The 72,089-nt window shown below is 29.2% G+C and overlaps 2 protein-coding genes and 4 long non-coding RNA genes across 7 annotated transcripts in view; 2 read left to right on the forward strand and 4 right to left on the reverse strand.

Moving 5' to 3' along the window:
- The window catches only part of LOC131626728 (uncharacterized), a 2,721-nt gene extending 372 nt beyond the window's left edge, over positions 1-2,349 (reverse strand). Inside the window, exons 1-4 of the long non-coding RNA XR_009291263.1 lie at positions 1,967-2,349; positions 1,105-1,249; positions 548-621; positions 1-14 (exon numbers count right to left, since the gene is read on the reverse strand). The exon at positions 1-14 is cut by the window's left edge and continues 372 nt beyond it. This is a non-coding gene — a long non-coding RNA (uncharacterized LOC131626728). The remainder of the gene's footprint in view (positions 15-547; positions 622-1,104; positions 1,250-1,966) is intronic.
- A 5,599-nt stretch (positions 2,350-7,948) lies between these two features.
- LOC131626729 (uncharacterized) lies at positions 7,949-10,693 on the reverse strand. Its single transcript, XR_009291264.1, has 4 exons — positions 10,311-10,693; positions 9,449-9,593; positions 8,892-8,965; positions 7,949-8,334 (listed from the first exon to the last, which is right to left on the reverse strand). It is a non-coding gene; the product is annotated as an uncharacterized LOC131626729 (long non-coding RNA).
- Positions 10,694-17,387: 6,694 nt separating this feature from the next.
- Positions 17,388-19,173, reverse strand: LOC131626730 (uncharacterized). Its single transcript, XR_009291265.1, has 3 exons — positions 18,791-19,173; positions 17,929-18,073; positions 17,388-17,445 (listed from the first exon to the last, which is right to left on the reverse strand). It is a non-coding gene; the product is annotated as an uncharacterized LOC131626730 (long non-coding RNA).
- A 4,818-nt stretch (positions 19,174-23,991) lies between these two features.
- LOC131626757 (uncharacterized) lies at positions 23,992-30,625 on the forward strand. The gene is made up of 11 exons (XM_058897598.1): positions 23,992-24,949; positions 27,215-27,503; positions 27,587-27,793; positions 27,872-28,120; positions 28,200-28,811; positions 28,894-29,117; positions 29,193-29,357; positions 29,443-29,547; positions 29,644-29,710; positions 29,802-29,900; positions 29,989-30,625. The coding sequence occupies exons 1-11, from the start codon at positions 24,123-24,125 to the stop codon at positions 30,076-30,078; spliced, it is 2,934 nt and encodes a 977-aa protein (XP_058753581.1). The 5' UTR covers positions 23,992-24,122; the 3' UTR covers positions 30,079-30,625.
- Positions 30,626-41,312: 10,687 nt separating this feature from the next.
- Positions 41,313-44,016, reverse strand: LOC131626758 (protein LIGHT-DEPENDENT SHORT HYPOCOTYLS 10-like). Its single transcript, XM_058897599.1, has 2 exons — positions 43,370-44,016; positions 41,313-41,551 (listed from the first exon to the last, which is right to left on the reverse strand). Exon 1 carries the CDS (start codon positions 43,908-43,910, stop codon positions 43,389-43,391), a length of 522 nt encoding a protein of 173 aa, XP_058753582.1. The 5' UTR covers positions 43,911-44,016; the 3' UTR covers positions 41,313-41,551; positions 43,370-43,388.
- A 4,984-nt stretch (positions 44,017-49,000) lies between these two features.
- LOC131626759 (uncharacterized) lies at positions 49,001-51,412 on the forward strand. Of its 2 annotated transcripts, XR_009291273.1 has the most exons (5): positions 49,001-49,432; positions 49,886-49,958; positions 50,168-50,527; positions 50,688-50,827; positions 51,294-51,412. It is a non-coding gene; the product is annotated as an uncharacterized LOC131626759 (long non-coding RNA). The 2 variants fall into 2 exon arrangements; XR_009291272.1 differs by having other exon boundaries at positions 50,168-50,827.
- The last annotated feature ends 20,677 nt before the right edge of the window (positions 51,413-72,089 follow it).

Raw genomic sequence — 72,089 nt, forward strand, 5'->3', positions numbered from 1 at the left:
TCTCCTTCTTAATTCTTGTGCAAAATATGAAAAAATTGAATAAATAAAAATAAATATAAGACCAAAAGAAGGGGAAAATCAGAACAATAAATGTAAATCTCTTATACAAATATATATATATATATATATATATATATATATATATATATATATATATATATATATATATATATATATATATATATATATATATATAGGAGAGATCAAATTACACCCGAAGAGTTACACCACGAGTTACACTCGTTCAATAACTACATCTCGAATTAATATTTTTTAAATTCAACCGTTGGATTGAAACATAATATCATATAGATCATACCTATAAAGTTTGAGCTTAATCTATAATGATTTACTATATATATATATATATATATATATATATATATATATATATATATATATATATATATATATATATATATATATATATATATATATATATATATATATATATATATATAGAAAGAGAGAGAGAGAGAGAGGGGGGGGGGGAGAGAGAGAGAGACTAATTTATGAGTATGGATCTTTCATATGCCTCTTTTTTTACCTTGAATGTTTTGCCTGTAAACTTTCATATGCATCTTTTCACTTCCATGCCCTTTGATTTGGATCAGTAAACCACTGCAAAGAATAAAAAAACATATAAAGAAGAAATTTCATTATAATTAAAAGTCAATTATACATCACCATTAAATATAATAAATAATAGCATTAAAATTAATTATACATAATAATTAAATATTATCATAAAAATTAATCATTCTTGAAAACATTCAATAACAATTAAATATTGAATAAAAGACAGAGGGAGAAAATATTTGATCCAATAAAATATTATACAATATTGATCCGATAAAATTAATATTTTAAATTATTACAAAAAAATTCTTTAAATTTCAATTAGGAAATGAAATAATAGACTTAGGAATGATTGTATATTTTAATAGACTAATGAAAGTTTAAATGCACATAAAAATAAATATGAAATAAATAGGTATAAGAAAAATCTTCTAATAGAAATATACAATTGAAATCGTATACAAACAAAATAGAGTGTTGTAAATTAAACAAAAAGATTACACATACTAAAAGAGAGGAATTTACCAATTTTCATGAATCCTTATTCTTTAAACTTCATAATTCAACAGTTTGTTTCAACATTAAAACTATTTAAAAAGAACAATATCTTGTGTGCCTGTGAAATGCCTTCATTCCCGCTAAAACTCATTCTCACAATTACTCTCGATTCCTGTAAGTTAAACAAAAAAGTTACACATACTAAACCCTTATGAAAAACATTAAAAAACTAAAACGAAATTGAGAAAAGAAATTTCTAAAAGAGGGGAATTTTATATGTGACTTTAAAATATAAAAAATATTCAATATAAATAAATCTCTAACTTCATACCATAAAGACATGAAAACTTAAAGAAATTTTATCTGCACATATAAAATTTGGTCCATAAAATTTTTACATCTTTGAAAATGAAAATAAAATATTAAATCACCATATCTGGAAGATAACATACTATTGATCTATTATTAGATCTAGATCAAATCTCATCCACAATCTTTTATAGATCTGAAGAAAAATTGAAAGAGGAACAAATGCAAGAGCTTAAAATTTTGAAACATCAAGAATAGAAATTAAATTGTAACAAATACAAAACAAAAGAAAAAAATGATTCCAATTTTAAAGAAATACCATTTTGTACAATATGTTTTACGCACATACAAAAGGGGAGAGAAAAAAATTGAAAATCGAACAAAAACCATATTTACTACTGAGTAACAACAACAACACCAACAACAAACTCAAATTTGAGACAAAATCTACAAATCAAACAAAAACCAGTAAAAGGAGTACGATCTCTTCATCACCACTTAGTAAGAACAAAAAATCCAGATCTGAGAGAAAAAAGAAAAAAATGACGAACCCTTTAATATTGTTGAAGAAGAAACTCACCTTATGCTCAAATAATTGTTTCGAAACCTATCTGAAACAAAAACCATAATAACGATGTTAGTGATGCTGAATAAATAAGAAAAATAAAACACCGTCAACGATAACCATTACGAAGAAGAATATAAAACACAAAGAAAAAAAGAAGAAGGAAGAAGAAGAATAAGAGGAAGTGAGATTGTTAATTTGTAACTGTAGTGAAATTGGAAACAATTAGAATAAGAATATGGTAATAGATGGAAGAGAGAGAAAGAGAGGAAAAATAAAAAAATGAAATGTTTCAAAACAAAATGGTGGAATGTTAGGCTAGACATGGCTTGTTGTGGAAAAAGTAGAGTGACTTTTCTTATATGATAGATGTTAAAGAGCAAGATATGAGTTGTGACATGAATGCATTTTGAAAAATAGTGGTTTGTTTAAGCTCTTTTTCTATAATAGTTTAGTTTTCAGATTATAAATTTTTTCATCAATTTAAATGGTTGTATTTATTTAGTAATGTGTATAAAAAAACAATCAATCTACATATTACATAATAAACTCCAGGTACTTTCCACAACGATTATCTATTATAACTGTGATAAAATAGTATTTATATTCCAAATAAATTGTTGTTGTTGGGTTTCAAAATCAGTACCTATATATATATATATATATATATATATATATATATATATATATATATATATATATATATATATATATATATATATACACTAGTGTGTATACCCGTGCGAGGCACGGGACAAAAGGGAAAAGGGGCGCTCAGGGTTCTAAAAAGTTTAATCATTATTTTTTTATTATTTTTTTTAAAAGGAAAATAAAAGATCAAATCTAAAGCTATTATGATTTATTTATTAAACAATAATTAAAATTTATTAACAAAATTAAATTAAATGAATAACAAATAAATAAAGGTTTATAAAATACTATAATGAAAATAAATACAAATATGAAGAGTAGTATTAATAGTACAAATAATATAGACATGTGTGTCCGCTTGTGTCGATTAATAAGTATAGTGTTAATTTATTTTTGGAAGCTGATACATTATGCACACTTAATTAGTACTACCTATTTAGCATTTGGGACTGTCATTTATGATGGTTAAAAATGGGATGCATATATTGACATCTTCTCATTTACTATATCACAAATATTATGTAAAAATAAAAATAAAAGAGATGTGTGCAATTTTTTTAACAGATGAATATTGTCAGTAACCATTTAAATACCAAAAAGATTTGGATAAAGCTTTATCAACTATATTATTAGAATTTTTGAAATTACATATCATAATCTTTATAATAATGATTAATAATAGAGAAGAGATCAATTTTGAATATTATGATTTTGAGTACCAATAATAATTATGGTATATGTATAGTAGCTATAATGTTACAACTTAAAGACAAACCAAAAAAATTAAAAATTATGATACAGCTGATCAAGTAATTATAAAATAGAAAAGAAAATTAAGAAACTGAAATATAATAATTAATTTAGGTACACTATACATCATATTTATAAAGTAAATTATTTTGATTTAAATAAATAAAACGTATATACCATACTTACAAAGTAAATTAAGTTCCCTCTCAACATATTAGAATATAAAGTATCAAATAAAATTATAAGAAACAACATCACTATATTATCTACCACTTTAACATAATTTAAAGTCCAAAATCAAGCATATATGAAAGAGACTGTCAATAATAATCAAGCATATATGAAAGAGACTGTCAATAATATAGAAAAGAAATTGTCAATAAATCAATAGATGTTGGGACATTTCCATGAGAATCCATTGAAAAAACCTGCAACATAATACTCAATTTCATAAATAATGAAACCATAAAAAAAACAAAATATATTAATAAAGCTAATACATATTTGTATATTTGTGTAACAAAAGCTTATACATATTTCATTTTCTTATTTAAGTATTGTAATATGATTTTTAGATTTATAAATACACTGTAAAAATATGAGAACAAAATAGTATAATATTATACAGCTGAATCTAATAGAATCCAATTGAAGCATCTCAAGATTCTCAATTTCCTTTTATTGACAAGGTTCTAATTCGAATCAAAAGATGCCATGATTCACTGGAATACAAAACAGAAACTGTAAACACGAATCAAATACTATTTGGAATATTATGAGCATTATAAAAAATTGTTTTTATAGACTTTCATACAGATAACAATGGAACTATCTGGATAAATATATTACACACAGTGGATAGTAAAATAGAAGATTTGGGAACGATTCCAAAACCATCTAAATAAATATATTACACACAGTGTACAGTAAAATAGAAGATTTGGGAACGATCCAAAATTGGGAAATACAGTGGACAATGACAGTGAATAAATGAAAGAGAATGGAACAAAAGGCAACAATGTATGATTTAAATAATAAATTTCTTTCCATTGTTTGACAAAGTTTTGGGAACAAATTTATATACAAATATAAAGAGATATGAAAGAGATTTGGGTAAGGTTTCAATAAATTAAGCCACCATGAGTTATAATTTCCAAGCATAGGAAAACATAGAAGAATGAAATTGAAAAAAATTGAATTGGAAACTGAAATGACCCAAGGTTGATGTTTCGTTTTATGCAATAACCATAAATATTTGGCAAGCATTTAAGAATTTACACGGTAAAAATGGTATGATAATGATAAAAAAAAAAAAATCTTGCATTGGTAACAATAAAAACAATTGAATTTATTTACACTATTAATTAGTCTGCCTGTCATTAATAATGATTATATTTTTTTAATTAATTAAATATATTAATAATAGATTTAATAAAATAAATAGATTTATATTAAATGAAAGTTTCCTTTTATAGCGTAAGTAAAAATATAAGAATGCATGAGAGAGTGCCAAGTGGCAAATTTGCCAAAGTACTCATCTTGCATTATTCTATTGTATGATGGTTTATGTTGCTATAAAAAAATAATACAAAAAGTATGAATGTATTGTGTAAACTTCATTCACCTTTTATTTTTTTTCCATATCAACTAGATGAACTTCATCATTGATTCCAGTTCCACGATTATTTTTTATAAAATGTGCGTTTTTGAAACATTTTATTATATTTTGTGTTGTTGTATGTTGTCGGTGTTTTGTTTTTAAAAAATATGTGTTTTAATGTTGTTGTATGTCATTGTTGTGTTGTTGACAAATGTTGATGTATGTTATTGTTGTTGATTAATATTCTCAGAACAAGAACGAAACATTGCTAAGTCACAATAAATAGGCTTTGTTGTGAGTTAACAATGTTTTGTTCTTTAAATTCTTATGCAGATTGACAGAAGATCAAGTTGAGTTTATTATATTGTATGTAAATTGTTTGTTTCACTAACCCTTTACTAAAAATACATTCATTTAAATTGACATTAAAAATTATAATCTGAAAATTAAGTTTTATTTGAAAATCAACATATATCAATCAACATTTTCCGAATTGCACCCGTCTCATAATTTATATCACACTCATTAACTCATATCATTGTATCGATATTTTAATTTAAATAACATAAATTTATTTGCCAAATATACCTCATCATCTTCACTTATCATCATGATTGTTATGATGATAAGTCATCGTCACAATTGTCATGATAAGTGACAATAATGAGGTAGTCTTGGAAATAAATTGATGTTATTCAAATTAAACTAGAAGCAAAGGAATCGATGTCACGAAGGACTTATACTATTGAACCATATCCTAAACTAGTAATAAACCTATGCGTTCGCACGAGTTCTGGTACTGGACGCACATTTGTTTCAGATGTATATTTTAAATAGAAAAAATGTATAGTAAAAGTACTTAACATTTTGTGGAAAAAAATAAGAATAATTAACATTAAATTGTGTCTAAAAAAATCATGAACAAAATTGAAAGCACTAAAATTAAATTGTGTCTAAACAGTCTTTTGTAACTTCATGTTTCCGTTAATAATCAATATTTTGATCAGTAACTTCATGTTCCCGTCGTTAATTTCAAAATATTTAGATCAGTAACTTCATGTTATCGTTAATATTCAATATTTTTTTGATCAGTAATTACATGTTCATGTTAATATTAAATATTTTAATCAGTAACTTCAAGTTTCCGTTAATATTCAATATTGTGATCAATAACTTCATGTTCTCGTTAATATTCAATATTTTAATCAATAACACTTCAGGTCCCCGTTAATATTCAATATTGTGATCAGTAACTTCATGTTCCCGTTAATATTCAATATTTTGATCACTAATTTCAAGTTCCCGTTAATATTCAATATTTTAATCAGTAACTTCAGGTTATCGTTAATATTCAATATTGTGATCAGTAACTACACGTTCCCGTTAATATTCACTATTTTGATCAATAAATCCATGTTCACGTTAATATTTAATATTTTAATCAGTAACTTCAAGTTTCCGTTAATATTCAATATTATGATCAGTAACTTCATGTTTCCGTTAATAGTTACTATTTTAATCAGTAACTTCAGGTTCTCGTTAATTTTCAATATTGTGATTAGTAATTTCATGTTCGCATAATATTCAATATTGTGATCAGTAACTTCATGTACCCGTTAATATTCACTATTTTAATCAGTAACTTCAGGTTCCCGTTAATATTTAATATTGTGATAAGTAACTACATGTTCCCGTTAATATTCAATATTTTGATCAGTAATTTCACGTTCCCGTTAATATTCAATATTTTAATAGTTGATTAATTTTCATATTTAAATATTTGAATTAATAGTTTCATTTTTCTATTTTATATAATTTTCATATTTGAAGAAAATAAATTTATTAAAATTTTATTGCATTTATTTTTTCTTTGCCAAATAATAATTATCATCCATAAAATTATTAACAAAATGATTGCATTCTAATTATTATCATAAATAAATATTTATGACATGTATGATTATAAAATAAATTATAATTAAAGTAATTTATATGTAAAGAATTTGGTCATACACATATAAAACGTTTTTAACTTGTATGAGATGGATCTTCCAATTTTGAAAACATACTTTTCCTAAGATGAAATTTTATGAAATTTTAAGAATTTAGTCTTAATTATATTATAATATATAATAGTTTTTATAAATGTAGTTAATACATTGTATTTTTTTAAGAAAAAGATCTTGAGATATTGATTTCAAACATAAAAATATGAAAATTGTAAAGCCATTGAGATATTTATTTATTTCCTATATATGTATAAATAAAACATATGAGAAAGCCATTTATTCACTCAACTAATCAGTAGTATCATTTTTCTTTGTCTATAAATATTTTACATTTCTTACTCATTTTAATTATTTACACTATTTAATAAAAATACACTTTTTATTAAAATTCAATTGCATTTTTTGTTTGATGAAAATGAATAGTTTTATAGTTATCATAAATATCATATAGTAGTTTTAAATTAAAAAATAACACAATAATTGTAATCAAAATTAATGTTGCATTAAAATTTAAAAGTATTATTTATTCTAAAATAAATATGGTGTTAAATAAAGGCATTAATTATCATAAATGGATCATAAAAAATTTAATTATCATAAATTGAAAAACTGAAAATATAACGTAAAGTGATATTAATAATAAATTGAAAACTGATATTAAAAATGACATTAATTGAATAATAAATGAATACCATTTTTAATTAATATTTTACCGTAATTAACGTAATTAATTGATATTAATAATAAATTGAAAATTGAAAATTAATACCACAGTAATTAATGAGTTATTATCATAAATGGTTCATTTAAAACGTAATTTCATCTTCAAAATTGATTAAAATTATTAAATGTGACAATCAAACCACTTTTCAATTGATTAAAATTATTTAATGTGACAATCAAACCACTTTTATTTTATTGTAATCATACTTTTAGAGTTCTGCATAGCTACTATGAAAAGTTGGTCTATTTACTTTCATAGTTTCATTGTAATGTCCCATCTCATCTATTTTTATTCTTGGAACAGTGTGAGATATGGGTTTTAGAACAGTTTTTTTGTCCAATATCTCACAAAATCTAGCTTTTAGAAAAAGTAAGATATCACATCAAACTCTAAATACTACAAGATAGGTCTGATAATTATATTATATTTTACAAACAAAAATAGAAGATTAATATTCCATATATGAGTGATACATATTTTTCAAAATATAAAATAAAAATAAAAATTCAAAAATGTTGCATTGAAAAGACTGCATAGATATAGATATTTAGAAAAATAATGAGTAGCATTGGAAAATAGGTTGCTGCAGTAATGGCGGCATTAGAAAGACTCAGTTGAAGAGTAAATACAGTCCCTCTCCTTCTTAATTCTTGTGCAAAATATGAAAAAATTGAATAAATAAAAATAAATATAAGACCAAAAGAAGGGGAAAATCAGAACAATAAATGTAAATCTCTTATACAAATATATATATATATATATATATATATATATATATATATATATATATATATATATATATATATATATATATATATATATATATATATATATATATATATATAGGAGAGATCAAATTACACCCGAAGAGTTACACCACGAGTTACACTCGTTCAATAACTACATCTCGAATTAATATTTTTTAAATTCAACCGTTGGATTGAAACATAATATCATATAGATCATACCTATAAAGTTTGAGCTTAATCTATAATGATTTACTATATATATATATATATATATATATATATATATATATATATATATATATATATATATATATATATATATATATATATATATATATATATATATATATATATATATATATATATATAGAAAGAGAGAGAGAGAGAGAGGGGGGGGGGGAGAGAGAGAGAGAGACTAATTTATGAGTATGGATCTTTCATATGCCTCTTTTTTTACCTTGAATGTTTTGCCTGTAAACTTTCATATGCATCTTTTCACTTCCATGCCCTTTGATTTGGATCAGTAAACCACTGCAAAGAATAAAAAAACATATAAAGAAGAAATTTCATTATAATTAAAAGTCAATTATACATCACCATTAAATATAATAAATAATAGCATTAAAATTAATTATACATAATAATTAAATATTATCATAAAAATTAATCATTCTTGAAAACATTCAATAACAATTAAATATTGAATAAAAGACAGAGGGAGAAAATATTTGATCCAATAAAATATTATACAATATTGATCCGATAAAATTAATATTTTAAATTATTACAAAAAAATTCTTTAAATTTCAATTAGGAAATGAAATAATAGACTTAGGAATGATTGTATATTTTAATAGACTAATGAAAGTTTAAATGCACATAAAAATAAATATGAAATAAATAGGTATAAGAAAAATCTTCTAATAGAAATATACAATTGAAATCGTATACAAACAAAATAGAGTGTTGTAAATTAAACAAAAAGATTACACATACTAAAAGAGAGGAATTTACCAATTTTCATGAATCCTTATTCTTTAAACTTCATAATTCAACAGTTTGTTTCAACATTAAAACTATTTAAAAAGAACAATATCTTGTGTGCCTGTGAAATGCCTTCATTCCCGCTAAAACTCATTCTCACAATTACTCTCGATTCCTGTAAGTTAAACAAAAAAGTTACACATACTAAACCCTTATGAAAAACATTAAAAAACTAAAACGAAATTGAGAAAAGAAATTTCTAAAAGAGGGGAATTTTATATGTGACTTTAAAATATAAAAAATATTCAATATAAATAAATCTCTAACTTCATACCATAAAGACATGAAAACTTAAAGAAATTTTATCTGCACATATAAAATTTGGTCCATAAAATTTTTACATCTTTGAAAATGAAAATAAAATATTAAATCACCATATCTGGAAGATAACATACTATTGATCTATTATTAGATCTAGATCAAATCTCATCCACAATCTTTTATAGATCTGAAGAAAAATTGAAAGAGGAACAAATGCAAGAGCTTAAAATTTTGAAACATCAAGAATAGAAATTAAATTGTAACAAATACAAAACAAAAGAAAAAAATGATTCCAATTTTAAAGAAATACCATTTTGTACAATATGTTTTACGCACATACAAAAGGGGAGAGAAAAAAATTGAAAATCGAACAAAAACCATATTTACTACTGAGTAACAACAACAACACCAACAACAAACTCAAATTTGAGACAAAATCTACAAATCAAACAAAAACCAGTAAAAGGAGTACGATCTCTTCATCACCACTTAGTAAGAACAAAAAATCCAGATCTGAGAGAAAAAAGAAAAAAATGACGAACCCTTTAATATTGTTGAAGAAGAAACTCACCTTATGCTCAAATAATTGTTTCGAAACCTATCTGAAACAAAAACCATAATAACGATGTTAGTGATGCTGAATAAATAAGAAAAATAAAACACCGTCAACGATAACCATTACGAAGAAGAATATAAAACACAAAGAAAAAAAGAAGAAGGAAGAAGAAGAATAAGAGGAAGTGAGATTGTTAATTTGTAACTGTAGTGAAATTGGAAACAATTAGAATAAGAATATGGTAATAGATGGAAGAGAGAGAAAGAGAGGAAAAATAAAAAAATGAAATGTTTCAAAACAAAATGGTGGAATGTTAGGCTAGACATGGCTTGTTGTGGAAAAAGTAGAGTGACTTTTCTTATATGATAGATGTTAAAGAGCAAGATATGAGTTGTGACATGAATGCATTTTGAAAAATAGTGGTTTGTTTAAGCTCTTTTTCTATAATAGTTTAGTTTTCAGATTATAAATTTTTTCATCAATTTAAATGGTTGTATTTATTTAGTAATGTGTATAAAAAAACAATCAATCTACATATTACATAATAAACTCCAGGTACTTTCCACAACGATTATCTATTATAACTGTGATAAAATAGTATTTATATTCCAAATAAATTGTTGTTGTTGGGTTTCAAAATCAGTACCTATATATATATATATATATATATATATATATATATATATATATATATATATATATATATATATATATATATATATATATACACTAGTGTGTATACCCGTGCGAGGCACGGGACAAAAGGGAAAAGGGGCGCTCAGGGTTCTAAAAAGTTTAATCATTATTTTTTTATTATTTTTTTTAAAAGGAAAATAAAAGATCAAATCTAAAGCTATTATGATTTATTTATTAAACAATAATTAAAATTTATTAACAAAATTAAATTAAATGAATAACAAATAAATAAAGGTTTATAAAATACTATAATGAAAATAAATACAAATATGAAGAGTAGTATTAATAGTACAAATAATATAGACATGTGTGTCCGCTTGTGTCGATTAATAAGTATAGTGTTAATTTATTTTTGGAAGCTGATACATTATGCACACTTAATTAGTACTACCTATTTAGCATTTGGGACTGTCATTTATGATGGTTAAAAATGGGATGCATATATTGACATCTTCTCATTTACTATATCACAAATATTATGTAAAAATAAAAATAAAAGAGATGTGTGCAATTTTTTTAACAGATGAATATTGTCAGTAACCATTTAAATACCAAAAAGATTTGGATAAAGCTTTATCAACTATATTATTAGAATTTTTGAAATTACATATCATAATCTTTATAATAATGATTAATAATAGAGAAGAGATCAATTTTGAATATTATGATTTTGAGTACCAATAATAATTATGGTATATGTATAGTAGCTATAATGTTACAACTTAAAGACAAACCAAAAAAATTAAAAATTATGATACAGCTGATCAAGTAATTATAAAATAGAAAAGAAAATTAAGAAACTGAAATATAATAATTAATTTAGGTACACTATACATCATATTTATAAAGTAAATTATTTTGATTTAAATAAATAAAACGTATATACCATACTTACAAAGTAAATTAAGTTCCCTCTCAACATATTAGAATATAAAGTATCAAATAAAATTATAAGAAACAACATCACTATATTATCTACCACTTTAACATAATTTAAAGTCCAAAATCAAGCATATATGAAAGAGACTGTCAATAATAATCAAGCATATATGAAAGAGACTGTCAATAATATAGAAAAGAAATTGTCAATAAATCAATAGATGTTGGGACATTTCCATGAGAATCCATTGAAAAAACCTGCAACATAATACTCAATTTCATAAATAATGAAACCATAAAAAAAACAAAATATATTAATAAAGCTAATACATATTTGTATATTTGTGTAACAAAAGCTTATACATATTTCATTTTCTTATTTAAGTATTGTAATATGATTTTTAGATTTATAAATACACTGTAAAAATATGAGAACAAAATAGTATAATATTATACAGCTGAATCTAATAGAATCCAATTGAAGCATCTCAAGATTCTCAATTTCCTTTTATTGACAAGGTTCTAATTCGAATCAAAAGATGCCATGATTCACTGGAATACAAAACAGAAACTGTAAACACGAATCAAATACTATTTGGAATATTATGAGCATTATAAAAAATTGTTTTTATAGACTTTCATACAGATAACAATGGAACTATCTGGATAAATATATTACACACAGTGGATAGTAAAATAGAAGATTTGGGAACGATTCCAAAACCATCTAAATAAATATATTACACACAGTGTACAGTAAAATAGAAGATTTGGGAACGATCCAAAATTGGGAAATACAGTGGACAATGACAGTGAATAAATGAAAGAGAATGGAACAAAAGGCAACAATGTATGATTTAAATAATAAATTTCTTTCCATTGTTTGACAAAGTTTTGGGAACAAATTTATATACAAATATAAAGAGATATGAAAGAGATTTGGGTAAGGTTTCAATAAATTAAGCCACCATGAGTTATAATTTCCAAGCATAGGAAAACATAGAAGAATGAAATTGAAAAAAATTGAATTGGAAACTGAAATGACCCAAGGTTGATGTTTCGTTTTATGCAATAACCATAAATATTTGGCAAGCATTTAAGAATTTACACGGTAAAAATGGTATGATAATGATAAAAAAAAAAAAATCTTGCATTGGTAACAATAAAAACAATTGAATTTATTTACACTATTAATTAGTCTGCCTGTCATTAATAATGATTATATTTTTTTAATTAATTAAATATATTAATAATAGATTTAATAAAATAAATAGATTTATATTAAATGAAAGTTTCCTTTTATAGCGTAAGTAAAAATATAAGAATGCATGAGAGAGTGCCAAGTGGCAAATTTGCCAAAGTACTCATCTTGCATTATTCTATTGTATGATGGTTTATGTTGCTATAAAAAAATAATACAAAAAGTATGAATGTATTGTGTAAACTTCATTCACCTTTTATTTTTTTTCCATATCAACTAGATGAACTTCATCATTGATTCCAGTTCCACGATTATTTTTTATAAAATGTGCGTTTTTGAAACATTTTATTATATTTTGTGTTGTTGTATGTTGTCGGTGTTTTGTTTTTAAAAAATATGTGTTTTAATGTTGTTGTATGTCATTGTTGTGTTGTTGACAAATGTTGATGTATGTTATTGTTGTTGATTAATATTCTCAGAACAAGAACGAAACATTGCTAAGTCACAATAAATAGGCTTTGTTGTGAGTTAACAATGTTTTGTTCTTTAAATTCTTATGCAGATTGACAGAAGATCAAGTTGAGTTTATTATATTGTATGTAAATTGTTTGTTTCACTAACCCTTTACTAAAAATACATTCATTTAAATTGACATTAAAAATTATAATCTGAAAATTAAGTTTTATTTGAAAATCAACATATATCAATCAACATTTTCCGAATTGCACCCGTCTCATAATTTATATCACACTCATTAACTCATATCATTGTATCGATATTTTAATTTAAATAACATAAATTTATTTGCCAAATATACCTCATCATCTTCACTTATCATCATGATTGTTATGATGATAAGTCATCGTCACAATTGTCATGATAAGTGACAATAATGAGGTAGTCTTGGAAATAAATTGATGTTATTCAAATTAAACTAGAAGCAAAGGAATCGATGTCACGAAGGACTTATACTATTGAACCATATCCTAAACTAGTAATAAACCTATGCGTTCGCACGAGTTCTGGTACTGGACGCGCATTTGTTTCAGATGTATATTTTAAATAGAAAAAATGTATAGTAAAAGTACTTAACATTTTGTGGAAAAAAATAAGAATAATTAACATTAAATTGTGTCTAAAAAAATCATGAACAAAATTGAAAGCACTAAAATTAAATTGTGTCTAAACAGTCTTTTGTAACTTCATGTTTCCGTTAATAATCAATATTTTGATCAGTAACTTCATGTTCCCGTCGTTAATTTCAAAATATTTAGATCAGTAACTTCATGTTATCGTTAATATTCAATATTTTTTTGATCAGTAATTACATGTTCATGTTAATATTAAATATTTTAATCAGTAACTTCAAGTTTCCGTTAATATTCAATATTGTGATCAATAACTTCATGTTCTCGTTAATATTCAATATTTTAATCAATAACACTTCAGGTCCCCGTTAATATTCAATATTGTGATCAGTAACTTCATGTTCCCGTTAATATTCAATATTTTGATCACTAATTTCAAGTTCCCGTTAATATTCAATATTTTAATCAGTAACTTCAGGTTATCGTTAATATTCAATATTGTGATCAGTAACTACATGTTCCCGTTAATATTCACTATTTTGATCAATAAATCCATGTTCACGTTAATATTTAATATTTTAATCAGTAACTTCAAGTTTCCGTTAATATTCAATATTATGATCAGTAACTTCATGTTTCCGTTAATAGTTACTATTTTAATCAGTAACTTCAGGTTCTCGTTAATTTTCAATATTGTGATTAGTAATTTCATGTTCGCATAATATTCAATATTGTGATCAGTAACTTCATGTACCCGTTAATATTCACTATTTTAATCAGTAACTTCAGGTTCCCGTTAATATTTAATATTGTGATAAGTAACTACATGTTCCCGTTAATATTCAATATTTTGATCAGTAATTTCACGTTCCCGTTAATATTCAATATTTTAATAGTTGATTAATTTTCATATTTAAATATTTGAATTAATAGTTTCATTTTTCTATTTTATATAATTTTCATATTTGAAGAAAATAAATTTATTAAAATTTTATTGCATTTATTTTTTCTTTGCCAAATAATAATTATCATCCATAAAATTATTAACAAAATGATTGCATTCTAATTATTATCATAAATAAATATTTATGACATGTATGATTATAAAATAAATTATAATTAAAGTAATTTATATGTAAAGAATTTGGTCATACACATATAAAACGTTTTTAACTTGTATGAGATGGATCTTCCAATTTTGAAAACATACTTTTCCTAAGATGAAATTTTATGAAATTTTAAGAATTTAGTCTTAATTATATTATAATATATAATAGTTTTTATAAATGTAGTTAATACATTGTATTTTTTTAAGAAAAAGATCTTGAGATATTGATTTCAAACATAAAAATATGAAAATTGTAAAGCCATTGAGATATTTATTTATTTCCTATATATGTATAAATAAAACATATGAGAAAGCCATTTATTCACTCAACTAATCAGTAGTATCATTTTTCTTTGTCTATAAATATTTTACATTTCTTACTCATTTTAATTATTTACACTATTTAATAAAAATACACTTTTTATTAAAATTCAATTGCATTTTTTGTTTGATGAAAATGAATAGTTTTATAGTTATCATAAATATCATATAGTAGTTTTAAATTAAAAAATAACACAATAATTGTAATCAAAATTAATGTTGCATTAAAATTTAAAAGTATTATTTATTCTAAAATAAATATGGTGTTAAATAAAGGCATTAATTATCATAAATGGATCATAAAAAATTTAATTATCATAAATTGAAAAACTGAAAATATAACGTAAAGTGATATTAATAATAAATTGAAAACTGATATTAAAAATGACATTAATTGAATAATAAATGAATACCATTTTTAATTAATATTTTACCGTAATTAACGTAATTAATTGATATTAATAATAAATTGAAAATTGAAAATTAATACCACGGTAATTAATGAGTTATTATCATAAATGGTTCATTTAAAACGTAATTTCATCTTCAAAATTGATTAAAATTATTAAATGTGACAATCAAACCACTTTTCAATTGATTAAAATTATTTAATGTGACAATCAAACCACTTTTATTTTATTGTAATCATACTTTTAGAGTTCTGCATAGCTACTATGAAAAGTTGGTCTATTTACTTTCATAGTTTCATTGTAATGTCCCATCTCATCTATTTTTATTCTTGGAACAGTGTGAGATATGGGTTTTAGAACAGTTTTTTTGTCCAATATCTCACAAAATCTAGCTTTTAGAAAAAGTAAGATATCACATCAAACTCTAAATACTACAAGATAGGTCTGATAATTATATTATATTTTACAAACAAAAATAGAAGATTAATATTCCATATATGAGTGATACATATTTTTCAAAATATAAAATAAAAATAAAAATTCAAAAATGTTGCATTGAAAAGACTGCATAGATATAGATATTTAGAAAAATAATGAGTAGCATTGGAAAATAGGTTGCTGCAGTAATGGCGGCATTAGAAAGACTCAGTTGAAGAGTAAATACAGTCCCTCTCCTTCTTAATTCTTGTGCAAAATATGAAAAAATTGAATAAATAAAAATAAATATAAGACCAAAAGAAGGGGAAAATCAGAACAATAAATGTAAATCTCTTATACAAATAAATATATATATATATATATATATATATATATATATATATATATAGGAGAGATCAAATTACACCCGAAGAGTTACACCACGAGTTACACTCGTTCAATAACTACATCTCGAATTAATATTTTTTAAATTCAACCGTTGGATTGAAACATAATATCATATAGATCATACCTATAAAGTTTGAGCTTAATCTATAATGATTTACTATGTCATTGAATTACATCAAAATTAACGTTATATGAAAGCTCATTTTGACGTTAATCTTTGGATATCTTGATGTTATAGTAAATCATTATAGATTAAGCTCAAACTTTATAGGTATGATCTATATGATATTACGTTTCAATCCAACGGTTGAATTTAAAAAATATTAATTCGAGATGTAGTTATTGAACGAGTGTAACTCGTGGTGTAACTCTTCGGGTGTAATTTGATCCCTCCTCATATATATATATATATATATATATATATATATATATATATATATATATATATATATATATATATATATATAGAGAGAGAGAGAGAGGGGGGGGGGGGAGAGAGAGAGAGACTAATTTATGAGTATGGATCTTTCATATGCCTCTTTTTTTACCTTGAATGTTTTGCTTGTAAACTTTCATATGCATCTTTTCACTTCCATGCCCTTTGATTTGGATCAGTAAACCACTGCAAAGAATAAAAAAACATATAAAGAAGAAATTTCATTATAATTAAAAGTCAATTATACATCACCATTAAATATAATAAATAATAGCATTAAAATTAATTATACATAATAATTAAATATTATCATAAAAATTAATCATTCTTGAAAACATTCAATAACAATTAAATATTGAATAAAAGACAGAGGGAGAAAATATTTGATCCAATAAAATATTATACAATATTGATCCGATAAAATTAATATTTTAAATTATTACAAAAAAATTCTTTAAATTTCAATTAGGAAATGAAATAATAGACTTAGGAATGATTGTATATTTTAATAGACTAATGAAAGTTTAAATGCACATAAAAATAAATATGAAATAAATAGGTATAAGAAAAATCTTCTAATAGAAATATACAATTGAAATCGTATACAAACAAAATAGAGTGTTGTAAATTAAACAAAAAGATTACACGTACTAAAAGAGAGGAATTTACCAATTTTCATGAATCCTTATTCTTTAAACTTCATAATTCAACAGTTTGTTTCAACATTAAAACTATTTAAAAAGAACAATATCTTGTGTGCCTGTGAAATGCCTTCATTCCCGCTAAAACTCATTCTCACAATTACTCTCGATTCCTGTAAGTTAAACAAAAAAGTTACACATACTAAACCCTTATGAAAAACATTAAAAAACTAAAACGAAATTGAGAAAAGAAATTTCTAAAAGAGGGGAATTTTATATGTGACTTTAAAATATAAAAAATATTCAATATAAATAAATCTCTAACTTCATACCATAAAGACATGAAAACTTAAAGAAATTTTATCTGCACATATAAAATTTGGTCCATAAAATTTTTACATCTTTGAAAATGAAAATAAAATATTAAATCACCATATCTGGAAGATAACATACTATTGATCTATTATTAGATCTAGATCAAATCTCATCCACAATCTTTTATAGATCTGAAGAAAAATTGAAAGAGGAACAAATGCAAGAGCTTAAAATTTTGAAACATCAAGAATAGAAATTAAATTGTAACAAATACAAAACAAAAGAAAAAAATGATTCCAATTTTAAAGAAATACCATTTTGTACAATATGTTTTACGCACATACAAAAGGGGAGAGAAAAAAATTGAAAATCGAACAAAAACCATATTTACTACTGAGTAACAACAACAACACCAACAACAAACTCAAATTTGAGACAAAATCTACAAATCAAACAAAAACCAATAAAAGGAGTACGATCTCTTCATCACCACTTAGTAAGAACAAAAAATCCAGATCTGAGAGAAAAAAGAAAAAAATGACGAACCCTTTAATATTGTTGAAGAAGAAACTCACCTTATGCTCAAATAATTGTTTCGAAACCTATCTGAAACAAAAACCATAATAACGATGTTAGTGATGCTGAATAAATAAGAAAAATAAAACACCGTCAACGATAACCATTACGAAGAAGAATATAAAACACAAAGAAAAAAAGAAGAAGGAAGAAGAAGAATAAGAGGAAGTGAGATTGTTAATTTGTAACTGTAGTGAAATTGGAAACAATTAGAATAAGAATATGGTAATAGATGGAAGAGAGAGAAAGAGAGGAAAAATAAAAAAATGAAATGTTTCAAAACAAAATGGTGGAATGTTAGGCTAGACATGGCTTGTTGTGGAAAAAGTAGAGTGACTTTTCTTATATGATAGATGTTAAAGAGCAAGATATGAGTTGTGACATGAATGCATTTTGAAAAATAGTGGTTTGTTTAAGCTCTTTTTCTATAATAGTTTAGTTTTCAGATTATAAATTTTTTCATCAATTTAAATGGTTGTATTTATTTAGTAATGTGTATAAAAAAACAATCAATCTACATATTACATAATAAACTCCAGGTACTTTCCACAACGATTATCTATTATAACTGTGATAAAATAGTATTTATATTCCAAATAAATTGTTGTTGTTGGGTTTCAAAATCAGTACCTATATATATATATATATATATATATATATATATATATATATATATATATATATATATATATATATATATATATATATATATATATATATATATATATATATATATACACTAGTGTGTATACCCGTGCGAGGCACGGGACAAAAGGGAAAAGGGGCGCTCAGGGTTCTAAAAAGTTTAATCATTATTTTTTTATTATTTTTTTTAAAAGGAAAATAAAAGATCAAATCTAAAGCTATTATGATTTATTTATTAAACAATAATTAAAATTTATTAACAAAATTAAATTAAATGAATAACAAATAAATAAAGGTTTATAAAATACTATAATGAAAATAAATACAAATATGAAGAGTAGTATTAATAGTACAAATAATATAGACATGTGTGTCCGCTTGTGTCGATTAATAAGTATAGTGTTAATTTATTTTTGGAAGCTGATACATTATGCACACTTAATTAGTACTACCTATTTAGCATTTGGGACTGTCATTTATGATGGTTAAAAATGGGATGCATATATTGACATCTTCTCATTTACTATATCACAAATATTATGTAAAAATAAAAATAAAAGAGATGTGTGCAATTTTTTTAACAGATGAATATTGTCAGTAACCATTTAAATACCAAAAAGATTTGGATAAAGCTTTATCAACTATATTATTAGAATTTTTGAAATTACATATCATAATCTTTATAATAATGATTAATAATAGAGAAGAGATCAATTTTGAATATTATGATTTTGAGTACCAATAATAATTATGGTATATGTATAGTAGCTATAATGTTACAACTTAAAGACAAACCAAAAAAATTAAAAATTATGATACAGCTGATCAAGTAATTATAAAATAGAAAAGAAAATTAAGAAACTGAAATATAATAATTAATTTAGGTACACTATACATCATATTTATAAAGTAAATTATTTTGATTTAAATAAATAAAACGTATATACCATACTTACAAAGTAAATTAAGTTCCCTCTCAACATATTAGAATATAAAGTATCAAATAAAATTATAAGAAACAACATCACTATATTATCTACCACTTTAACATAATTTAAAGTCCAAAATCAAGCATATATGAAAGAGACTGTCAATAATAATCAAGCATATATGAAAGAGACTGTCAATAATATAGAAAAGAAATTGTCAATAAATCAATAGATGTTGGGACATTTCCATGAGAATCCATTGAAAAAACCTGCAACATAATACTCAATTTCATAAATAATGAAACCATAAAAAAAACAAAATATATTAATAAAGCTAATACATATTTGTATATTTGTGTAACAAAAGCTTATACATATTTCATTTTCTTATTTAAGTATTGTAATATGATTTTTAGATTTATAAATACACTGTAAAAATATGAGAACAAAATAGTATAATATTATACAGCTGAATCTAATAGAATCCAATTGAAGCATCTCAAGATTCTCAATTTCCTTTTATTGACAAGGTTCTAATTCGAATCAAAAGATGCCATGATTCACTGGAATACAAAACAGAAACTGTAAACACGAATCAAATACTATTTGGAATATTATGAGCATTATAAAAAATTGTTTTTATAGACTTTCATACAGATAACAATGGAACTATCTGGATAAATATATTACACACAGTGGATAGTAAAATAGAAGATTTGGGAACGATTCCAAAACCATCTAAATAAATATATTACACACAGTGTACAGTAAAATAGAAGATTTGGGAACGATCCAAAATTGGGAAATAAAGTGGACAATGACAGTGAATAAATGAAAGAGAATGGAACAAAAGGCAACAATGTATGATTTAAATAATAAATTTCTTTCCATTGTTTGACAAAGTTTTGGGAACAAATTTATATACAAATATAAAGAGATATGAAAGAGATTTGGGTAAGGTTTCAATAAATTAAGCCACCATGAGTTATAATTTCCAAGCATAGGAAAACATAGAAGAATGAAATTGAAAAAAATTGAATTGGAAACTGAAATGACCCAAGGTTGATGTTTCGTTTTATGCAATAACCATAAATATTTGGCAAGCATTTAAGAATTTACACGGTAAAAATGGTATGATAATGATAAAAAAAAAAAAATCTTGCATTGGTAACAATAAAAACAATTGAATTTATTTACACTATTAATTAGTCTGCCTGTCATTAATAATGATTATATTTTTTTAATTAATTAAATATATTAATAATAAATTTAATAAAATAAATAGATTTATATTAAATGAAAGTTTCCTTTTATAGCGTAAGTAAAAATATAAGAATGCATGAGAGAGTGCTAAGTGGCAAATTTGCCAAAGTACTCATCTTGCATTATTCTATTGTATGATATATATCACAATGGTATGAATTTCATCAACTCCATCACTTATTATCATAGTTCTTACTTCTTCCTTTTCAATTTGGGCGGAATGGAGAATTTTCTTTACTCAATCATAAAATAGTCAAACGATGGAATATTATCTTTGAGTTTATAAAGTGTTAAATATGTTTTTGGTCTCTATAAAATACCAATTTGATTTTTGGTCCCTATAAAAAAAGACATGATTTGATTTTTGGTCCCTTACTGTTAAAATGTGTACTTTTAAATGATTATTTGCAGACATGATTAGAACGTCTTAATTTTTTTTAAAAAAACAAACTCAAAATTTGATTTATAGGTCGAAATTTTCATTATTTTTTATCATTATCTTATGAAATTTCAAAAATTCATATTTAATTATTTTTATTTTATAATATTTTAAACATTTCTAAAAAAATTATTTAAAAATTAAAAATTTTAAAAAATAACATAAATCATAAAAATTCATAGAGACTAAAATACGTCATTTTTTAATATTGATAAAAAACAAAATTTAAAATATTTATAAGGATAAAAATATATTGAGAAGACAAAGAAAGAGTAATTACGACAGCTTTAAAAAAAAGTACTGTCAATTTATGGTCTAAGCCCAAAAGATTCATTTAGAGAATATCTCATTACATCCATTGATTCTCTCAATCCCCTTACGAAATTCTAATTATGCCTCTTGCTTTCGTAGATGCTCATCCGGACACATATTTTTTTTAATAAAAATTTGATTTATTCCGTAGGTACATTAACGAAAGTGTAAAAAACACAGCGAACGTTGAAAAAATGCAAAACATTTCAATTTAGAGTATCTCCAATGGTGCAACTTACATTTAAGTTCTTTATGGGACCCACTAAGCCACATCATATGAAAAGAATTTATTTAATTTTAACTTTAATAAAAATTTGATATGGGTCCCCCAACTTTACCTCATAACTTGATTTGATTGGGTACTACAATCTTTTAGTTGTTGCATTGCAATGCAACTCTAATATGACATGACAAATTTTTTAAATATTCAATTATTAAATTAATGGTACAGGTGGAGAACTCAATAAAAAAAATTATCATTAGAGATGATTTTAGTAAATCATTCGGAGAGTATATATGGAACATGTTAAAAATAGAGTGTTCCGTACTACCTACCGAACATTCTAAGTTCCAATTATTTTAACACAAATGGAACACAAATTATAGTACAATACATTGTATACTATGTATTCTTTTAGTGTACTAATTTCCATTGTCTTATTAGGGAGTTTAAAAATAACATTAATTTATAGTCCAATTTATGCGATGTATACAATATGTTCTTTTAGTGTACTATTTTCCTTTTAGTGTAACTCCTTATAGCAGTGTTTTAAAAACCGGACCGGACCGGCCAGTCGGACCGGTCGAACCGGGAACCGGACAGGTAACCGGTCTGGTTCAATAGTCAGATCGGGTATGCCATCAAACCGGTGGGAACCGGTGAAAACCGGAAAACCGGCGGTTTAATTGCTTGTTTTTGTTTTTTTTTTAAACTTTTTTTTTAACCTTTTTTTTTTAATTTTTTTTAAACTTTTTTTTTAACATTTCTTTTAAACTTTAATATATTTAGTAGTGTATTACTTAAATAGCATTCTCACATAGTTTTTTAGTGACAAATTAAAAACTTTATTGTCTATTTGTTATATTTACTAATAAATTTTCTTAAATAGCATAAACATATTGAATTTTTTTGATTTTCTTTTTAGGAGAATCCTATTTTTAATTAAATTTGGTACACATTGGAGTTATTTTGTTATAAATTATTCAATTAGATTATGTTGTAATTAGACTTTGTTTAGATTATGTTGTATTTAGACTTTGTTTGCAATTAGACTTTGTAATTTTTTACTATTTTGTTATGTGTGATACCTTTGTGTAAAATTTGAATTTAAGTTATGAAATTTGAATTTATGATATGATATTTTTAAAAAATTTAAAAGCTAGTTATATTTTTTTAGAGACTGAATCATTCGATTCGACCGGTTTTATACCTATATAATGACAGGTCTATTCAACCGAGTTATCCGGTTTAATCCAGTTTAATCCGGTTCGACCAGTGACCCAATGGTTTGACCGATAAACCAGTGACCCAGCACCCTTACCAGTTCGATGACCGGTCCGGTTTTTAAAACACTGCCTTATAGTGTAACTTCGTGCAATAAGGAGTTAAATATAAATTCCGCTTTTAGATCGGTTAAGCCGTAACGTCGTAAAACGTTTTTGCAAAGTTCACTGACGAACTTAATTCCAAACCCCAACCGATTTAAAAAACACAAATTCCAGTTAACAACCGCACTGCGATTCATGAAAACCCCCACCGGAACTCGACCTTCTCCGTCCACCGGACACGAAGACGGCTGGTCCGACGAGGCCACGTTCACACTCATCGACGTCTGGGGCAAACTTTACAAGAAGCTTAACCAAAAAAATTTCCTTCAGTCTCACTGGAAGGAGGTCGCAAAAGCCGTTAACAACCATCACGGCCACGACAGAAAAACGCGCCGCACTTACGTTCAGTGCAAAAGCCGAATCAACACGCTCAAGAAGAAGTATACGACCGAGAAGGCTAGGGTTTCTGATTCCAGCGGTTACGATAATGTATGGCCGTTTTTCGAGAAACTTGATTCGTTCATTGGAGATAATTTACCGCCGAAGAATCTCTCTTCGCCGTTTGATCCTCCCGTTGAGGTTCCGTCATGGGTGCTCGCGCCGGTCGGTCGTCGATCTGGCACTCAGAGTCAAAGCAGTCAGAAACAACCCGTGCCAGCGACATCGTCCTCTTTCAAGAGCTTGGATGAATCACGTTTTTGCAGGAATTTAGCTGCCTTTGCGGCTGCTGCAGCCGCGGAAGCAGAGATTGATGATTCGAATTCGGATAATTCAGATTCGGATGTGTTGGAGTTGAGCAATGAGAGCAAGAAGAGGAAGAGAGGAAGAAATGATAATTCAGATTCAGAAGAGTTGGAGTTGAGCAATGACATAGAGGTTGCAAGTGCTACAGAGAACTTTAGTGAGATACATGAGAGAGTGGACTCATCAAAGCAGAGAAAAAGTGTGGCTTTGGAGAAACAGAAGATGCAATTTTCAAAGGATTCTCAGAGGATGCAGCTTCCGAAAAGCAACAACTCAAAGTGAGATTCTTCTCTTCTCTTTGTTCGATTTCTTCATTGATTACTGCATTTATTACTCTGATTTTGTTTTGTTCATTGTCTTGTTTAGTGTTACTTTTGGGTTGATGTAGAATTGTAGATTGTTTAGATATAGTAGAGAACCTTAATAGTTCTTGCTTGATATGGGAATTGATGATTTTGGATCGAACTTGGTGTAGATAAAAATGATTTATTGAATTCTCATCCCTGTTTATTCTTTAGTCTTATTGTTTAGGATATCTCTTCTAAAAGAAACTATTAAATTTATTATTAATCGTCGAGATTGTTAGTTGTAATTCAGTTTGACTTTGTTAGTATTAGTAGTTAGTTAAAACTTAAAAGTTAGTTAGTGAATTTGTTCTAGTTAAGTGGTTAGTTCAGTTACTTGGTATGAGTGGACATGGGACTTATATAAATCTCCGATTCAATTTCAATAAAGTAGAAGTATGAAAGTAATTTGGAGTTATTCATCTTCTTTCTCTCTTCTTTGAGTAAGATGCTATAGCATAGTGCAAATTTAATGTAGTGCATTTCCGCACTAACAATGATATCTAGAGCTTCTAGTTCTAATCTAAGGAGTGAGAATTTGAGTGATTGTTTTGTGGGAGAAACACGTAGAGTTCTTTCGAGTGTGAAATGTGGCTAGTTCAAATGGATGCCCCACAAATCTTCCTTTTCTTCATGGCAAGAACTTTGACCACTTGTGTGTGAAGATGGGCGTTGTCTTTTGATTTCAGTATGTACTGGAATTGGTGAAGAATGGGATTTAAGTGGAAGAAGATGCTAATATAAAGCACCAAAGAAAACCTACAAAGAGAAAAAAAGAAGACTGCAAAGATATTTTTTTATTTACACTAATGTGTTGATTATATGAACTTTGAACAAATCTTCTTTGCGAAAACTTCCAAGGAGGCGTGGGATGAAGTTGATGTAGATATGTACAATCCTTTACAGGGCATAATCCTAAGGTATTGGACAAGAGTCTTTTAGCGTGCACATGTGTATTATAATTTGTGCTGTGACAAAGAAGAAACTTTGTATGTAGCGTGCACTTACTTTACATGGTTGTCTGCTTAAGTTGTTGAGAGACATGCTCCTGGAAAGTAACACACTGTTAAGTTGTAATTACAAGACAAATAAGATCTGGTGTCTAATGGAAATGAAGTATAAGAAAATACTAGCAAGCCTTAATGATTGCACATTGTACATAAAAGAGTTTGAAGAGTTGAATAAGAACTCCAAGGGTGGGATATCACTACGAAGTGAATGATGGTTACTCCCAGTGTTGTCCATGGGGGATGGCGGTTCATGGCAGAGAGCCAAAATCGCGCCATACCGGCTGCTTTTTGGCGCAGTTATTGCGGATTATGGCAGAAAAACCCGCAATAGCGGCTAACATTTACCATTGCGGCAAGTCCAAAAACCGCCATGTATCTGCCTTAGCGGTCATGGCGCCGCAATTTGATAACACTGGTTACTCCAACTGTGATGTTAGCAGAAAGGGACATCCTGCAAAAGTGTTATTTTATCTTCCTATAATCACAATATTCAAACAATTGTTAATGTAAATGGTGCAAAGAATAATATATGACAGGTAGACGAGAGGAAAAGTGATTTATCATGTGACATTCTTTGCAATGGAAGAAAGTTGATGAATTGTTTCCGAATTTTGATAATGAGCCATAAAAGTTGGGTTTGGACTTACAACAGATAAAATAGATTCATATGGTAACTTAGTAGTAACTATATCTAATGAAGCGCAAATACATTATATTATATATGATGATTTTGGGCCCAAGAAAACCAACAAAAAACACAGGTGTTTAACTAAGTTTTTTGATTGCAAAGTGTGTTTGATGGGTATTCCTGTTATTATTTCAGGAAGCTACTCACGATGATCAGAAAATATTCAAACTTGACCATCTTAGAAAATTAAAACATAATTTTACTTTAATTACCTATATCTGATGTTTCATTTCAATAATTAAATATTCATGATGGTTTCATTTCAATAATTTTTACTTAAATTGCTTACAAAGGTTTTTATCCATATGAGTTTCTCTCAATACTTTTTACTGTGATTGCTTGCAATGGTTTTTATCCATACGAGTTTATTTCACTAATTTTAATTTGATTTCCACAGTACATTTTATCCATGTATGATAGTTTTATCTATTGAATCATGTTATTTATCCCATTGTTTAGAGGAACTATTGACGTATGATACTATTATTTTTGTTTAAACAGACACATGGATGATCTGTCACATCCTTCCCGAAGTGGGCTGGATACTCAGTCTACCAATAGAAAGGGTAAACGTGGTGCCACACTAATGAAAAAGTTAGCACTTGACCGTACTGATGGACAAAGGATATCGATTGAATTTGATCAATCAATTGGAAAACCGTTAGGGGAAAACAAGCACAAGTTCAAGAGTTATGTGGGTTTCCTTGGTCGAAGCAAAGTCAGTATTTTGACGGAGGATTGGGATTCTGTAGATGAGGACGTGAAGAACGACATTTGGACATCCATCCTGGTAATTGTAATTATGTCTGTAAATGATGTATTTAACAATATTATTGTCATTCACTAACTTCTCTGTTTTGTTATGTAATGTAGGAAGTATGGGATGTTCCTAATTCTGAGTTCTTGCGAAAGAAATGGATTTCATATGCAGGAGAACGTTGGAGGGCATTTAAGAATACTTTGACTTCTAGATATATACATGGGGATCTTAGTGATGAATCTCCTCTTGAGGTCTATAATTTTCTTAACGAAGAAATATGGCAGGCGTTTGTTCAAATGCGGCTGGACCCTTCCTTTCAGGTTAGTTGAACTTATAGTTTAGTTGGTCAACCAAATTTAATTTTAGTACTAAACTTAGCTGGCGTGTATGCATATTAGGAGAAAAGAAAGAAAGCGCAAATGGTCTCGGCCCATAATAAACACCCTCATAGATTGTCTCGTGGAGGGTATGAGTTGCTCCAGGAGAAGATGATTCAAGAGAAATTAAAAGAAAAACAAGAATCATTGGGAGATTCAGTAGTTGCACCTCCATCTCCACCAGCACGCCACGAGCAATGGAAGAGAGCCCGACAAAAGCCATCAGGAGATTACATAACAGAGGACACACGCATTGTTGCTGAGAAAATTGTAAGTAATATGCAACTCTAATTTTATAATTATAAAACTAACTCATGATTGTCTAAAGTATTTGAATTATATGGTGTAGGATTCTCTAGTTGAAAAAACATCTCAAGGAGCTTTTGTTCCACAAGGACGTAAAGATATTTTGGTAGAAGCCCTTGGCCAACCTGAGCACCCTGGCCGTGTTCGTGGTGTTGGTCGAGGTGTCGGTATTCTGCAATACTTTGGACCACATTCACGTAATGCCTCCACCCCGCCTGTTATTAGTAGCAAACAAATAGAGGCCATAAAAATGGAGCTCACTCAACAGATTAAAGAGGAATTGATGCAAGATCTGACATCTATGGGTTTCTCTAAGAATTTCCCAACTTGTCCTCCTAATACCGTTGTACCTGGGAGCCCGAAGAATAGTCACTCTACTGTGCTGTCTATACCAGAAGAGGATGAAATCCCAGAACAATGTGAACTGTATGTTGATAATTTAATTCATGCCGTGGCATATGGTACTGTTTACAAGTTAGGACCCACCATACATAAGCAATTGCTTGAAAAGGATTCGGTGAGGGTGGTGGTTAACGAGGTCCTAGATGCAAACGCTCAGGTGCCTATACCCACTGATGAGGTGGAAACGGTTGGGCATGCCCTTAACAATTTCATTCAATGGCCGACAAGACTTGTGCAAATTGTTTCTGATAAGGTATTAATCACATTTTGTTTCTCACTTTATACACTTAAACCTCTTATATATGTTAACTAATTTTTCAATCCTAATTATTTAGGATGTTGATGGATCTGGGAATGAGGACGTCTCACCCAAAAGGCTGGACCCTCAATTAGATTCTGTTCAACAATTGGTTTTAAAGGCGATGGGTATGTCAGAATCTATAAAGCTCGAATTAGAACACGATAGAATGAAGTTTCTTTGGCTCTCACAAAGAGATATTATAGAGTTGTGTATGGGTAAACAAGAGTTATCCATAACTATTTTACGATTGTGGTTAACGTAAGTTCTTTATTTTATAAGTTTAGCTAATTCATTAATGATCATTTATAATTAATATTTATTTCAATATTTTAGGTATTTGAATCGCCTTTCTATTAATGTGGGTAAGGGTGACTTGTATGGGTTTATTGATCCATGTTTTATTCAAAATCAACACAATCCATCTAAAGCTGAAGCCTACATACAGAATAAGTTTTACAATGATAAAAAAGAGTGTTACCTAGCTCCGTATCACAGCAAGTAAGTACATGTGGATTATAAGTTCATTGCTTATAATTGAGAGAATTGTATCAACACCTATCTAACTATTTGTTGTTCAATGTAGTCGTCATTGGCAATTGCTCATTATTTGTCCTAAGAAGAATCATGTAGTATTCCTATGTTCTTTGGAAAGAAAGCCGGATAAAAATATTATTCACACTGTAGATTCGTAAGTGTTTAATTTGTTTATCATACATAAACTTTGTTATATGTTTTATGACACAAATATATAACTTATCATTTAATTGATATTTTATTATCCTAGAGCTTTGGAGGGATATCTTAAGCTGCAAGGAGTTCAAAATAAGAAGCCAGTATGGACTGTTCCAGTTGTAAGTTGTCTAAAATTTCGCTTATAACTCATAGAAGTTATTTTATATAAAAATTTTAATTAATAAATTCACCTTTGATATTTAAATTCAGTGTCAAAGACAACCTGACAATTACAAGTGCGGCTACTATATTATGATACATATGTTGAACATTGTATCTAATGGTATTATTGATCCATGGAAAAAGAAGGTAATATAATTTTTTAAAAGTTATATTATTTAATTGTGTTTTTTTATTGTTGATGTGCCAATCTTATGTTATTTCATCATTCATTCAGTTATTTGGAAATCCAGAACCATTCCATGAAGATGAACTTATAAACGTCCGACAACGTTGCGCAAGTTTTATTCTTGAGTACATTATATGAATTAAAAATTTGTCTCTTCACTATTTTGTTAACAGAGTGGAGTATGCTTTAGTTGACACTTGACTATTTTGTTACTGTTTTGAGTTGTGAATGGTAGTACTCGAAAAACAGATTTCGATCTGATGGATTTCAGGCCATTTGAAGGATATGTGGCACTGGTCCTGTGATAAACGATGCCTTACAAAAAAGGGAGAAGAAAAGATCTGTATCATGGAAAAGTTAAGTTATACAGGAAAATTTAGAACAAGAAAAATTGTGTGTGGAAAAGAAGAAGAAACAATTTTGATGTTTACAATGACTAATATTCTGAGATTTTATTTCGAGATCAATGAAGTAATATATAGTGTTCATTTGCGAGTGTTCCATGTAATCTTGGTGTTGTTGTATTAAATAGTAAGTTATAGTATGAGTCTGATTTCAATTTAAAATGTCATTTAGTTTTGATTTCAATTTGTCATGCTTAACCTATGTTAAACTCGGGTCCTGGACATTTCCATTTCAATTATGACAATTGCATAATTTGTTTACTCCATTTATTATTTAAAAAAAAGAATTATTTTCTATATAAAAGGGAGACAAATAAAAATCAGTAAGATTCGTTAATGGAAGAAAATTTTTCATCCCACTCCATGCATCTCACACACCATCGAATTGGCAAATATGTTCTTCAGCTTCTGTCTCTCGAAGCACCTCTTTTTTTGTTCAATGTTGTTTTGTTCTGTAGATGCAAATATAGAAGCTTCCGTGGATGCATCTACGGAAGCATTTGAGGTTATAACTCGCGCCAGACTTTTTCTCTCCCTCATTCTTCACATTTCAAACACTCAAACTCTCAAACTCTCTCAACTCCAAATATCAAACTTCTAATTTCTTTCTCCCGAGTTCGGCCGACATTGTCAACATCAAGTATCAACACATTTCATCAAGTTCAAAACTCTATTTAATCGGTAAGTTTTTGACTTTTGAATGATTTTAGAGTATTTGTAAAATCGAATTAGAATTCGATATTTAGGTGTAGAAATGATTGAATAGGTTTAAAAATATAGTTTTGAGGTATTTTTGATGTTTAAAACGTATGATCAAGCCACAAAAATCAAGTTTTTTAGTGATCGAACAGTGGACTTATGCCATTGTTGAGTTTCTGAGTTTTAGAACCTTCCGTAGATGCATCTACGAAAGAGATGAATTTTAGGGCATTCCGTAGATGCATATATGGAAGCGCCACCGTTTTTTAAAACTAAGATATTTCCGTAGATGCATCTACGGAAGAGTAAATTTTTATTTTTCTTTATTTGTTTATTTATAAATATACAGTTTTGATATCGAGGTTATTTGTATCACAATGCATACATTATCACCCACAGTCCAAATAGAGATATACATGGAAGGACTGCACAACACGCATCCGTGCGGTGTGAACAGATGCATGTAGTATCTTAGGTCACTGATGGAGGGGTTGTTGCAGCAGATGCACCAGATACAACCGCTCCAGTCGGGCATTTTCCATCTGATACACCCGCTCCAGCCTGGCCTTTCCCATTTGTTACACTTGCTCCATCCGGGCCTTCCCCATCTACTACTACACTACGGAGGACTCGAGATGATGTTGACGCCGAGGGTTCCTCACATATGCCACCCCCCACAAACGTCGTCGGGGCAGTTCTTCTACATCTGTTCATGTGCTAGTGACATATGTTGCAGGATCTTCGGTGTCACCTTCGGAGCTGCACGAGTACTAGCTGGTGCCGGAGCCTGTTTGGTACCGAAGGGGCCCTGTAGACGCATCCCTGTTGACTGGGTATGCAGATCATGCAACCAGGCGTATTTGGGAGAGAAATGTAAGTTTTCTTCGGTAATTTCTTATTAATTTATTTTCTTCAGTTTTCGACTTTACTTATTAATAACCGTTTTTATTTTTTACTAATTTCAGGAGAGGGATCCCTAGAGGTTCTACAACCACGCCCGAAAGATTGCCAATCTCGCACAGCCTGACCAACCGTGGTTCCAGGATGTATTATCAGCTTCTGGCCTGAGGGACCTCTGTCAAGTCGGCTACATGACGATACATAACAGGATGCTGATGGCATTTACGGAGAGATGACATCCGGAGACTTCCTCATTTCATATTCCTCACGGTGAGATTACCATCACACTTGATGATGTGGCATGCCTCCTACATCTACCTATCAAGGCTACCCTCCTTGATCACGGTAGGCTGACGAAGGAGGAAGCGATGAAGGTGCTGCTTGCGGAGCTGGGGGCTGATCATGCTGACGCGCTTGATGAGGTGGAGAGGACCTGCGGGGTGCCCGTGAGGTTTTCTTTCTTGCAGCGGAGATATGATGAGTGCTGAGTGCGGCACATGAGGTTTCTGGTGACGAGGTAGACGTGGATATACACAGAGAACAGACGCTTAGATGTTACTTACTATATTTGATAGGCACTCAGCTCTTTGTGGACACGAGCTCGATGTACACAAACGTCGTCTACCTCAGGTACTTATCGGATACAACTTGTATCCGAGAGTACAACTGAGGAGCAGGTGTACTGGCGTACAACTACTTTAGACTCGTAGAGGGATGCCTGTGGAAGGCAAGGACAGTGGCAGACAGATGTACCCTTTTGGTGGTAACACTCTTATACCCTTCTACTTATTATATATTTGTGATAGTACATTAAAATAACCGTATTTTTTTTTCAGGCTTGGATACTACAACACTTCCCAGACATTATTGATCGTGCCTACCTACACTGAGCTCATGCCGAGGGGTACATCACCTGGTACTACAGAGTGTCACACATGTACATGCTTCTAACTGCACCTGGAGATCCGCCCAGACCAGCCCATGAGGAGATTCTGCGGGCTCATCAGGCTGAGTTAGACCACACTTAGGATCTTCTTCGCCGGTGTCGTCAGATAGCTGACACGGGCCTGAGAGCCATTGTAGATGGTTTATTCCCTGAGGGGTCTTAGCAGAGGCGTGTGCTAGATGTTATGATTAGGTTGGCAGAGAAGCCATTTATGTACCGTAGACACCGTGCCAGGATTGGTGGGGCACTTGACGCTAGAGGCAGAGCCAACAGAGGGCGTGGTGGACGTAGAGGCGGAGGCGGGGCCCGAGGCAGAGGAGAGACGCATGATAATGTCCGACATACACATTAGTGATGCCTGTTGTTTTTTTATGTCTGTATTTTTATTTCGTTTATGTATGTTATTTTGATGATGTATTCGACATTATGACCGACATTATTTATACGATGTGTTTTTTTGGTCTACCTACTATTGTCTTTAAAATGCATTACTTTAATTTTACATTTTTGCAATAAACATTGAGTTTTGGAGTGAAATGAATATGATTTAAAAATATAGCAGACTGTTCCGTAGGTGCATCTACGGAACACTCTGTTTTCACTATGTTCCGTAGGTGCATCTACGGAAGGAATTCTAAACTGAAATAAGTTGAATTTAACTCTGCTATACTTTGTTTTTTACGGTTCCGTAGATGCATATACAGAAGGAGTGCAATCTAAGGATGCTTCCGGATGTGCATCTACGAAAGCAGAGGGAAAATTTGAAATTTTGCGTGGTGTCTAAGAGATCTATGGGGTGCATTGAGAAATTGTCTAGTGGAATCCATTTATTAAATGAATCATACTATTCTATCATTTGTGTCTACTTCTCTTATGATAAATAAGTATAAATACGATTTAATATTTTTTTTAGATTAACATTTGCGATCTAACTCTTTTTAAAATGGTTCGATTAAATCTTTCAGCCAAACCATTTTGTTGCGGAGTATCTGCAGCAGTTCTGTGTCTTGTAATACCAGAGGATGCACAAAAATTGTCAAACGCCTCATTGCAAAAATCAAGGCCATTGTCGGTTCTCAACATCTTGACCTTTTTGTCTGTCTGATTTTCGACCAAAGTCTTCAAACTTTGGAAATTTCAAAAGTTTCATCCTTATTCTTCTGGATGATTACCCATAACTTTCTGGAATAATCATCAACTATGGATAGAAAATACCTTGCTCCTAAATGTGATGGACACCTTATAGGCCACCAAAAATCAACATGGATGTAATCAAGAGATCCATGAGTTCTTTGTTTTCCTTTGTTGAGCTTCACTCTGCAATATTTTCCAAGTACACATGGTTCACAAAACTTTATATTTTCAACTTTGTCTCTACCAAGCAGATTTTGTTTCCCTAGTTTGACCAGACCCCTTTCACTAACATGGCCTAATTTCATGTGCCAAATTTTTGTCTTCGACAAAACTTTCGTGGATGCAACATATGTAGAATCACTTACAACTTTCGCCTTAAGGGTATACAAGGCTTGTTTCTTCACGCTTCTCAAGACTTCCTTCGACCCCTTCATGACTCTTAGGATACTTTTCTCTCCTTGGAAAACATATCCTTTCTTTTCGAATTCACCAAGAGAAATCAAATTTCTCTTCATATCAGGTACATACATGACTTCAGCCAACAATCTTATTGACTCATCATGGAGCTTGAATCTCACAGATCCAACACCTGCAATCTTGCAAGCTTTGTTGTTTACCAACAATATAGATCCACTATCTTGATCACATAGTTCCTCGAACAAGTATTTGTTTGGAGACATATGCCAAGTGAAACCTGAATCCATAATCCACTCTTTACTTGAGTCACTTCTTGAAACCACAAGAACATCATATAAGTCAAAATCATTTTGAACAATGGTAATGTTGCCATTATTCTTACCTCCATGATCTTTCAGGATTTCATGGCACACTTTTCTTGTATGATTCTCCTTCTTACAATGATAACATCCAATACAAGATGCATCACCACTATAAGATTTTTATTGTCTTTTACCTTTTTTCTTGTCGAACTTGTCATCTCTCTTTGTGAATTTTTCCTTAACCTATATACCTTCACAAGTCGAAGACGGATTGTTCTCCTTTCGTTTGTTCAAAACCTTAGAATACAGGGCTGATTGAACTATTTCAAAGGTCAAAGACTCTCTTCCATACAATAAAAATTCTTTGAAGTGAGGATGTCATCTGGGTGAAGCACACAACAACAACAGGGCTTGATCTTCATCATCAATCTTAAAATCGATATTTTCAAGATCAAGAATCAGCCAAGACTTTTTCTTCACTCATCTTGAATGAATACATAGCTTGCTTTGGGTAGAGGCGATTGAACAACGATTTGGTCATGTACTAACTTTCGAGTTTCAACCACAAACTCGTCGTTGTCGTCTCTTTTGAAATATCTCAAAGAACCTTATCACCAAGGCTCAATAAGATGGCATTGTGGGCTTTCTCTACCATAGTCGTTTTATCCTTCTCCATTAATGCAGCGTCCATGGCTGCTGCTCCCTTCAACGCTTCTAACCAACCCTAATGAATCAGTAGGACTTTCATCTTCAAGTACCACAGACTTAAATCGTTCACTCTGATGAAATTTTCAATCTCATACTTTGTCGATGACATTCTTCTCCACTCTCACCGCACCAATTTGTTGTGAAATCATTGCCAATAACAAAGTATAATAGGTTTCTTTTCTTGGCAAGAAAACCACAAGGTTAGAAAAGAGGGAAGCAAGAAGAACACAATGGAATTGATTATAAATTGCTATTATTTACTTTCTCTTTGAAACAAAATTACAAGTGTTATAGAATAACAAATAACCTCTCTTACCCTTATTAGGATTTGCAGTGTGCAATAATGAGAGACTAATATGCTATTTAAAATAAAAATAACACACTAAACTAATGGACTTTTACACACAAACTCATTACACAAGCTAACTCAGGGAACAATACAACTTAAACAATTGGGCATAACAAACATGCCCAATTTGACATGCTAACAATCTTAGCATTTCGACTAATGCATACTTGAGAATCATAATGCATTTCGACATGCTAACAATCCAATATCTCACGTTTTCAACCAACCCAAACAGATTCTTCGTATATCCTTTAAATATCTTCATGTACATTTCTATTTGATACATCCACCTTAAATAAATTGGACCATAAAATCTGATTTATCTGACTAGAAGAACAATTAAGTGAATCATAATGTCAACAAATGATGGAGGGAAATGCATCTCCAATTTACACAAGATTATTGCAGCCTCATCTTCTAATTCATATAATTTTTTGAAATCAAGAACTTTATTACATATGGAACTAAAGAATAAGCATAATTTGGCTATAGTTACTCTTATAATTTTTGGTAACATGCCACCGATAGCCACTGGTAGAAGTTGTTGCATCAAGACATGACAATCTTGAGATTTTAAGCCAATTAACTTGAGATCTTTCATTGATACAAGTTTATTGATGTTTGATGAGTAACCTTGGGGAACTTTGATACCAAGCAAACACTCACAAAAGCTTTTTTTCCTTTTTAGATTGAGTGTGAGATGCCAGAGGCAAATAAGTTTTTTTTCCTAATTCTTCTAGAGTCAATTGTTGTTATATATCCATCGCCATCATATATATCTAGACGAGAATTCTTACTATCTTTAGTCTTGACTGAAATGTTTAGAAGTGTTTCAATCAAACTATCGCACACATTTTTCTCCATATGCATTACATCAAGACAATGTCTTACTTCGAGGCTAGACCAATATGGAACATCAAAGCACACCAGTCTCTTTTTCTAAACATTTCTCTCAATGGACCCTTTTTTATTCTTTCTGTTGTGAATACAAATACCAATAACAAAGTATAATAGGGAATTAGGGAACAGAAGAAGAACACAAGAATTGGTTATAACTGCTATTCTTTCACTTTCTCTTAAAACAAGATTACAAGTTTACAAGAATAACAAATAACCTCTCTCACCCTAAATTAGGATTTGCAGCTTAGCAATGATGAGAGACTAGTATGCTATTTATAATAAAACCTAACATACTAACTAATGGGCTTTTTCCACAAGGCCCATTACACAAGCCAACTTAATAAACAAGCTAACTTAACAAATTAGGGTTTAAACACTAAAACCTAATTTAACATGCTAACAACCCTAACATCTTCGACACAAGCATGTGAACAACCTTCGACTTCATGCTTAACCCTGTCGAACTAAGAAGCTACCCTTCGACCATACTAGAGTTCGATCCAATATCTCACAAATCTCCACCTTGGATCTAACTCTACAAAATCAAGGGAACAAACTAGCTTTCTTCATGCAGCTTTATCAACTGCATACAGTGGAAAAACTTGCAACTCAGTAATGTCTTCTCTGCTGCCGTCAATTCTGCATTCATGGCTGCCTCTCCCTTCAACGCTTCCAAGCAACCTTGCTGGACCAGTAGGGCTTTCATCTTTAAGCGCCACAGACCGAAATCATTCACTCCGATGAACTTTTCAATCTCATACTTTGTTGAAGGCATCTTCTCCACGCTCACCGCACCAATTTGTTGTGAATACAAATACCAATAACAAAGTATAATAGGGAATTAGGGAACAGAAGAAGAACACATGAATTGGTTATAACTGCTATTCTTTCACTTACTCTTAAAACAAGATTACAAGTTTACAAGAATAACAAATAACCTCTCTCACCCTAAATTAGGATTTGCAGCTTAGCAATGATGAGAGACTAGTATGCTATTTATAATAAAACCTAACATACTAACTAATGGGCTTTTTCCACAAGGCCTATTACACAAGCCAACTTAATAAACAAGCTAACTTAACAAATTAAGGTTTAAACACTAAAACCTTATTTAACATGCTAACAACCCTAGCATCTTCGACACAAGCATGTGAACAACCTTCGAATTCATGCTTAACCCTGTCGAACCAAGAAGCTACCCTTCGGCCATACTAGAGTTCGATCCAATATCTCACACTTTCCAAAGGCAATAGTAAGGTGTTCTTTCCGTTTATAAACTTCATCCTCGATTAATGGTTTAGAAGTAATATCAAACTTCCACTCTTTGTTAAAAGACTTCCGCAATCTGCGATAAGGATGCTTGGGTTTTAGAAATTTTTGACGCCCAAAGTAAACGGTCTTTTTTCCAAACTGAAGTTGGTGAAAATATGTTTCAGATTCACATATAGGACACACTTTATGTCCCTTGACACTTGTTGAAGTATGTCTTAAAATCTTTGTTGATGAAGAGAAAGAAAATATGTTTCGAGATTGTCAAAAATCAAAAAGTCGAAGAGCATCAAGAATGATAGATTCAGGTGGTTTGAGAATATCAAATTTGATCAGTTTAGTTTGCGGATTTGTTCATTGATGTTAGAATATTTGATATATATTTTATATTAATTTAGAAATAGTCTACATTAATATAAAAGATATTATAATATATTTATAATATTTTAATCTAAAATTAATGGGTTTTATTTTGAGATTTATTATGGATCTGTTGGATTTTTTCAATTATAAATATGTATCTCTTCTATGTTTATAGTGTGAAAATTTTAGAGCGTTAGAGCAAAAGAGAGAAATAAGAGTTTATACATCAAATGAATTCTTTTAGAGTTATCTAGAAGGATCAGTCAATTCTTCTTGTTACCTTGGTTTTGAGTGATTCATATATTGAGAGTTAGAGAGGTTGGGAAATACTTGGGTAGAAAATAGGGGTTTGTTCTTGGGAGCCTTCAGGATTTGTTCTTGAGAACTCTGAAAGTGAAGACTATTTTCTTGTAACTCATTTATAATAGGAGCCGCTCTCCCCTCTAGACATATATCTTTTGATCGAATTGGGTAAACAAACCTTTCACATTTTCTTTCCTTATTTTCGTCCGATAAATTTTATGCTTATAGATTATTATTGCTGGAGGTCATTAATTTGGTTGCTATTTTTCTTTGACTCACATATCAAAGTGTTGATTTGAATTGAACCTTTTCATTATCGCAACAACATTGTATCTAACAAACTTACCATATACATGAAAATCGTTAATTGTGCAAAATAACATGGCAGACATCTTAAATTTTTCACCTGAATACACACCATCAATGTCAACACTTTCCTCCCACAAAATATTAAATATTAAATTAATGTACTTAGATAAACATCTATGTCATTTCAGGATTATTTTGGTCCCAAAATTATCATAGATGGCAACATATACTTGCGCTTCATTCATAATCAAGGAGATAACTTTTAAACCATGAGAAGAACATGCCTCGAAGTATGGTTAGTGCTCAGATTACCAAAGGGATTTATTCCATCCGTGGCAAGCCCAAGCCTGGGGTTTCTTGGCTCAAGGAAAAAATCCGTAAATAACGAATCAATTTTCTTCCATTGCAAAGAATCAGCTACATGAAAAATTTTTCCATCACATTTTCTTTCATCTGCATGCCATGTAATATTCTTTGCGTCATTCACATTAGCAAACAATTTCTTAAACCTTGAAATTATTGGCAAGTACCGTAACACTTTAACATGAGGACGCTTTTTTCTAACACCGTCATAGTTATCACCAATGTTGTCCTTCACCTTGTAGTGCGACTCACCATATTATAGACATTAATCCAATTTTTCATAATCTTTCCTCTATAATATGCAATCATTACGGTATGCATGTATTTTTATATACTCTAAACCCATTTGAGACAATATCTTTTTGGCCTAACAACGACCCGACAAATTGTTATCTTTTGATAGCATTTGTTTTAGCAAATCAAGAAATTATGTAAAACTTTTATCTGTCCACCTGCTTTTTGCCTTCATATTAAGCAATTTTAACACTGAAGACGAGTGTAAAGCTTGTGCATCCCTTATATAAAGCACATCCTTATCACTAGATAAAGTATCATAAATACGGACTTTCCTAAAAGAAGACTCTCCAATATCGCGAATCATATCTTCTAGTTGATCATCCATATCTTCATCAACTTCATGTCTTTGTGATGTCATATTTTGTTTTTATCTACTTCACTATGCCACGTCCATGTTGTATAATTTTGACAAATTCCATCACAACATAGGTGATAGAATATTTCTTTCTTTGAATTTTTTATATATTCCCGCATACAACACAAGGATAATAAAAGAGCCCATTATTGTTGGAAATATTTTGTTCAGTGTATTCAAGAAATTTTCAAGAACTCCTTTCTCATACACCCGACCTAATCTATCAGCTTTCATCCAACTACGACCTAAAATAATTTTGAAATTTATATCAAAACTTTGTAGAATTATTTAACAATACAACAACACAATAAGAATGAAACAATCACAATATCACTCAATCATAAAAATATATAACATTCTCAACAACATAAAAACAATCTCAATATCACTCAATCACAACAACATGTAACATTTAACAACACCAAATCTAAAACTCAACATAAATGATGTTAAAGATGATGAAATAGAGAACATACCGTGACTTAAAGAAGAGGAAGAGGCCAATAAATGATTTTCGTGTATGCTTCTTGAAGTTTGGACGTTCCATTCCTTAATTTCAAGAAATGAATGGTGGTGGAGTTTGGAGTTTGCACTCATTTTCACGTGTTCATTCCCGGTTGCTTTGGTCCGTTCATTCATTAGGGCACTGTTTGTGTTATGAACAAAATAAACTAAGTCTGATATATTTTAATTTTAAAGAAACACATTTCGCTATTCGCTACGGTTGAAAAAACCAAATTGTAGAGAAACATATTAATTTTAGAGAAACATATTACAACGAAGGGGATGGTTGGAGACTACAATGACATAATACCGTGTTTTATAAAAGGTGATAGTAAATTAGAGTTTTAATAAAAAATTGTTATAAGAATTCTAAGATAAGGGAAATGCTAGAAATTACTGAAGCACTGGAAATTTTTTGGAACTACCTATTTGTATTTGAGCACGAGTTTATGATTAAGACACAAAAATATTTGCTTCAAAAATCCCTCAAAACACCATAGCAACAAGCTTGGTTGCATAAAATTAATACAAACTCGTTGGCACACTATTTATAATGTTCATGATGGCTTGATCTGAACCCAAATCTCAATTCTTACAAGAACTGCAGACAACATTGCTAGAAGATACAGAATTAAAGGTAGTAATAATTTACACATGCCATTATAGGAAAAAGATGAGAGAAGATATCAAATATTAAGTAAAATTTTCTTATAGTGTATCATAATTTCTTGTAATCTTAGAAATAGAAAACATAAATTGTTCATATGTTTTCATGAAAGCAAGCAAGAGATTTCAAACCACGTAAACAATCAACATGTTTACAATATTTGAAAGAAGATATGAACCCAAATATAACACATAAATGAAATTGGCTAACAAAACAGTTACATGGTACCAATCCCAAAAATATTCATGCAAGGTAAGCAACTTCATGTGTTTGAAATATTAATAATACAACATAGATCAACTATTGGAGCTTACATAATCATGAATAAATATACATAATAGAAATTTAACATTAAAAAGTGGCGTGCCAGAATTTTATCGATCCATCGACCAAACCTCCATTACAACTCCAATTTGATTATCCTGCAAATGAAATTTATATGATCATGGCAAAAATTAGTTTTTGAGTTTTTTCTACATTTGACCAAAAAAAAAAAAATTCAAATATTTATGTATATGTATGACTATCTCAGATATGTCAATAGCGCGAATACGACAAAATATATTTTTAATAGCAAAATACAACTTATATTTTAATATAAAAGAGAAATAAAAGTTACAAACGATATCAAATAAAAAAATTGATTATTTAAAAGTACGCAAGAACAATAAATCTGACAAAGTTCAGGCCGAAGCAAAAATCATCAAAACAAAACAACCCTAAAAGAAAATCAAGCCGACAAGCCCAACAAACCAATCTATTCTAAAACCTAGGACGCAACAAATCTTTAAAAAGAGCTAGATGGAGGAGGGAGCAAGACAAAATCATATATAATAAAATGAGGACAGTCGACCACCCAACACACCTTAGATAGACAATTTGATTTCCTAAATGTTACTTAAAAAATTTGTCCTAAATTTATTCACCTTTGGCAAACCATTTTAAGAACTAATCACAATGGGTATGTATAGAGTTTCACCTCATCACTTAACTTGAATTATTAGGATTAATGTGTCCCAAACAAGAAAACCCTAATTACTAGACACCCAGCAGCCAAGTGACAGAAAAAGAACATAATTGAGCAGACAATAATTTGCTTTGCAAGATGAATATATATGTTCCTTAGATCTTTGCTATATATAACCACAACACATTGTTTCATCTCAATGAAAGTTGTATATATTTATATTATTACAGAAAGCATTATATAAACATATTCTGAAGAAACCCTGACAAAAGTTATTCTCTGTGTGTCATGATCTTATCAATCAATCAAGGTCTACATGTCATCATGGTAGAAAACAAAGTGTTACATCCCAATCACTCATTGCATGGATCTTCTATATATTAAATATATAATATAAGAGGTGAGGATGGTGAGATTAATATGTTTTATAAGGTTAACAAAACCTTAAATATTGTACAATTTGAAATTTAAAATGTTAACGTAATATCTCAGTTTAACTTGAAACATTAATTAATGAAATCCTCTGGATGATTTCATTTGTTTATTTGATTTGTTGTAATTTAAGAAAGAGCATATGTCATCTCAAGAACAATCATGCATGGGACACAAAATCTGCAGAATCTTAAAAAGGCTAAATTAGGGGAAAGCTATAATACAAATAAAAAATATTTAATAATTAAAGTGACATAGAATAGTGTTTTTGTTCCATATATATGCAAACAATTTGAACCCAAAAACATTGAAATGAACTATATAAAACCATTACTTATGCTAGATATCATTATAATGTGTGTTCTTTCAATATTTTATATAATCTCTAAAATGATAAGTCCAAATAATACCATATAAATGATAACCTATAAGGAAATCTATTAAATCCTTTGAAGTAGTTATATACATCCAAAGACCCTGAATAATGTGTACTAGGGGTACTCAAACCCTTATAAGAGGAAACAAAAATTAACTTGAAAACCAACAGAAATCAAATGCATATAAACGGGTTTTTGAACCACTATTGACACTTGATTAATCATGCGTAACAATATGATTAATTTAATTGAGTATATGATTAATTCGATTCTAAATCAAAATTGTGATTACTTCAACTGCGTAAATTAACTCAATTGTCTAAATTTATGTCATTTTTAAATGCGTAAATTGTTACGGACTACTAGTTTGGTAGTTAGGATGGCATTTGAGTTAATATCATGTTAGTAAGCAAAGCACAATCTATACAATGAATGATGATTCAAGAGATTAATTAATAAATTACCATTATTTGGAATGGAAATTCAAGAAAAGTGCATGGTTGATGAGCTTGAATCATCATTTCCCTTGCTTGGATTACTTGTGCTCTTCTTTTTCTTCTTGTAAGGGATACCTCTAGCCTTAGCTTGACACTCCCTAACCTCTCTAAGAAAAACACGAATAGCACCGCTCGCAAAAGGATTAGTCTCTGGAGTTCCGCCGTTTTCCTCATAAGCAGCCCTCAACCTCCCAATCAAAGCATCAAGGCTTCCCCAAGCTTGTCTTAGAGGACAAGTACAAGGTGCTGGTGGTTCAGGCTGTCCATAAAACATACAGCCTTGTAGATGAACTTTGGTTTTTCCAAATTGATCTAAATACCTAAGAAACTCCAAAACATGATTGGAATTGCATTGAGAAATTGGAACCGGTGGTCTTAGGTTGTTTAAGTATTGTCCAAAAGTGTTCCAATCTCTTCTCTTTTGAGACTCATAGCGACTAAGTGTGATCCCTTGTGGAGAGGTTGATGATCCTCCTCCTTCTGCAAAATCCTTACCACTTGAAGACATGTTTGGTTTATGGTGAATGATGAAGATTGAGAGATGTTTGGCTTTTTGTAGATAAAGAAAGAAGAAGAAAAATGAGAGGTGAAAGGTGAAATGAATAGAGTGTAGAGTGAAGTGAAGGCATAGATGGAGATCATGTCATTGGGCTAATGAGTAGACAATTTATGGGCCATTCTAGTTGCTTTCTTTTCATCTTTTTCTTTTCTAAAATTTATTTTTTATATAGAAAATCAAATGTATATAAATTTAAAATTGAGTACAAATATAGAAAATGATTATATGCTCCATTTAAAATTATGTGTTTCTTCATTTACTATTTTTCTTTGTTTTATCATTGATATATCTTTTTTTGTCATATTTAAATTTATTTTAAGTACTTTATTAACTAATATTAATAATATATTATATTAGGGTGTTCAAAACTAAATCGGCTTAATACAAAATCGTAAAACTAAACCGAACTGAAGCTGCAAAAAACTGTATTTTGTTCGGACGTGTTTGGACCATTTTTTAACAAAAGCGCGCGGTTCAATTCGGTTCTCATGAGTTTGTAATTTACAAACCAGACCAAACTGCATTCCGTTACAACCAACATTCACTTGATCCACATACAACCCGACTCAAACCTATTATATCTTAGCCTTACGATTACAAATGATTTTTCCTTCCTCACACTAAAGGTTTTAGTTTAAGTCTTCTCAAATCTCACCCAGCAGTATCACACTTTTTTCTCATCTTATTTTTCTTCTATTAAATAGATTGTTGTTGTCCAAATATGATGAGTTTTGTTGTTATTTGATAACGCATAAATGATTAAATACAAAGTTATGTTCTCATTTATATGTATATGTATGACTCAATAATTTAAAAAAAACTTAACTAACCGAACTAATCCACACTGCATTGGTTTGATTTGGTTTGGTTTGGTTCAATTTTATTACTAAAAACAAACCAAACCAAATCGAACCGCACACTATTTTCTCTTGCGGTTCAAATAATTTTTGTAACGTAAAAACTGCACAAACCTCAATGCGAACACCCTTATATTATATTAATAAAAATTATTTACTATTAAAAATTAATGTTATTAATTGTTATCTTAAAAAAAGTAAAATTAAAAATATCTAATTGAAAATGGAGAGAACACCAGTAAAAAGACAAAAAAATGAAAATAAAAGTTAACTCTTTCATACAAACTCAAAATTTTATCAGAGAAACCAACCAAAAGAGAGAGAAAGCTTCTTCAAGAATGGGTGATCAGAATCAAGAACCCGAGAACGATTGTAATAGTTATCTCAACATGCAAAGTTAATCCTCAATAGCTCTATGTAAAAGTATAATATTATCATCATACTCATGTAATTAAAAGTTTAAACCATTTAAAATATGTTGTTTTATATTCTAGTAATTTGTATTCATATAAATTTTAAATAATTTATTGTACATTAAAATAAGTTGATGTGATAAAATATCAAATAATTTTTTAAGACTTTATCTATTTGATCATATCTTTCAATTAATTGATGATCGGATTGATTTAATTTATTTTTCACAAAGAATTATATATATATATATATATATATATATATATATATATATATATATATATATATATATATATATATATATATATATATATATATATATATATATATGCACACACATTAGTGCATCCTTTCTCTCTTTCAACTCCTCTCGGTGCACAATAGGTGCTGCTTGTGACAAGATGCTGTTTGCCACTAAAATATTTTTAAAACATAAATATATAAAATCTTTAAAACGCAACTTTGAAGCAATTATGAGAGTTATGAACTTTTAGACAATGGTTTTAGGGTGGTTTTTTTAATATGATTTAGGGTGGATTGATATATAAAAGTCATTCAAAAAATCTATTAATAAAATAAAAAAATATAAGTAAAAGTTTATGGTATTATTAGTAGGTTACAACTAAGGCGAAAAAAATTAAAAAATAAATTTTAAATTTATTAAAAAATTTATATATAATTTTTTTATGAAATTAATAATGATTAGATCATAATCTCAATTGTAATAGTAGTTTATATATACACGGATTTCTACTAAAAAATGTCAATGTCAATCATTATCAAAATTTAAAGCAGTTTTTAATATGATATTAATTCACCGAAAATCATATCTGACTGAGTTTCCGCACTTTAATAATTATCCTTTAAGATCACGTTTTGTCATTATATCTTTTACAATATTTTAAATTTTTTTATTATATTTTATTGATAGTGATATATTAATACTTATTATTTAAATATATTTTCCCCCTAATGGTACAATTATTGTTTACCACTTTTGTCAACAGACACATAAAGTTATAGCCATATTGTGAATCCTTACTATTATTGCCCTAACCAAATCAATAATCCAAAAGCTAGCTAGCTAGGTTGAGCTTTTAACAACCACTTTCAAATTCTGTGCATCTTGTATACCTAAATTTGAAGGACATGTTTGAACAAATTATCAGAACAAAAGGGTCTGAGAAGTTCTATTGGTTGGGGGGCCTGGGGAGACAGGAATGAGGGAAGTTTAATATAAAACAATTAAGATGCCTTTTTTATTTAAAGTGTTAGTGAAGAAAAGTGGTATAGTAAAGTATTGATTTGACATTATCAAGTTTAGCTTATTTCATAATTGAGAATTTGTATTTTGTTGTGTGTTTTGGGGTAGATTATTGAAGGCTACACCTTACCTTTTATATGAATGATTTGTTGATCAGTGAATGCATTTGTAGTGATTTGTATTAGAGTTGTAATGATCTTCAAATTGATGTTTAACATATTGAATTAACTATACTTAGTTTTTATTTTGCTAATTAAATTATAGTTTTGGTTCTCTAATTTTTAAAATCACGAATTTATGGTGATTAATTACTCTTATTGGGAAGTTAATCAACTGACAGAAGCGCTAGTTAGTTATAAGTACTCTCTGAATGAGAGGTGTCGTTTACTTAAAGATTGTCAGAATATTTATAAAAAAATTCTGATAACTGATGGAAGGGATTTAACATTCTTAGATTTGTATTTTTGTATGTGTCGTTTTTTTAGACTCTTAGCCCTCCTAATAATAAAAAAAATTATGAATTTTTGTTGTTTAATTTTTGTATTTGAAGTTTGATGATAAAAGTGAGGTGATGATATGAAAGTGAATGGGTCAGGTTGATGTGGATAAGGTATATCCTTATGCACGGTGCATAAGTCTCGTACGAGTAATATTTAAATTGTTCCGAGTAACATTTTAGTTAGAAACAAGTAATAATATCATAATCTATGAATAATATATGCATTATTTGTACACATCTATTAATTACTCCCTCCGTTCCTTTTTAAGTGTCGTTTTAGAAGAATTTTTTTGTTCCTATTTAAGTGTCGTTTTATAATTTAATGTTATAATTTGTCATTTATACCCTTATTTTCTCAATAACTCCACCTCAAATTTTTCAATTAGTTATTGGAAAAAGAGAGTGTATGATTGAATTTATTTGGAAAGAGAAAAATAAATAAGGGTATAATAGGAAAAGTAACTCTAATAATCCACTATCTTGGTTGAAGAGCTTTTTGCTAAAACGACAGTTAAAAAGGAACGAAGGGAGTATGAGTAATTATTAATTGTGAGTAATGAGTACACTATTCTGAGTAATATTTACACCATTCTGAGTAATATCGAATTTTAACTATTTTGAGTAATATATTCATTGTTTTGAGTAATATTTATACTATTTTGAATAATCTGTATATTATTTTGAGTAATAAATATAATACTTTAAGTAATATAAATAATATTTAAATATTTATGCACCGTGCATAAGGATATACCTTATGCACATCAACACATCCCGAAGTGAATCATACTAAGTAAAAACTCAGTACCGATAGTGTTTTAAATCAAAGTAATTTGTTTTTTTGGTATAAATTAATCTAAATTTTAAATAAATTAAAATTAGTTGTTAAGAAAAAATGGACCTAGATATCAGGCTAGGTCACAATATGAGTTTTCACAAAACATCTTATTTGTCAATCATCAAATTCAACCTTAAAATGTGTAGGTGAGAAAAAGTATGTCATCTCAAAGTTTGGAAATTAAAATCAGCTAATTTGAAATAAGAACCAAAATTGTAAGTGAGATAAAATAAAGAAATTAAAATTATATCTAGTTTTCAAAATTATTGAGTGCATGATAGACAAAATACACTATATAGCTTTAGAAATGGATTAGACATGAGAAAATGTGCAAGACTTATTAATTTCTATGTAAAATAGTACAAGAGGTCTTGATCTTGACATTTAAACTCACTGACATCGTTGTTTACATGGATATCATTGTCAAAGTGAGTACCAGAATTTGCATACAAATCATTATGCTAGATAAGAATTTAAGTGTAGGATTGGTTTAGTTTTTTTTCTTTAAGAGTAAAAACTAATTCTTAACTTTTAGATATTGAGAGTGTAATTCTTTGTATTAAAACAAGTACTTTTGATAGAGTTTTTTTGTTGTCGAAATGTTTATGTCGTCGAAATGTATTTGTGTTGAAAGAGGTAGTCTCGACAGATTTAGATTTAGCGTTATTTTTGTTATTTTTGTGGAGTTAGGTTAGTTGGAGGTTGCTTAGTGTACAAACAGTCTTAACTTATAAATAGGGAGATACCTTCATTGTAATAATTCAGCTGCATAGAGATAAGATTGAATAAACTTCAACTTTTGATTTAGCATTCTTCAACTTTTGATTTAGCATTCTCCAACTTTTGGGTGTAATAATTCAGCTGCATAGAGGCAAAATCAATCAGAAGAATTGATTTAGCATTCTCCAACTTTTGGGTGTAATTCTAACATCTGGTATGTGGAAAAGTATTAACATCAACACTACAAAAAACTACACTGATAGTGGAAGTTATTTAGAGGAGGATTTGGAAAAATCCCGCAAAATATATTTAAAATTAATTATTCACCTCTCATCCTCATAAATTTTGTTTTAACTGCGGCGCGTTTTCATATCCCCGTAAAACTAACTAAAAACAGCCTTAAAACAATGACCGAACGAATTTCGAGTCAAAAGATATAATAATAACTTAACTTTTTTTTCTCTCTCTCTCTCTCTCCATTTTTTATACTCTTAATCTTCTTTTCCCAAAATAAAACAAAAAAGCGTCATCTTCTCTCGTCTCTCTTTATCCCCAAACCAACAAACCCTCGTCTTCTATCTTTTGCCCCAAATCATGAAACCCTACTCTGAAATTATTGCCGACCTATCTGATTTATTTCTTTCTATTTGAATGGATTCCTTTCTCTCTTCTATCTTCGAATCATTGCTTTTTGAATCGCCCTAATACATGAATGAAAAGCATCTTAAACAGAGAAACGCGTTGTTGCGGTGTCATAATACATCAAAAACAAAGGCAAATGAAGGCCCACGTCGCGACCCACATCTGAAGTTGTTTCATCAACCGTATCAGAGCTAGGTTATCCTCTTCTCACCTCTTCTCTGTTGATAAAGTTTTCAAGTAAGTCAACATTTTTTGGGTAACATTAATATTTGTTGCATTTTGGGTTTGTCCTTAACCTATAATTACTTCTCAATGTGAAAATATGTAAATCCTAAATTTACATAACCCTAATTTTTAATTCCTCCCCAATCTCATTTTTTGTCTGCTCTCTTCATTTGATTATATTTGTGCCATATTTCCAATTGTTGACTTGTTCTATTTTTTCCCTAACTTATTTATTCTGTATGAGTTTTATCTTCAATTTCTATCTTGTTAAATTTTTTTATATGCAGGTTTGTTAGTTATATAATGCATGTAGGGATACATTTATAAACATTTGAAACACTAGCTTTATGAATATGTTTTTCTCTATGGAGATGGTGTTATATGTTTTGGTGATTTATAAACAACCCATGAGAGCTAAACTTAGTTGTTAAGTTCTGGTTCCTTATCTTCTGTTTGATGAACTAGGTTCTCGGCAACCCACAAAACAAATTCAGCAGGGAATATCAAAAGTAAAATAGACATCTTCTCAAATATGAAGGTAAGTTTGTATTAAGTGTGTAACATTTCAGACCATCTTTGCATTTGATCATCATTGAGCTGCTGGCCCCCCAATACGCTTGACCACTCCTCATGTCTAATATCTTTACGTGAAAGCAAATCACTCATTTTTCTATATTTATGATGGCAGCCCCCTGCATTTCATCACAATTTTTCCCTAAATCTTGATAAGTTATGTTTCTGACTTAGGGGGAATGTCAACCTTCAAATGTCTTGTGAACAACAACCAACTAGTTGCATCATCTAATAACTATAATGGGTGAACAAAGGTTGTACCTGCTGCATGTTGGACTACATTTGCATTGCGGGTGGTAAAAATAACTCTGCTTCTAGTTGACATATCGGTATGGCTCTGTTCAAGGTACCCAAGTATAATTTGGATGTTTCTTTTAAGACATCAACAACTATGGAGTATAATTTGGATGTTTCTTTTAAGACATCAACAACTATGGAGTACTTTGTACACGCCAAGATTGCGAGTACGTAATCAGTGGACAAGTTTTCTTTTTCTACTGTAATCAAGGTGAAAATTGTGATTGCATGTCTTTGGTAAGATAAAGGATTTGTCATCGCGAATCTCAACATACTTTACAAACTTGTAAAAATCATTTTTAATATACTTTTTAATTTGTTTGTCAACTACTTTAATTTCTTAATAGTTGTCCTTATTTTTACTCTGAAAGCATTTGGTGTCTCCATTTATTTTTAGGTAAAGCCAAAGGTTGGTTGGTACGATATGTTTCAAAGTAGATTCAAGTCATGGAACACTAATCTTCTGCAGGAAGGGAGAAGGGACAATTCAATGCAAAATTATCCCATTATGATGAATCAACTACTATGTGGATTTAGGTAAGACACAAGTTTTTGAAATTTTGTTACATAAGGTTTTACCACTTCCATTAGTTTTAATAAAAGTGAGAAAGGACTGAATAGAAAGAGAAATGAAGGAAGAATATAGAGGATTCTATATTATTCATTGAAAGAGTAGATACACATTTGATCATATTGTTGGTTCCATTATAGTTAATTAATATATGTTGAATTTTAGCACATGCATGATATCTTTGTGCACTTCATCATGCTAGAAGTCCAACTAACTTTGTGATAGGTGTGCTAGACACAAAACCATCAATGAGCTATCTAACTAAATGGATTATTAGAAATTTGATTCATGGTTTGAGAATATTAAATTTGATACTCGTAAGATATGTGAAACAAAGCCTAAATGAATTTTCTGTTTTTTACTTAACTTTTAGGCGTTGATTAATTTATTTTAAATATTTTAACTTAGTCTTTTTTTTTTTTGTTATTTCAGTTCGTGGAAGGAATGCTAATTCAAGTTATGGGATGCAAGAAGATTCTTTAGTCTAGAAATAATTTTATTTTTATGTTTATATATGCAGCACATTTATGTCAATTTGATTATATTATTAATACAAATTTGTGTATTATTTTTTTACCCAATTTTAATAATTTACGGGGGTTTTTAACCTCCACGAAGAAAACCCCATAGTTTAAACAGGATACCAGCGGTCCCTCAAAACCCCTGCAAATAATTTATGGGAATCATATAAGCGGCGGTTTTCATAACTCCCGCAAATCATTTTGCGGGGGTCGAAAACCCCCTCAAATAGTTTAAATAACCCCCGCTATATAGCGTGTTTTTTTGTAGTGCAAGATCATTTGTTGCAAAGATCTTGAGGTCATTGACTCCAAAATTTGATCATGTAGTAGCAGCCATTGAAGAATCGTAAGATTTGTCAACATTGGCAAAGGAAGAGCTTCAACGGACACTTGAATCTCAAGAACAAATAATGGCTCAAAGAGCTCAAGGCAAGTCGAAAAGTGACGTGGCTCTGCAGGTGCAGTCAGCAAGAGAAAAGATAGGCAAAGGAAAATGGTTCGACAACAAAGGTAGATAAGGCTACAACAATTCGAATAATAGAAGAAACTAGCAAGAAGGAAATTCTTCGAATCAAAGAATACCCTTATACCAAAGCAACCACATAGGTGGTGTTGCAGGTAGAGGAAGAAGTGGTGACAAAAACCTGACAAGAGTCACATTTAGTGTTTCAATTGTCAAAAGTATTTTCACTACTCTAGTGATTGTCCTGAAATACAAAAGAATCAAGAAAAGGATGCAAATCTTGCAAAGCATGAAGAAGAAGAGATGTTGTTGATTGTCCCAACAAGAGATGAAGAGAGATTCAAGGACAAATGATACTTGGATTCAAGATATCTTAAAGGAACTCTCGGCTATGGATTTTTTTCCTGCAGCTGATGAAGGAAAAGAATGTAAGCTAGTAGGTTACACAAACTCAAGTTGGTGTAGTGATGCGGAGGATAGAAAATCCACAGTTGGCTATGTGTTTATGTTAAGTGGTGCATCAGTAGCTTGGAGCTCAAGGAAAGAACCAATAGTAGCACTATCATCAAGTGAAGAAGAGTATATAGTTGCTTCTCTTTGTGCATGTCAAGAAACGTGGATGGTGAATTTGGTCGAAGAAATTACTGGGAAGAATGTAGCAGAATCATCTTGCAACCAAGGTGTTGTTGATTCACTCGAGTGAAGAGTGAAAAACAAGAGGCGAAATCAATCAGAAGAATTGATTCTTTTTCATCAAGATTGATTCAGTATTCTCCAAGTTTTGGGTCTAATTCCAACAGTAGAATTGATTTTGTAATGATTTTGACGTGTTGTTTCTTTTAAATTAGAAATGATTCTTTCTCAAGAATTGATTTTACTTGGAGATATAATTTGTAGTTTTTTGATATTAATATGATTTTGTTAATAAAATTGACTATTCAACTCAATTTTACATAAAGTTATTCAAATATAAATCAATTTACATGGACTCACTTTTAACTATAATCAATTCATTAAAAATTAATTTTTTTTACTGCAAAACCAAAAATCTCTTAAATGAACTTAAAAGTGTTTTTGAAGTGACGCTCTAAAGTTTGGACAAAAGAGAGTGCTTTTAAAAAGCTCTATACTAGATAGGAAAAAAGTGTTTTTTTTAAAAAAAAAATACTCTTAATCAAGTAGAAAAGAAGAATGTATACTAAACAAAAATGCTCTACTTTTCTTTTACATAGGATTTTAATGCTGTTTTATTTACAAAGCGCAGATAAAAGTTTCAATTTCAAGAGCATTATTTTTATAAAAGTGCTTTTGACTAATTTTTTTTATATTTTATATACCAAAATGAAGAAAAAAAAATATTAAAAAAAATAATTTTATACCATATACACATTCATTATACACTGGAAAATAATGCACACAAAATTACTATATTGAAGACAATACAAATATCCAAGTTACAATTAAAAAACAGTTTATATATATATATATATATATATATATATATATATATATATATATATATATATATATATATATATATATATATATATATATAAAAGTTACTTTAATAGTAAGTCTAAAATAGTTACTCTAAATCTTATTTCAAGAGTAAAGTCGTTAGATTAATAAAAAACAAATGTTAAATTTTGGAGTACTCTTTTAAAATTAGATTTTTAAAAAGAGTCTAACTTAAATTTCTCACATAAAGAATAACTTAGATTTCTAAAAATAATTTAACAATATCTAACTTAGATTTTGTCAATCTAAAAATAACTTAGATTTCTCACATAAAGAATCTAACTTATTTTTTTGGCATACCAAGTGGTTCGGATCGCAACCTCTAAGTCTTTTATTCCCTGCAGCCTATAACATCGCCCCAAATAAAAATGTTGTTATCGTCGATATGGGGTGTTTTGTTAAGGGTGAATGGTCCTGGTTCTTGCAAACAAGCATTGATGATGGTGAAGCCTTTTCAGAGACAGCAGCCCTCCATCTTTATCTCACTGGCACTGCTCCAAGGAGGGGAGTAGAGGACACCTTCAAATGGTTCAAGAACACCAGCGGGTCGTATTCGGTAAGTTCCGGCTACGAATTTTTATCCGCCTCTTCTTCTAATATTTCTTTTGGGGTTGATTCACATGCAGCCTTTAAATTATTATGGAAAACTTTTGTCCCCTCAAAAATTCATGTCTTCGGCTGGAGATGTGTTAGAGATAGATTGGGCCACGAGGGAGCAATTGGCCAAGCGAGACATTTTGACAGAAAACAGAGACACGATTTGCATTTTCTGCTCCTTAGAAACCGAATCTTTGCACCATCTATTTCTTTCATGTCCTTTCTCAAGAATTGTTTGGTGCAAAAATTCTTCTTGGCTTGGGATAGATATGGTGGTGGCTGTTGGCGTTGTGGATCATATGTTGGCCTTTTGTCGCTCGCTTAACGATAAAATTCCTCATAGAAATAATCTGATTTTCTGGTTGGCCACATGTTGGGCTCTTTGGTGTGTTCCTAATGATATTCTATTCAACTCCGGCATTTTCAACGAGGGCGAAATCGTGCATAAGATCAAGTTACTTTCTTGGCTTTGGAACGTTATTGGTTCCAAATTCACCGTTAATTGTAATTTTTATTTTTGGGCTCAATGTCCCTTGGAATCTTTGAACTCCTCCTTTTGTATTACCCATGGGTGAGTACCCCTTGTACTCATTTTCGTTATAATACTCCATTGCTTATAAAAAAAAAACAAAGTATCTTTGTCTTCTCAATGAAACATGCACAAATTATACCTTTGAAGAAATTACAAGTTGAAATGAAAAGGTGTTTGGGTGTTTACAAAATAACTCTCAATAGAAATGATAATAATTTAGCTTAACACTAGTGTTTGATCTTTCAATCAAAAGTGTATAATATGAAGTTCACTTGAGATATTGGTATGTTTCTCCCAATTTCTTTCTTTCTTAAAACTACAAAGATTATTTTGGGAATTGATTTTCAATGAATTGATATATTTGGTTGCCAAGGTTAAGTTGAATATATAGAGAGACATTATTAGACTGCGACAATGAATAATTTGAGGGATTAGAGCTATTGAAGGGATTTTACTATATGTTAGTGATTTTGCTCATAACTAGAACTATTTGGCCAGATATGTCGTGCATAACATATACTATTGTACCTTGTATTATTCCAGCAGTCACAATTTAAAAATAACTCTTATGGAGAGAAAAAAAGGATGTTGTTATAGGCTTGCAACTTACAATGGAGTGTAGTAGTATTTTGTGTAAAAAAAATCAAAATATAGTATGTAAAATTATTGTCTTCACGGCGAGTGGTACGATAGTACAACTTATATGTAATAGTTACTATTTTAAGCATAAAAAAGGTTTTGAAAATGGTTTTGTTTAAGAACATAGAATAATGATAAAATGTAAAATAAGAGAATGACAGTGATGGAGATATGTTGGGATTAGGTTGCAATTATTAAAACTACATACATATCAATGATCAAGTATTCACATTTTATCTATCAATTCATATCCACATAGTTATCCATGTCTGAAATAACATCATAATATCAATTGTATTATTTATTAGATGATATCTCAGTCTAATAAACAATATGATATCATTAAGATTCAACAATATATTTGAATACCAAATATAAATCTATCTCTAGACTCTCACTTTTGATGGATGATTGCCTAGGTATAGACCTAAAATCACCTCCCATCTTCAGATACATCCATATATCATATTATAAACAATCAAGTCAGATTTAGGCATAAGAGCATTATCCTTGGTCTTAATCTAAGAACATGTCTTGAAAATGCATTGTCCTTGTTCCACTCCTCTTCTTAACTTGGCATTCATCAAACTTATTACATTCATATAATCATAAATCAAGATCAATTCACATTTATTGAATAATGTTCAATATAAGCGTAAATTAGGGGTTTCTTAAGTTACTTAGTGTCCAAGTAAGCTAATAATTGTGTGAAATTAAAGATGAAAATCATGTTAATCCATACTTATCAGAGAACCACTTTGATCTTCAACAAATAAGCTATATATGGATATAAAATTAGTCTTGTATTAGAGGATTATATGAGTTAACTAGAGCATGTGATTCATAATCCACTTGTAAATCAAATTGGTGTAAGACAATGTTGCACTAGTTCCATCGGGTGAAAATCATGGTTTCAAACGATGATTCCCATTTTTCGTATGGTGGACACCATAGTGTAAGACGATGTTTAAAAAATTCTTTCTAGTGAAAATAAAGGTACCATAGTGAAATGCTAGAGTTTTTTTCTTTTTGCTTTTATCAAGAGCATTACTTTACCTTATTATTTTAACATTTTTTACACATGTAACAAACATTAGAATATAAAATGTCCTCTTATATCTTATTACCATTAAAATCAAAATTAGATGTCATAGTTCTCAAACCAACTTGGTTCCAACTTGACAATCTTTTTAAATGTTTTTACTCTTGAATAAGTCCTCCATTTTGAGAATGTTATAGTCCTCTATTTTGAGACCTCAAACCTTATGGTAGGCACACCATAGTTTTTTACCAAGACATAGGTTTCCCTTAGCTATAAGAGGTTCATACAATATTCTAATGTGCCTAATCTCCTTGAGAAAATGGCTTCTTTCCACATTCATCTAAGTCATCAGAAAATCAAATGTTCTTTTCATGGGAAAAGAAGTGACACAATGTTTTCCTACTCTAATTTTGGGTGAAAAGTTATCGCTTCTCTGAATTTATGGTGAAAATCCCACCCATATTGAGCTTGTTATTTTGCATCTTGTGATATTTTTCTACAACTTTTTCTTCTCTTTTGATGTTGCATTTATTATGGTTCATTATCTCATGCAGCGTGGTAGCGAGTTTTTGGACCAAAGATTAATTGGAATGTCCTGCCTTTAACTCGTTGTAAAATACTCCTACAAACATGTCCTAGTTTAGTTTGATAACTTATATCGTAGGTTCATTGAAGCACTTAAGATATTATTTTATGGACTCTAATCGTTTCTAACGAACATAAATTTTTTTGGTTAATGTCAACTGCTTTTGAAGTTTGCTAGATGAGAACTAGTACATGAATTTCAAGAAAAGTCAGTGAAACCTTGAAAAGATGAAAGTTGAATTTTTTTCTCTTATTTTTTGGGACAAGAAAAATAATTTTTTCTCTCTTATATTTTGGGACGGTGGGAGTACCTACTTACCATCCAACAATTTGAATGGATTAAGTTTAAAATTCATTGAGACTAGCACGTCTAGGATCTTATAGGATATAGTTAGAGGACCATTGAGCTTAGCATTTATATTATTTTCATTTTCACAACCTCCTCATATCAAATGCACCTATATTTGCAAGGTTTTGTTCTAGTTTCATAACTTATGAATGACAATTTAAATTTTAGGAAATGCTTGATTCTCAATGTCCTTAGGTTCTAGTTGATGGTCAGAATAAATTTCAATTCATACCCATAGTGGAGCCATATAATATTGAATTAGAGATTGAGGTGGCTCTTCCTAGCAATATGTTATGATCAAAGTTCTGAGTGTATTAGGTTTGAGGATTCTTTGACTAGAGAAGTGATAAAATCTTGTCAGTGATATGCCAAACTAGGAACTTGATTGCTTAGAGTTTAGGATATATGGTTTTGGTTTATACGTATTTGTCATACCCCAATTTTTGACCCTAAGATCACACATCATTTGCATTCAATCATCAATCAAGAGCACCATTGTGAAGCTTTATCTTTGATACTGTGATTATCTCTGAGGGGAATTATCGAGCATTTATAGCTTTTTTATTTGTTTATACTAACCAAAAAAATCAAAAATATATGTTTTGTCTCTTTTGTTTATATTTTACAGGTGAAAGATCGGGCAAAAATCAAAAAGTGCAAGAAAGGGAATTTTTGAAATTTTCAATATGGAAATCGATTTACCCCTGTGGGAAATCGATTTCCTGTGCGCAAAATTCAAATAAATATAAGGAGGGAAGCTTGACATCATTTTGGCACCTTTTTATTTGATCATTTTATCAATTTTCCACCTCATCAAAATTAACTCATTCATTAAACCCACTTTAACCTCATTTTACCATTTTTACCATTTAATTGCCACTTTAATCACCAATTAAACACAAGTTAATCACCAAACACAAAAAGACCAATTTGCCACTACTCTTGCTCCAATTCTATAAATAGAGCCCTCTACTCTCTCATTTCTCAAGCTTGGAGAGCCAAAAAATTGCTTGCAAATTCATTTCTCACCCTTTCCAAAACCCTCACCCAAAGTTCATTTTCATAAGATTAGTGAGATTCACCTTGAATCTTGCTAATTTTGAACTAAGCCTCCTACATTTCTCTCTTTTCTTTGGTTGTTCATCTCCATATTTGAAGGATCTACACTTTGTGTTTGTTCTTGAAGCTACTTCACCACTTTAATTCAAGAATTGGTAAATTTCTCAATTCTAAGATGTAGATCTTTGTTGCTTGTGTTCAATGCATCTTTGATGCTATATTGGTGCTATTTGATGGTGATTTGATGGAAAATTCGTGCTCCAATGGATATGTGATCATAAGGTGTTTGTATGTTTGCTTAAGTCAAGTTTTATGCCTCCTAATGCTGATTTTTTGAATGCTGCGTGCAGGAAATCGATTTCCCTCTGTAGGAAATCGATTTCCACCTTATTTTTTTTCAAAATTTGAACTCTGCACTCAGGAAATCGATTTCCTACAGAGGTAAATCGATTTCCTGCTGGCAGAATGTGTTTTTTTGCCTTTTTTATGCTTGTTTTGGCTTCCTACTTCCTCCACTTCATTAATATCATTGGATCTAGGATGTTGATAGGTTTGAAATGACCTAATCCATAATATTAGATGAATGATATTAATGATAGTATGAGTTGATTATCTTTTGTGAATTTTATTCTTCTTCCTCCATTTCATTAATATCATTGGATCTAGGATGTTGATAGGTTTGAAAGAACCAAATCCATAATATTAGATGAATGATATTAATGATAGTGTGAGTTGATTATCTTTATGCATTTTATCTTCTCCTTCTCCTTTTTTTCTTTTGATCGATGAAAGTCTTAATACTTTGAGAATTCTTATGGATTCTTAGTAAAGACTAGATCGTTACCTATTTTCTTTTCGTGCGGTATTGCTTTCGGAAGGCGATCTACATATCGTTCTTCTCGCATGCATTAGCACATAAAGTTTTGACCGGCCTCGTTGTAGGGTGATTTCTACATAAATCACTTGGCGATCTGCTTAACATAGCGCAATATTTCGTGTCCCGAATAAAAAAAGATCAAACATGGAAGAGAATTGTATGCGGTTGATTTAAGACTTGTGGAGGTTTTTATCGTGTAGTCGCTATGATTCTATCAAGCTTCTGATAAACCCCATTGAATTTAAATCCGAGTACATCATTCACTCACCATAGATCTTCCTACTAACTTTGATAACATACTTGACAAGTTTCAAGATGGTTATCTTTAACACTTAACAACTAACTTTAATTTCCGCACCTTTACTATACCGCTCTTTATATTACCGCTCTTTATATTCCTCGCTTTATCGCTTTACTTTATCATTTCATCATATTTACTTTCCGTCATTTTCTCTTTGTCCACTTGGACATATGTTTATGCTTCTGTTATTTTTCTTTTGACCACTTGGACCATACTTTATTTTTCCGCTAAAACACTAATAAATAACCAAAAATCTAAAAAAATACATAAGGCTCTCTTTGGACTATCGGTTACTATCCCTAGCGCTTTGGAGATTCGGACTTATGGACCTAGTACCTTTGGACTCATTCTATTACTATCCTGTGATTGTTCTGTCTGTCTGGCATTGTTCTGTTGTATGTTTATGTGTGCAGGTATTTCCTTGAAAGCCCTTGATGGTTAATTCCAAGGCATTGATATAAGGATTTTACCCGAAAACAGCCGTTACTCTGCCCAATTTTCGTCAGAATCTTAATGTGCTTAATGAAAAAGTGGTTCTAAGACAATAAGTTCATGTGGATCCCCAAGTGTTAATGTGTTGGTATTGATAAATCCAAAGGATGGGAAAACTACCTTGGCTCTTAATGTCAAGTGTTGGCTTCTTATTTGGTTAGACCATTTCTTTCCTTAGCTTTTATTTTGTGCATTAGGTTAGCCTCTTCATCTCCTCCCATTCTTAAATTTTCAAAATCTTCTCCCTTTTTCCAAAATATTCTTATGTTTGCAATCTTTTCAAAACCTTTTTCTTAAAAATATCTTTCGACCTCAGTGGCTTTTCTTCAAAAGTTTAGACGCCATTAATTGTCGAAACGAGTGGTTATACCCCACGATTTTGAAATTGATTGATAATAACAAGATCTTTTCCGCGTGAGAGAGCTAGTGGCATACTCGTTGATTTTATCCGAGTTGGAGCCCTTCTTTCATTTGCGATGCAAAGAACTTGTTTGTTCTCATGCTCAAGATCAATGGCTGAGTATTTCTCTCTAACGACAACAAAGTGTTTATTCGTTTTAAAAACGTTTTTCCCAAAAGTGGAACTACATTAGCTCTGACTTCTCCATTGCACCGAGGAGGTATGTAGGCCCAAAGCTTAACGCTTTGCCGAGCTTATTTTAAAAATAAAACAAACCGTTTTTAGCACACACACAACACAGATTTTCAAAAAGGTTCCCGTGGAGTACCACGGATATGAGGGGTGCTTAAAACCTTCCCCTCATATAATCAACACCCGTACCTGAGATCTCTTTCTTGTTTTAAAAACAAAACTTTGGGTTTTACGTTCTTTTCCCTTTTCCTTTGAAAAAATAAAGCGCGGTGGCGATTTCAAACAGAATATTGATTCGAGTCAATCCTATGGCTTCGATATCAGATTTGCCCCGCTACAGTATTAGATCATTGTAATGGCCTAATCCCTTTTTCCATTAAATGAAGGAACTTCCCACTTAGAAATGGTTTTACTAGATCGTTAATGTCACCTCTTAAGGTGTAGAGTGAATTGACCGAGTAAAAAGACATGTGTGCATGATTCTTCTAGGTGGATTTAGATTGTGCGTTTTTAAACCCCAATCTTGGATCATGAATTCACGTATTGAGCCACGCTAACACATTAGACTGAACTAATTAATGTTGCTAAGAATCAATCACAATCCACGTGTATCAATTGTATTACCTTTTTGTATACAACTCATATAAATATAAATATACCCTAGTGTGATCTCATTAGACACACAATATTATATAGAAAATACTTTTTTAATATGGTATCATAAGCAAAGAGTTACACGATCCTTTTGTGCCATCGAAACCTTGTCGTCCACAATACACAACCCACAACCGATTTTATCACTTTTACCGACGTTATGCTCATCATGTGCGAGACACTAAATGGGACAACCAACTACAACATATGGGCTGATACCTTCAATTTATGGTTTCATGGTCAAGGAATTGAATATCACTTGATCAAACAATCAAAGGATATTGTCGCTATTAATCGTACTAAATGGAAGCAAAATGATGTCTCTTTATGCACCATGTTTGGTTTTCCATAGCACCTAATCTTCAAGCCTTTACCACTTGCTATAAGGTTTCAGAAAAGGCTAAGAAAGTATTCTCAAACGATGTTCATTTTCTCTAATGTGTCGTCCTTAATATCAACTCTTTGAAATTGGAGAATATGGACATGCAAGATTATCTCAGTAAGCTTTATTTGTTGAAGGCTAATTTTTCAACCCTAATGCCGTTTACAAATGATGGAACAACTCATGAACAAAAAATTAGCAAGTTTTTCATGATCATGACACTTATCAGAATGCCACCAAAACTTGATTATGTACGTAATCAGATTTTATCGGGTTCCACTATTCCTAACTATGAATTAGTTAGTCAATAACTGTCGCGCTTGGCTACTCCTCGTGCTTTTGGATAGGTCTATAATCCATTTCCCATTGAATCATTTGCTCTTGCTTTCCACTACCATGTTCTTGGTGGATGAAATGGAGGACGTGGTGGCCAACACCATGGTATTTGTTGTAACTATTGCAATCGTTACGATCATATTGAAGCTGAATGTCGTAAAAAGGCAAAAAAATAAAAACAATAACCTAGGGTTGTTGTTGTTGCTCAACCGACTATCACAAAATATGTTACTATTTCGGCCATTGATTATAATGCGTTCCTTCAGATTAAAGAAACTGTCAACCATCATCTTCTGCCGATGTTGCTCATTCTGGTAATCCTGTAGCGATTATCTTTACATCCTCCCTTCGTCCTTGGGTCCTTGACTCTGGTCCCACTATTCATATGACTGGTAATAAATCTCTTTATATCATTTGTCTTATTTTGATTCTTTGGCTTCTGCCGCTGTGGTGGGTGGCTCTAAAATCGAAGTTCAGGACCTTGGTTAGTCACACCCACTTCCAAACTTCCCTTAAGATATTGTGCTCTATATTCCTGGTTATCCTTTTAATAATATATGTCAATAATCTCACTCGTATTCTTGATTTTTTTAGTTTTTATTAATATTTCTATTTATGTTTAGGATCGAAGTACATGACGGACAATTAGAGAAGAGAGTGAGTTTGGAGGATTATATCATCTATTTCCACCAGTGGCACGTGCTTCCATTGTTTCTTAAAGCCTTACACATCAACATTTTGGTAACCCTAGCCTTAATAAAATGTGTTTTTAATTCCTACTTTTTGTAAGCTTTTGTCATTTGAATTCCACTTGTGTCAATCAGGGAAACATACTCGTCACACCTATTGTCAATGAGCAAATAAAAGTATTGTGTCACCTTTTGTTATAGTTCATTCTGATTTTTAGGGTCCTAGTCGTGTCTAGTGTAATTTAGGATATTATTACTTTGTAACTTTCATCGATCACGATGTACTTGGTTAATTTTAATGAAAAAATGCTCAAATATTTTTCATATATTCCAAGAATTGTATGTCGAAATTAAAACCAATTTGACACTTCCATTAAAATTTTACGCACTAATAATGCTCGTGAATATATGTCATCCTAGTTTTAATATTTTTTTAACATCACAGGGTATTATTCATCAATCATCATGTGCCCATACACCACAACAAAACAGTGTCATTGAATGAAATAATCATCATTTATTTGAAACTGCACAAACTCTTTTACTTCACAACAATGTCCCTTCTCGTTTTTTGGGTGATTATCTTCTCATAGCTTGTCACCTTACCGACTGAATGCCCACACCGGTCCTTCAAGGTCACATTTCATACTCTATCATAAACCCACAATATGATCCTTACATCATTCCTCTTTGTGTCTTTGGTTGCACATGCTTTGTTCATGACCTCAGTTTAAGTAAAGAAAAATTTTCCGCCAAATCTTTCAAATGTATTTTTCTAGGTTACTTACGTATACAAAAAAAATATCATTATTTTTGTCCCCAATTTCAACGGTATATTGTTTTCTCCTACGTCAGATTCTTTAAAACTTTCCCTTTTTTCTTTGCCTCTGGGTCACCTAATGAGAATTGTACTTCAGATGTTCCGAATACCCCTTATCTCATCCCCAAACCCAATTCATCACCTACACCTCCATTGTGTGTCTGCCAGTGACAAACACACCCTCCATCAGAAGTAAGCGATGATATTGATCCACCAGTACCATGCCCTACTCCAACTGCTCCTCCAGTTATATCACCTGAAGTTGACCTTTTAATAGCATTACAAAAATGTATTTGGTCTCATCATCCTAATCCTAAATATGCTTGGATTTTAAATTATGATTGTCTCTCTACTTTTTATGTTTCTTTAGTTTTTTCTATGGATTCTGTGTCTATTCCTAAGTCTACACGTGAAGCTATGACTAATCCCAATTGGCGTCAGGCAATGGTAGAACAAATGGCTGCTTTGCATTCAAATAAAACTTAGGACATTGTCTCTTTACCTGCAGGAAAAATATAGTGGAATTTCGATGGGTTTATACTGTGAAAGTTGGACCAGATGGTAAGATCGGTCGTTTCAAAGCCTGTTTGGTAGCTAAAGGATACATGGAGATATTTGGTCTCAATTATGGTGACACTTTTTCTCCTGTGGCTAAGATCAATTCAGTTTGTCTCTTCCTTGCAACAATTGTCATTCGCCATTAGCCGCTACATCAATTAGACATTAAAAATTCCATTTTACACAGAGAGTTGGAAAAGGAAGTTTATGTGGATCATCCTACAGGTGTTACTATTCCTGGCAATTCTAAACTTGTTTGTTGGCTTCAGTGTTCTGTTTAAGGTTTAAATTCAGTCCCCACGTGCTTGGTTTGGTCGCTTAAGCTCTGCCTTGATACAGTTTGATATGAATAGATATGAAGCAAATCGCTTCAGCTCTGCCTTGATACAGTTTGATATGAATAGATATGAAGCAAATTGCTTCAGCTCTGCCTTGTTGTGTATGTTGATGACATTGTTATCACTAAAGACGACCTAGATCGTATCCAACAACTCAAAACTCATCTTTTCAAAAAATTTCGAAGAAAAGATTTGGTTCCACTCAGATACTTCTTAGGCATTAAAGTTGCCCATGCCTCACCAGTCATTGCAATTAACCAACGTATGTATGCATTAGACATCCTAAGAGAAACTGGTATGCTTGATTCTCGTTATATTGATACTCTTATGGATCTAAACATCAAGCTTCTTTTGGGTCAAGGGGAGCCATTGAAAGACCCAGGAAGATATTGGCGTCTTGTGGGTAGACTCAGTTATCTTGCCGTCACCAGACTAGATATTACATTTACAATGAGCATTGTGAGCCAATTTCTGAACTCTCCTTGTGATACTCATTGGAATGCCATTATTCGGATTCTTAGATATATAAAGAATGCATTTAAGAAAAGGATAATTATATAAGGATAATGCTAAAATCACTTGTTATTTAGATCCTGACTTGGTCTGATCACTGTCAAATATGAGATCCAACTCTGGATATTGTGCTTTTATTGGAGAAAATATGATCTCATGGAGAAGCAAGAAACAAAGTACAGTTGCACTTTCTAGTGCTGAAGCTGAATACCCTACTATGGCAGCAACGTCAAAAGAGCTTGGACGACTTAAAAATTTACTCTTAGAGCTCATGTTGGGAGATCTTCATGCCAGAAAACTCATATGCGACAATCAAGCGGTAGTCCACATAACATCCAATCCGGTTTTCCATAAACGGACCAAACACGTAGAAATAAACTATCATTATGTAAGAGACAAGGTTCTTTGAGGAGAAATAACTACAAATTTCTTCAAGTCTGAAATCCAATTGACTGATATGTTCACTAATTCTCTCGGGAGTTATCAAAGGGATTACAATTATAAGAAGCTTGACTCATGACATACATGATCTAATTTGAGAGGGAGTGTTAAGAATCAATCAAAATCATGTGTATAAATTGGAATCAATATGTATCAATTATATTAATTATATTGCTTTATTGTGTACAACTCATATGAATATAAATATATTCTAGTGTGATCTCATTAGACAAAAATATATTTTTTCAGAGGAGGTAATTATGATTCCCCATTCTATATAAGGAGAATGTGTAGTCTCTAAAGTGTAATAAATAAGAGTAATATAAATTTCTGCAAAAAAAAATGTAATCTAAATTCTTTATAGAGTGAATATCCATTTTGGTCCCTCACAAAAACTACACAACTCAAATTAATCCCTCACAAAGAAATTGACCCGATATAACCCCTTACAAAATTTAACCGCCGGTTTTTTTCTTACTTTTAAACCGTGACTGGATTGTCACGTTGGCTTTTATTTTTTATTTTTCATTTTTAAATACTAAATTGATTTATAATTATAATTTTATTTTTAAACAATTTTGAATTAATAATATTAAAAAAGTCAAAATTGTTTTTTATATGGAATTGAACCTAAGACCTTTAACCAATATCTTAAGTCTTTAACAATAGTCCAATGTACATTCATAATAAATAATTCCTATGATTTTTAGTAATATTAAATAATTCTGAATTTAAAATAAAAAAGTTAAAATTTGTACCAATGAGGTCTCAAATCCAAGTCCGTTAAAGTTAAATGATAGTCATTTTATAACTAGACAAATCAATTTCTATTGTTAATATTCTTAATAATGAATACTTAAGTTAATAATTTAGAACAAATATTTACGTATTTCAAACAAAAACCAAATAAATATTTACTAATTTTAAATAATACAAAAATTTAAAAATAAAATTAATAAAATATAAATCTTAAATATAATTAATCAAATAAAAATAAATTAATTAATATTTAAATGAATTACTATTAAACTAATTGATCATTATTTAGTTTGAATTAACTAAATAATTTTAAAAAGTAATTGATTATTTAATTTAAATTGAATAAATATTTTAACAATTAGTTGAATCACTATTAAATTAATTAATTATTATTTAATTTGAATTAGTTGAAATAAGTAAATATTTATTTGTTTATTATTAAATTTCAATTACATATAATTTAATTTATTTCTAATTGATTAAATATATTGAGGATTTATATTTTATAAATTATATTTTTAGATTGGTGTATTATTTAAAATTAGTAAATATATATATTTGTGTGTTATTTGAAATAAGTAAATGTTTGTTCTAAATTATTGAGTTAAGTATTTATTATTAAGAATATTAACAATAGAAATTGATTTGTCTAGTTGTAAAGTGAATATCATTTATCGGATTTAGGTTTGAGACCCCTTTTGTACAAATTTTGTAATTTTTTTTAAATTCAGAATTATTTAATATTATTAAAAAATTTGGGAATTATTTGTCATGAATGCATATTGCCTTGTGATAAAGACTTAAGATATTGCTTAAAAGTCTTGGATTCGATTCTTTATAAGAAATAATTTTAGCTTTTTTGGATATTATTAAATCAAAATTGTTTAAAAATGAAATTATAATTAAAATGAAAAATAGAAATTAAAAGCAAACGTGGTAGTCTAGTTACAATTTAAAAGTATGAAAAAAACCAGTTTGAAAAAAATATTAACAGAAGAAATAATATGGTCCGATTAAATTTTGTAAGGAATTAAATCGATTTTTTTTTGTGAGGAACTAATTTGAGTTGTGTAATTTTTATGAAGTATCAAAATGAGTTCACTTTTCTTTATAACTCATGCTTAAAATTAGCTTCTTTTTAATAATCTATTAGTTCTCTTGGCAATTGAAATTCGTATAAAGGTATATATATCTTTTACATTTGCAATTTTAGAGTCAACTAGATTGTCGACCCGCGCTCCGCACGGGTATATTAGAAATAAAATTGCATTATTTAATAATAGTTAATATTTGATTTTTTATTTGCATATATTTAAATTATGTTTACAATTATACTATTAATTTTTTAATGAGAAACAATAATGTAAAAAAATGTTTTATAATATTTTTTTTTAAGGTTATCAGAAAATCTATTATGTTTCAATTTATATATTAAAATAAGTAAGTTATTTTTAACATTATGAGCATAAAACTATTTGAACTATATTAATTTTAGCATTTAACTTACAATTTAAATTAATTTTAGTACAAATGAATATAATAAAAATAGATGTATTTATGTCAACAACATTCTCATAAATCTCAATGAGCAACAATGATATAAGAATTAATAATAATTAATAATAATATATTCAGCTAACACTATTAAAAATAATTATTATAATATTAATAAAAATATAATAAATTTCAATTAAGATATTTAAAAATAAAATAAAAGAACATAGAATATAAATTTTATTTAACGAAATAAATAATATTTATAGATCTCAAATATTTGTTGTAAAAATTTCTCAAAAATATGAATAATTTTTTAATGTAATTTAATATAAACATCTTCAATACTATGAATTAATTATAGTAATATAACTATTTATTTATTAAATTGATTACACCATATCAATATTTTCATGAATCATTTCTATTTAAATTAATAATAAACTCAAAACATCTTATCAACAAAAACTATAATTTTGTTTGGTTTATTATAAATTATAAATCAAATATAATTAATAAAAAAAAAAGAAAATTTCTATAGTGGGAGGGTATGACCTTCCCCACTTAATTAACAAATGAAAGCAAAAATAAAATAAATAAAGAAATAAAACAAAATCATTTTTTTCAAACTTTTTTAATCCTATACAATATAATATTTTAGTGAGATATTTTAATCCAATTTCTTAAAGAAATAAACACAACATACACATAAGTTAAAGAATATAATCAATATTACAATACAATCAACTTAAAAACTAAATATTTTTTAATATAATTTAATACATGAATTAATTATAGTAATACAATTTTTATACTATGAATTAATTTAATAGATGAATCTTCAATACTATGAATTAATTTAATACATGAATCTTCAATACTATGAATTAATTATAATAATATAATTTAATACATGAATCTTCGATACTATGAATTAATTATAGTAATATAATTTTTTATTTATTAAATTAATTACACCATATCAATATTTTCGTGAATCATTTGTATTTAAATTAATAATAAATTTAAACACATATTATCAACAAAATGTATAATGTTGTTTGGTTTATTGTAAATCGAATATACATAAAAGAAAAAAATTCAATAGTGGGAGAGCGTGATTTATCTCACTAAATTAACAAATGAAATAAAAAAAACAAAAAAATAAAAACAAAACAAATAAAAGATGAAAATATAAAAATATAAATTAGAAAATCTAAATATGTATTTCATTATGTAAAATTTTGTAGGATATGTTATTGGTTTGTCAATTTGTCAATGTATCGATGTGAAATTATATTTAAGTTAAGTGACTTACGATTTAACCATTATTCATATATCCTAAAGATTTAAGTAAAATGACTTACAATTTAACCATTATTCTTATATCCTAAAGATTTAATTTAAATGACTTTACAATTTGACCATTATTCTTATATCATAAAGATTTAATTTAAATGACTTTACAATTTGACCACTATTCTCCTATCCTAAAGATTTAAGTTAAATGATTTTACAATTTGACCCCTATTCTTATATCCAAGAATTTATTAGGTGACATACAGTTTGACCACTATTCTTATATTCCAAAGATTTGTTAGGTTGCTTACAATTTAAGCTCTAAGTTTTAGATTCTAGAAAATTTTATCTAAATATTTCACCCACAATAGTGCCTCTATTGAATCACTTTTGACAGAGGTTTTTCAAAGTAAATATGATTTTCCTTGCAATATTTTATCTTCGCTAAACCTGCAAAAATATATATTATATTTTATATGAAAATAAAATAAATGTGTATGAAGTTTGACAAAAAGATAAACAAATTTATAAATAGTTATTAGGAAAAAAATATTCTTACTGATTGAAATAGTTATGAGACATGCAGATCTTAGAAAAGAATAAATGGGTAGAAAATGTTAGCAAATGAAATTGAAAAAAAAATCGTTGTTATGAGATATGAAAATCCTAGAAAAGAACAAATAGGTGAAAAATGATACCAAATGAAATTGGTAAATGATGAAGGTAGTATCAGGAGTGATTATAAAGGTGTGTAAAAATATAAAAAGACACTATTTTATAACCGTTTTTGTAGACTATTATTAATACTATTAATAATATTAACAACATTTCATTAAAACATTCCATAAAAAATAGAAGAATTTAAAATTTTAACTCTTTTACGTTACATAAAATAAATAACAATGATTATTGGATTAATCACTATTTATTTATCAATTGTTATTTATTTTGTCCATTTACTCATTATTCTATTTATTATTATTTATTTATGCTACATGAATGTAATCAATTTGTAAAAAAAACGTAATTGAATACTTATTACATACTCTTTATAATATAATTAACTTAAAATTTAGATTTTTTATGATTAATAAACATTTTTGTAGAAACTCATAGATATAAATTGTTTTTTATTTTTTTAATTTCAAATAATTTAAATAATTATTATTATATTTTCTTAATATTACATGAATACATTTTAGTTTATATTATAATATTAATTTGTATAAATATAAATAATAAAATTTTAAAAACAAAAAAAATATAACTAATATACACTATAGAAACAATATTATATAATCTAACCTATGAATTTTTTAATTTTCAATTAAGACAAATTTTTGTAAAATAAAATATTCAAATTTAGAAATTCATAAAAATAATTTGATTTTTTTATAAACTAATAATATAAAAAAATATTAAAGATAAACTCATCATTAAAGTGTATTAGTTAAAATTTAATAATTATTAAAATGAAATTTTATTTTATTTTATACTTACATATCATTATTAGTTATAATTTTAGTGATTATTAAAATAAAATTTATTTTTTATTTTTTAAATTAAAACCAAAACAGAAAAAATTATAAAATTATTCAAATTATTTTATGCAATACCTAAAAAAAGAACATTATTCAAATTATTTAAAACAGAAAAATTAGAAAATTAGTGTGATCATAATAGAAAAAAATTATCAAAGTTATTTACAGTTTTTAATATAATTTAAGAAAAATTTATTTAATATATTTATTTGCTGCAAATAAATTAAAATTGTATTTATATATATTTTTATTTTTTCTCTATTATAAATTAATTATATAAAAGTTATTTAGAGTTTTTAATATAATTTAAGAAAAATTTATTTTTACATAAATAAGTTATTTCTCAAATGTTTTATATATTTAGATATTATATATTACATATTTATATAATTGTTATTATTATTTGTGATTTCATATTATATTATTATTACGATTATTATATTTATTTATTTTATTTTTTATATAGAGTTAAATTAATAAAAGTCAAAATTATAATTTTTGTTTAGATTTATTATCGATGTGACATGTGGCAAATTTGGTTTAGAGATACTACCAAGGTGACATGTGGCTAGGGTTGCCATCATGACAACCTTGGATTTATATATATTAAGATTGTGTCTCACTCAATATTCTTGGCAAAGCTCACTTTATGAGGTAGAAAAACAAACTTTAGCATCACAAATTGAATGACAAAGTCATTGCTTTTGGTAGATGTTTGCCTCTTTCAATATGGTACAATTTTGGATTCATGCATTTCCCACTTGTGCTCTTCTTAATTTTGCTTCCTTACAATAATAGCTACCTCAAAGATGACCTTAATTGTCGGTATACATAATATTTCACACCCATGTCCTCAACCTCATGTAATTGTCCCCCACACCTAATATGCTTAATTTTTATGAGAACAAAAAAAGGACTAAAGCCCACAATAACCACAACTAAAAACCACCTGGTAAAGACACACAATACAACTAGCTAGCCTCATGCAAAAACAAACAAAACTTCATTTCATGCAAAAAGAAAAATACTATTAATTTCCATTGGTTCTTCTGTTCCATTCAATATTGTTGAGTACAATTGATAAAAAAATAAGGTACTCTTTTTTCTGTAGGGTTCTAGACATGGTAAAATCAAAGCCTAAAACTAGGGAAACATGTCTGAAATCATGTAGCAAATAACATGCACTTTTATACTAAAATTAATTTAGAATTTAGCAACTATAACAAATCAGATCTATAAAGGCAAATCCAAATCAAAATTTACATTTTACAGTGTTGGCTCCAAGTGCATACGTAAGCTGATTTGAGAGACATAACAAGTTAACCCCACAAATCTTTTTTCCTTTTCATTGACAGTGAAAACAACAATATGAGGACCCTCCCATAACCCTACAAATACAAACATTCACCTTTTTGGATATTTATACACATAATTGGAGCTATTTAGGTTGTGATGACATGCCATGTTTGTCATTCAGATGCCTAATGAACATGTCAACATTGCACCTAGCCTCTCTTTTTTTCTTCTGTTTTTTTTCTTCCACTAGGGACAATTTAAAAAGTTGTGTATCATGGAAGTTTAATTATTTGTAAATATAAAATTTTGAAAGATTTGCTTGTCTTGCCATAAACAGTACTTTTGTGATGTGATGTTGCAAACTTGTAATACAAGTTTTTGCTTGTGTATGTAACTACATATAACTTAAATGGTTGCGCATACATTAACTATGTCGTAAATTATTAAAGGGTGTTTTTTTTTTTTCCTCTTAAAGTTTTTCCTTCACACTAATAATTTTAAGGATTAATTTTGGTTAACTTTTCTTTAAGACATTATTAGA

The sequence above is a fragment of the Vicia villosa genome, unplaced genomic scaffold, assembly GCF_029867415.1.
Source record: "Vicia villosa cultivar HV-30 ecotype Madison, WI unplaced genomic scaffold, Vvil1.0 ctg.000320F_1_1, whole genome shotgun sequence".
Lineage (NCBI taxonomy): Eukaryota > Viridiplantae > Streptophyta > Magnoliopsida > Fabales > Fabaceae > Vicia > Vicia villosa.

What these genes read in the sequence shown, in the direction of transcription:
- LOC131626757 (XM_058897598.1), top strand. Translation starts at nt 24,123, where the DNA reads ATGAAAACCCCCACCGGAACTCGACCTTCTCCGTCCACCGGACACGAA. An exon ending in GGCTGGACCCTTCCTTTCAG is followed by an intron (nt 27,794 to 27,871) that starts GTTAGTTGAACT and finishes TATGCATATTAG; the next exon opens with GAGAAAAGAAAGAAAGCGCA. An exon ending in ATTATTCACACTGTAGATTC is followed by an intron (nt 29,548 to 29,643) that starts GTAAGTGTTTAA and finishes TTATTATCCTAG; the next exon opens with AGCTTTGGAGGGATATCTTA.
- LOC131626758 (XM_058897599.1), bottom strand. Translation starts at nt 43,910, where the DNA reads ATGTCTTCAAGTGGTAAGGATTTTGCAGAAGGAGGAGGATCATCAACC.